The sequence below is a fragment of the Rattus norvegicus genome, chromosome 1 (assembly GCF_021556685.1).
Source record: "Rattus norvegicus strain SHRSP/BbbUtx chromosome 1, alternate assembly SHRSP_T2T, whole genome shotgun sequence".
Taxonomy (NCBI): domain Eukaryota; kingdom Metazoa; phylum Chordata; class Mammalia; order Rodentia; family Muridae; genus Rattus; species Rattus norvegicus.
This window is the reverse complement of record NC_141534.1, coordinates 41,680,179-41,752,267: the sequence shown is the minus strand read 5'-3', so window position 1 is coordinate 41,752,267 and position 72,089 is coordinate 41,680,179. Positions and strand designations below refer to the sequence as shown.

General features: G+C 43.5%; 1 long non-coding RNA gene and 1 pseudogene across 1 annotated transcript in view; one reads left to right on the top strand and one right to left on the bottom strand.

Annotated features, from left to right (window-relative positions):
• The window catches only part of LOC148006925 (uncharacterized), a 28,597-nt gene extending 21,703 nt beyond the window's left edge, over positions 1 to 6,894 (top strand). Inside the window, exon 3 of the long non-coding RNA XR_015645093.1 lies at positions 5,452 to 6,894. This is a non-coding gene — a long non-coding RNA (uncharacterized LOC148006925). The remainder of the gene's footprint in view (positions 1 to 5,451) is intronic.
• Positions 6,895 to 62,443: 55,549 nt separating this feature from the next.
• On the bottom strand, positions 62,444 to 71,857 carry LOC102555832 (uncharacterized; annotated as a pseudogene).
• Between the last annotated feature and the right edge of the window lie 232 nt (positions 71,858 to 72,089).

Genomic DNA, 72,089 nt, shown 5'->3' with positions numbered 1-72,089 from the left:
TTTGTCTTTGTGTGAGAAACTTGTCCTTAGTTTATAAATGAAGGAGCAGAAATTAATTCCTATAGTTGGAATAAGGTTGGAAAGTGTTTAAATGTCTTATTGTAAGAAAAAGGATCCTAGGTGGTTCCGATTCAGGAGGTAGTGTCTGTGTCTTTGTGTCTTTGTGTTTTGTGCCGGCTAAACTCTGGGTCTGTATTTGCTCTCGAGTTCTGGAGTTCTGGAGTTCTGGTTTTGCAGCTGCTCCCATCTCAGGCTGAGAGGGAGGATCGTGTCTCAGGAGAGACGCAAATGTGAGCGGTAGATGTGCCAGGGACTCACCGATTGCGCTGCCCTGGGAGACGTCCCAGGAGGTAAGAAGGGACCCCAGGGACGCCTGGGAGATTCCCGTCTGGGTGCCGGTGAGGATTCGGCGATTCTCATGGATTGGAGAAAAGACCCGCATTTCTGGCTGTCTGTATTTCCAGAGTGGCCCTTGTCTGTGTTTCTTAGGTCTTTGTTTTGTGTTACTTGTGACTTTGACAATGGGAAGATTCTGGTTGGGAAGGAGGAGTGGTGTGGAATCTGCTCCCGTTCATCTGTCTTTGCTGAGCTCATGGAAGCTCCCATCTGAATCAGCTCAGTTTTGTGGCAATCTTGTGGCGGCCGCTTGTTTTTGTTTTGTGCGCACTTTTGTTTTTTTGTCTGTTAATCTTTTGATTGTCTTTCTATGTGACTAAATGCTTTTGCCCTCTTCAGCAGACCTCTATTTTCTGGACTCTCTTCTTGTTTTCTCATCATCCCACTTGGGATGCTTGTTAGTGGCTGTTACAGGAAATCTATAATGTTCACTTGAGTGTGCTTGAGAAACAAGAATTTCAGGTTTGCCCTGGGTTCCTTTGGGATAGGTGTGGGGATAGGCTTGATTTCTATTGCAAATGATATAACATTGCATATGTTAGTACTCCTAACACTTCTTGGGACTGTGCCTCTGGGATCACAACCTGTATAAGTTTAGAAGTTCTAAAAGGCAGTCATGACCTTTGTGTGTAGGTTCAGATAGTGTCCAGATTGGAATCCTGATGCTAAAGACTTAGTAAGACACAAAAGAGAGTTGAGAATTACTTAGGGCTATCTTAAGGCAGAGTTCAGCTAGGTGCTGCAAGGGCATCTGCTGTTTCCCTGTTGCAGAGAGACCCTTACTCAAGTCTTGGGAAATCGCGGACCCCAGACACAGAGAGACCATTTTGGATGTAATAAGCAAAGGCGAGGTTTATTACGGAGACCTATTACAGAGATCTCCGGGCGACACATATCCCACGCAGGAGACAGAGGTGTCGGCCCCGAGAGGCTGGGAAAAGGAGTATTTAAAGGCAGAGGCTGTGAGCACCAGGGGATGGGGGATGTCAAAGGGGAATGCACCTCAAGTTACAAGATTGTTTTATGGCTCCAGGAGATAAGGGGACACCAGAAGGTTTTATGGCCCCCTGGTTCCTGGAACAGAGCTACTAAATCAGGAGAAGGGTAGGGTCTTCAGGTCCTCATTGTTTTTAAAAGTTTGTCAAAATTGATGGAGCATTTGTATTTGAAACACCTCTGGTTAGGCTTGGGCTGCCCGGTTTCTTGGAGTGCTCTCTGCAGGACACAATGGCTGAAAAGCACAAGTAGGGGCTTATCAGGGTCTGGAGGACATCTGGTTAAAGTATGACTCTGAGTAAGCTGGGGGGATGTCTTTGGATGGTTTATGGGTCAGTCCTCGATAGCCTGAGCTGGTTTTTGCATTCCTTTTCTTTATCTTTATGGCCTGCTATTCCTGGCGGCAGGGCTTAGCCCTGAGTTTGTGGCTTTTGGGGCTTACTCTTTTAATTTTATATTTCTAAACCTAGAATTCGTATAATTCTCCTTTCACCTGCAACACAAGGCTTATGGAGATAAAGCTTCAGTTGTGTTAATACAGAATTGTATGCTAGAGTCTTGAAAGTATTTAAAAAAAAAAAAAGAAAGAAAGAAACCTGGTAAAACATATCTTATTCCAAACAGCAATTAAGTTGGTTATTACAAAATACTGATATTTGGCCTATCACATACAAATTTTTCAGGCGAAGTTGATAATTTTACTCTTTGCATGCTTTTGTATTTCATATAAATTTGTGCATGCAACCCATAGAAAATGCGCTTACTGTATTATAGGTGGTTCATCTAATGAAAAGGCTACATGTATGATTGGATCACTTGTTTATTCTCTTGAGTTTCTGCTGCTTCAGCACAGATTATTAAATTCCGTGCTTTAGCCACTGTTTTTAAAATGTTAAAAAAAAAATCAAGCTTTCAATTCATATACTGATACCCAATGTGCTGCTTGTGGTTTACAATTGATTTCAATTACTTAATGCTTTATTTTTTTTTCAGTTACTACTGTACTTTATTGTGTTCAATCAAATCACCATGTTACAAAAATAGCAAGCTGCCATAATAAAAAATAAGGCTCCTCTATTCAGCACCAGATAGCATCATTTTACTTTCAAGCCTAGAAATTGCACACTTGTATATAAACCAACCGAAGATGAGGATTGATAGTTCATCTTGGTGGATTTTTCCTTTGAATATGAAGTGTCCTTCCTTATCTTTTTTGATGACTTTTAGTTGAAAATTGATTTTATTTGATATTAGAATGGCTACTCCAGCTTGCGTCTTCTGACCATTTGCTTGGAAAATTGTTTTCCAGCCTTTCACTCTGAGGTAGTGTCTGTCTTTGTCTCTGAGGTGTGTTTCCTGTAGGCAGCAGAATGCAGGGTCCTCATTGCGTATCCAGTTTGTTAATCTATGTCTTTTTATTGGGGAGTTAAGGCCATTGATGTTGAGAGATATTAAGGAATAGTGATTATTGCTTCCTGTTATATTCATATTTGGATGTGAGGTTATGTTTGTGTGCTTTTCTTCTCTTTGTTTTGTTGCCAAGACGATTAGTTTCTTGCTTCTTCTAGGGTATAGCTTGCCTCCTTATGTTGGGCTTTACCCTTTATTATCCTTTGTAGGGCTGGATTTGTAGAAAGATATTTTGTAAATTTGGTTTTGTCATGGAATATCTTGGTTTCTCCATCTATGTTAATTGAGAGTTTTGCAGGATACAGTAACCTGGGCTGGCATTTGGGTTCTCTTAGGGTCTGTATGACATCTGTCCAGGATCTTCTGGCCTTCATAGTTTCTGGCGAAAAGTCTGGTGTGATTCTGATAGGTCTGCCTTTATATGTTACTTGACCTTTTTCCCTTACTGCTTTTAATATTCTTTCTTTATTTTGTGCGTTTGGTGTTTTGACAATTATGTGACGGGAGGTGTTTCTTTTCTGGTCCAATCTATTTGGAGTTCTGTAGGCTTCTTGTATGCCTATGGGTATCTCTTTTTTTAGGTTAGGGAAGTTTTCTTCTATGATTTTGTTGAAGATACTTACTGGTCCTTTGAGCTGGGAGTCTTCACTCTCTTCTATACCTATTATCCTTAGGTTTGATCTTCTCATTGAGTCCTGGATTTCCTGTATGTTTTGGACCAGTAGCCTTTTCTGCTTTACATTATCTTTGACAGTTGAGTCAATGATTTCTATGGAATCTTCTGCTCCCGAGATTCTCTCTTCCATCTCTTGTATTCTGTTGGTGAAGCTTGTATCTACAGCTCCTTGTCTTTTCTTTTGATTTTCTATGTCCAGGGTTGTTTCCATGTGTTCTTTCTTGATTGCTTCTATTTCCATTTTTAATTCCTTCAACTGTTTGATTGTGTTTTCCTGGAATTCTTTCAGGGATTTTTGAGATTCCTCTCTGTAGGCTTCTACTTGTTCTCTAAGGGAGTTCTTTATGTCTTTCTTGAAGTCCTCCAGCATCATGATCAAATATGATTTTGAAACTAGATCTCGCTTTTCTGGTGTGTTTGGATATTCCTTGTTTGCTTTGGTGGGAGAATTGGGCTCCGATGATGCCATGTAGTCTTGGTTTCTGTTGCTTGGGTTCCTGCGCTTGCCTCTCGCCATCAGATTATCTCTAGTGTTACTTTGTTCTGCTATTTCTGACAGTGGCTAGACTGTCCTATAAGCCTGTGTGTCAGGAGTGCTGTAGACCTGTTTTCCTGTTTTCTTTCAGCCAGTTATGGGGACAGAGTGTTCTGCTTTCGGGCGTGTTGTTTTTCCTCTCTACAGGTCTTCAGCTGTTCCTGTGGGCCTGTGTCTTGAGTTCACCAGGCAGGTTTCTTGCAGGGGAAAAGTTGGTCCTACCTATGGTTCCAAGGCTCAAGTTTGCTCGTGGGGTACTGCCTAAGTCCTCTCCGCGGCGGCAGCAACCAGGAAGATCTGCGCCGCTCTTTCCGGGAGCCTCCGTGCACCAGGGTTCCAGATGACGTTTGGTGTTTTCCTCTGGCGTCTGGATGTGCACAGAGTGCAGTCTCTTCTGGTTTCCCAGGCATGTCTGCCTCTCTGAAGGTTTAGCTCTCCCTCCCACGGGATTTGGGTGCAGAGAACTGTTTATGCGGTCTGTTTCCTTCAGGTTCCGGCGGTGTCTCAGGCGCAGGGGTCCTGCCGCTCCTGGGCCCTCCCCTACGGGAACCCAGAGGCCTTATACAGTTGCCTCTTGGGCCAGGGATGTGGGCAGGGGTGGGCAGTGTTGGTGGTCTCCTCCGCTCTGCAGCCTCAGGAGTGCCCACCTGATCAGGCGGTGAGGTCTCTCTACTTAATGCTTTATTAAAGGCAGGTTTTCTACATAAAATCAGTGAGTGATGATTTCAGTGTGAATGTCTGACAACTCACTGTCCTTTCCGTGCTCTGACTCAGACAACTAAACAAAACCATAGACCCAGCTCTTTGAAAATGATAATGGAGTTGATAACACTCCCTCCCAAATAGAGGAAGACTCCATTTGCTTACTTTCAACTCCCATCCTCACCTTACCAGCTCAGGGATTTCTATTATGACTGAATCTGGATGCTTATGTTTAGGTAAATAAAGCTGGTGAGGGGCTGGAGTGATGGCTTAGTGGTTAAGAGCACTAAGTACTGTTCCTTTATAGGCCATTTAAGAACTCAAACTGGATTGCCTGGACCCCTTAGCAATAATACCAGGCAGATTATAGGCCTTACATAGGAACAATTAGTCAAAAAATCTCATTCTTTATATCACCAAAACAATAATTTGGTATAAAAGTCAATTTATAAATACAAGTGCTCAATGTCCTCAATTTAATCCTCAAGGACTTATCTTAATAAATAATATTTTAACAATATTTTAATAAATAAAAAAGGGGAGTTATCCCTGTATGCTAAAATATGCTCCTTTTATTTCAATTTTAAAATTTGAATGCCAAGGAATACTCTGAGTTTATGGCATACTACAACTAGGCATACTTCTGCCTAGGTGAAATAGAAAGATCCACATATTGGCATGATCCTGTTCAGATATTTTATATGGGGAAGAGGGAATCTTTGTGTTTTTTCTACAGGATGCTACAGGAGTGTGCCAGCTGCCTGAGTGGCTGGTGAGACTTGCTGATCCTGGGAGCATGAAGAATCAGCTCTCCTGGTTCGGGTCCCTGGAGTCATTCCTGTGTCCTTGGAGGAATATGGAGGATTCCCACTCATCTTTTGTCATCACAGAAATTCTGGCATTGCTGCAGTCATTGTGTCCCGTCCCACCGCAGCCTGCGCTCCGACCCTCTGTGCACTGCTGCTTGCTGGAAGCTGCTGTGGACTGGGGAACTCTGCCCTGGTTCTGCAGATCTCAGACATGGTTCCATTGCCTGTTGCTTGTTCCAGACAAGAATGACCGACCCTGAACTGTCCTGGGAAAGACCTTGGCACTTTTGCTGCTATTGTAGCAGCCATTACTGCTGCAGCCATTGTGTCTGCAGTGTCTGGAGTTACCCTCCCCCCAATCTATTGTTAGGCAAGCACAGTGGGTGAACTTTCTGGAGTAGTTGCTAACAATTGGGAATTCTAAATTTTATTACAGGAGAGGCTTGACTAGGCCCTTGGTGGTATGGCCATAGCAGCTGAGGAGAACCAGATGAGGTGCCCACTACTTATCGGGAGAGGCTCAATTTCCACAATCTCTTAAATTAATGCCATCTGGCTCCTACTCTTTCGCCCCTGGGCTCAAGTAAGAGGAATGAGAAGATGATCCAATGTAGCTATCCTCAGGGACGGGCAACTTCCTCTGACCCTTGACCAATCTAAGACAGGAACCTTGGGGGCGACAAGGTGATCCTATGACAGATAAGGCTGGGGTTTGAGAGGTCGATCCTAAGACAGAGGTGGCTACACCCCGTTTAAACGTGCGGGCCGGTCAAATGCTCCTCTGCCCAGTTTCTCCCCCAATAACACACACGTATAGCCCAGAATGGTGTGTTACACCATAAGTTCATTCCTAGCCATTGGGGTGCAGTCCTAACTGCAAGAGTGGCTCGCCATGGCCGAGCTGGGCACTCTGTGAGGCATGTCTGATCTCTCTCAGACCACTACTTCCACCTAATGGTCTTTTATAAAAGAAAAATGGGGGAGATGCACGGAGCCATATTGGATTTGGGCCTAGCCGCTTTTTGACTGCATGGTTCAAAGTGACTCTGGGCTGTTTGGCCACAGAGACTCACCCCTAAGATGACTGCCATAAGCCTTAAGATTGTTAGACAAAGCCTCTCCCATGAATTCATGGCACAGGAAGATAACATTCAAGGGATGCCTCAGCTCCCTTAGCAGATACCAGTTATCTCCTCAGTCTACACCCAGTGTCTCCACCACCTGACCTCATCGCCTGACTTCTTTGCCTCCAGCTATCACTGCCTATACCCTCATCTCCCCCTCCTTCATGTTTCACAAAGGTCACTCCCCCTACCTGAAAGCCTTAAAAGCTGTAACGTTCATCCCAATAAATGAGACCTTGACAACAGAATCTTGCTTGGTCTCCTTCTTCTCTCGCCCCCCATTTAGGCCCAAGGGTAGCGCCCCTTCGGGACCCTGAATAACTGGGTCCCTGCTGGCAGGGACACTTTCAATGACTAAATAATCATTTTGGTCAATAATACTTGTCACCATAAAGTTTTTAACTTCTATATTCTCTAAATTGTATATATTCGTGACAGAAGTTTTCCCTGAAAGATAACTTGTGTTTGTAAGTATTTTGCAGTAAAGATGTATTTAGGTTTACCATTTTAGACTTTCTAAAATAAAATAATCACTTTTTTCATTCTGTCTTGCCCAATGTAGATTCCTCACAATTTAGCTAAGGTCTAGATAGATAACTATATAGAAGTGTAAGGAGTTATGTGTAGGTGTGCACATGTGTAAAGGGGGAGGGAGTATAGAGGGGGTGGAGAGAAGGAGGAGGAGGAATTAAAAAGTTACAAGAAAGGCAAGAGAAAGCTGAGTGAGTAGGGAAGGGGTGGGTCTGAGGAAAGTGGGAGGAGGGAGTATGATATGAACACATGGCAGGGCTGTAGAGATGGCTCAGTGGTTAAAAGCCTTGACTGCTCTTCCAGAGGTTCTGAGTTCAATTCCCAGCAACCACATGGTTGCTCACATCCATTTGTAATGAGATCTGATGCCCTCTTCTGGTGGGTCTGAAGAGAGTGACATTGTATTCATATACACAAGATACATTAATTTTAAAAACTACACCTTCTCAAAGAACTAATAAAAATTCTTAAAAAGAAGACTATTGTGGCAGAAGCCCTTGCTAAAATCCGCAGGACTGGATGAAGCATCTTTTCTCTTGGCCATGAGGGAGCAAAGACAAAGCAGTTTAAGTCAAGTTATGGGGGCTGCCAGGTGTACTCATCAAAACACTCCCCAGTGTGATGGTTAGCTTCACCAGCCTTTACACTTAGGCAGAGAGTCTCTATGAGGGATGTCTTGATCAGGTTGGCCTATAGGCATTTCTGAGAGTTTATTGTCTTGCCTGTGAAGGTATGAAGTCTAGCCCTTTGTGAGGGACACTGTTCCCTGGGGTTGGGTCCTGGACTTATGTAAGTATAGAAAGGGGACTGGGTACAGAAGCAAGCATGCCTTTATTTCTCACTGCTCCTGTCTGTGGATGTGATGGGAGTAGCTGCTGCAAGTTCCTACCTTGATGTTCCTAAAACAATGGACTGTGACCTGTATGGTTGTTGTTGCTGTTGTTATTGCAACAACAGAAATAAAATAGGGACGCTCAGCTACATTATCATCCACATCTCCCACCAGGCACTTTGATGATCCACTTGCTCATTCAGATCATGGGCACCAAGGAGGTATTTCTCATGGAGCCATCTGGACTCCAGAGTTGGTTTGTGAAGAATAGCTCACTGGTCCACATTCTTTCTCAGAGTCAAGTGGGCATCGATATCCCAGCCCTCTCTTCTAGTGTCTGATACTTCAATGTCTTAAAGAAAGACTTAGCCTCTTCCATGACTTTACACCAAGTATTCAATGTGCTGTCTTTTCCTAATGAGGACCGATGAGGGAAATACCTCACAAAGTATTACCAAGTCATGTCTTCCCATGATTGCTGTGAGGCACTTGAAAGAATCAAGGTTCCATGTTGCTTTGGGATGACTGAGTACATAAGAAGCTGAAGATCAAGATATGCCTCTGAGTCCTCACTCAAATTCTAGTTCACTCTGCAAGGGATGCTGCAAGGGTAGCTGGGATGAGGGAGTGAAAACAAGGCCCATGAGGAGCAGGTGAGCCAAACATGTCCTAGAGTAGTTCTGAACGTCTAAACACAATGGAAGAAACTGAGGCTAGGCTGAGCATGTAACCAAATTATGGTGACTTTCTCTTAAAAGACCCACTTTCCATATTGCCTATAATCTAGCAGAACTAAAATGCAAAACTATTTCTTTATGTAGAACCCATCAGAGCAAGTTTAGGGACTGGGAAGATGGGTCACTCAGTAAAATCCCTGCTATGTAAGAATGGGGGCAGAGATTTGTATTCTAAGAGCTCAAATAAAAGGTCAGACATGACAATGTACCTTTGTAATTCCTGTACTGAAGGGAAAGGGTGGAGACAAATGGATCCCTGAAGCCTATTGGCCAAGCAGCCTAGCCAATAAGTGAGCTCTGGGTTTCATGAGTGACCTTGTTATAAATAATAAAATGTGGAGAGTTTCTAAATGTTTTTATTCCCGAACAAAGCATCATGACCAAGAAGCAAGTTGGGAAGAAAAGGGTTTATTCAGCTAACACTTCCACATTGCTGTTTAGCACCAGAGGAAATCAGGACAGGAACTCACACAGGGCAGAAATTTGGAGACAGGAGCTGATGCAGAGGCCATGACGGTGTGTTACTTACCGGCTTGCTTCTCCTGGCTTGCTCAGCTTGCTTTCTTATAGAACCCAAGACTATCAGCCCATGGATGGCACTACCCACAATGGGCCCTCTCACCCTTGATCACTAATTGAGAAAATGTCTTACAGCTGGATCTCATGGAGGCTTTTCCTCAAGGAAGACTCCTTTCTCTGTGATAACTCCAGCTTGTGTCAAGTTGATACACAAAACCAGCCAGTACAGAGAGTAATTAAAGACACCCCAGATCAATCTCTAGCCTCCATAGGCACACAAACACATGTGCCCTTGTACTCACACTAACATATACCACACACAATGCACATAACACACACAAAACACACATACTTTGTGTCATGATATTAGTGACTTAGGCTCCACAAAAAAATCATCCAAGAATTGCTTAATAAAATATAAACATTTATCATTTCATACTATCTGAAGATCAGAGAGTTGGGAGCAGTTTGGCTGTTTTAACTTGTCTCCAGCTGCCCATGAATTACAAAAGAACCATGGAACCCATACCACCAGATATGGCCACAATCACTAGAAGGCTCAATTGGACTACAGTGTCTACTTTCAGAATGGTTAACTCACATAGTTACCAAGTTTGTACTAGCTGGCAGGTCTGCCAAGTGACACACAGACCTCTCTCAAAGGTGTTTCTCTCCAAGAGCAATTTATCTGACAGAACATGCTAGAAGCCATAGTGTTTAATACAATATACCCTTAGAATGAGTTGAGTCACACGTTATCCTTTCCTCAATACTTTATTGTTTACACAAAAGAGTTTTCCTATTTGACACAGGACAATAAAGATGTGAGGATCTTGGAGGGCAATGATTGTGGTGGCTTGAGTAGGAACAACCCCTATATACTCATGTGTGTGACCTTGTTGGAATGGGTGTGGCCTTGTTGGAATGGGTGTGGCCTTGTTGCAGGAAGTGTGTCACTGTGGAGGCAGGCCTTGAGGTTTCATATGCTCAAGCTACACCTAGTGTAGCACACCATCTCCTATTATTGCCTGAGGATCAAGATGTGGAACTCCTAGTTCCTTCTCCAACACCATATCTGCCTACATACTGTCATGCTTCTTGCTATGACTAAACCTCTAAACCTATAAGCCAGCCACAATGAAATATTTTCCTTTATAAAAGTTGCTATGGTCATGGTGTCTCTTCACAGCATTGAAACCCTAACTAATACAATGACCATACCACAGAAAATTTAAACCTGTGTGGAAACACAGTTCACTCATTCTTGGGAAAGGAGATTGATTGAAATCCTCAGAAAGTCCAGTCTCACCCAAGTTTCAAATCCATCATCCTGTATTTGAGCCACAATAGCAATGACTGGACTACCATCTTTTGGTTCTCTGCACATCACTGCCAACAAAACTTCTGAGTGTGCTCCAAGCTGAGACTGGCAAGAACATGAAGCAAAGCAAGACCACAGCCCTTCCCTCCATCTTTCCTTTGACTCGTGGGGAGCATGTGGCAGCACATGCAATAGGACCACAAGGTTAAGACTGCTCCTAATCAATAAATCAATCAATCAAAGCTAAGGGATAATGGAAGCTCAGTGAAGTCCAGCTCTCATACAAAGACCAAAGGCCCAATTTGCCAGCATGTCATAGAAGATAAAGGATGGCACCAGCCTCAGAGACTTGAATCTAGACAGTGGCATGCAGAAAAACTGTCTGGTAATGACAAAGTCACTCTCACACTGTGGTGGCCAAGGTCAGAGGTGGTACTTGCCCCATCTCCTGTCAAGAAGCAAGTCTTTGTATTAACTGGAGTCAACATCTGTAGAGCAAAGACTATACTCATCAGTTGTTATCTCCAGTTGTCAAAACTTCCTCTTTTAAAGATACCAGGTGATTGGATTAGGGTCCACCATAATGACCTCACTTGACCTTAATCAGCCTTGGCCTGCCTTAATGTACCTGTTCATATTCTGAGGTACTGGGGGTTAAGGCCTCAACATCTGGATTTGGATGAAGAGAGATAATTCAGATGTCTTGGATCTGTTATAACTGAAAGAACCATCAAACATTTGTCTTCAAAGTAGTTCATCTTTTTACACTGTGTGTGTGTGTGTGTGTGTGTGTGTGTGTGTCTGCAGAAGCCAAAAGATGGGTATCAGATCCCCTGGAGCTAGAGTAACAGGCAGTTTTTAGACACCCATGAGGGCCCTGAAAACCAAGTCAGGATCCTCTAGAAGAACAATAAGCACTTATAATCCCTTAGCCATCTCTCTGGTCCCAGTCATCACTGTTAAACATTGTAAAGTTTTGTCCTTGGTCAACTAAATCTGCCAACTTAAGCAGCAATGGTTGTATGGTTGTGAACATTATTTCTTTTCAGCTTTTGATAAGACCAACAATTTCTTTTTTTTCTAAACACAAAATAAAAGGGAAAACGCCTCTAATTTAAAAAAATGGTTCTGATAAGTACAAGATATGAATATTAATAAGAATGAGATTTATTCACAGCTATGATATAAATAATGGACTTAACCTGGCACTCATTAAAGAATCGAGGCGACAATCCTGGTCCTAATTAAAATAAAATAGATCCCAGTGTCCTTCTGTAAACACTGGCAGAAGGCAGTGTGTCCATGATTATTTTCTTATGACTCTCATTAACCCCGGATTAGACCTCCTATCATCTTCCATGGCTCAGTCTAAAACCGCTAACAATTGGAAGAATAATTTAAAATTCAATTTCATGAAGTAAGCAAAAATGAGATGGAATTCCTTGTGCTCATGTGTGTGCATCTGGGAGAATCTTGAGAACTATAATGACAAGAAATCAGCTTATGAGCTTTCAGTGATGTTCCATTGGCTCAAAATATTTTCTCACCATAGTACTTCCAAAAGGGCACACAGATAAAGATGTACAATGTATTGTGAGTTACACTTTCTAAGTGATCTCTGGCTTCCTTTGATTTTTTTTCCTATGACACACTCTCAAGGTTGTAATCAAACCTTCCTTAGAGCCTCTCCCCTGCCCTATTCAATTCTCCACTCTCATATTAACATGTGTGGAAGTTACAACCCTCCATTTTTGAACTAAAACATGTCTTTTATCTTTCAGGATGCCTGTCCTCTGGACAATGAGAAATGGTACCTTGAACTGTTTCAGGAATCCACTGTGGGTGTTGAAACATTCCCAGAAGGTCCTCTCTCTCTCTCTCTCTCTCTCTCTCTCTCTCTCTCTCTCTCTCATTTGACCAGAATTATTTCCTTCTTTAGATGAGTCATAAAATTAAGAAGAGGCTAAGAGCCAGGCTACCAGAGACTGAGACACCAACCAAAGAGCAAGTAGGCATGAATTGTACCTAGCCCCACCCCATGCACATATGTAGCAGATACGCAATTTGATCTTCATGTGGGTCCCCCAACAACCAGAGCAGGGGCTTACCCTGACTCGGTTGCCTGTTTGGGAATCCCGGTTCCCTAACTGGGCTACCTTGTCTGGCCTTAGTGGGAGACGATATTCCTAGTCCTATAAAGACTTGATATGTCAGGGTAAGGGAATGCCCAGGGGTTCCACTTCTCAGAGAAGGGGAAGGGGTGGGAGAAGGAACTTTGGAAGGGGGAATTTGGAGGAAGGAGGCAGATATTAGCATGTAAAGTGAGTGAATGAATAAATAAATAAATAAATAAATAAATAAATAAATAAATAAATAAATTTGTGGAAAAAAGCAGTATGGAGAGTCCAAAAACCACCTTCTATACAGGTACAGGAAGCAAGAATGAAGTCACATGGCACACACTGCACTTCCCGGCTGGACTTGAGAACACACTAGAGGCAGCTTGGGAAACCAGGATAAAAACTTCAGGTCCCACCTACCTAACGACTTTATCTCCTGGATTGAGGAATCAACAGATCCTGTGACTTCTCTATCATCCCTGGTCTCTGGAGAGTCAGAAGATCTCTGCCACAGGCCTGGCAGAAGGCAAGAGTGAAGGCAGATTAGAACACTATTTGCAGGAACACACCCAGTAAGAGGAGCTGAGCCTCTGAATGAAGTCACTGCACAGGCAGAAAGGTCAAACTTGCAGATAATCTGTGACAGAGCTGGTTGGATGTGGGGAGAGATACGGTGACTCCAGCCCAGCTGTCTGTGCTTCTGTTTGGCACACAGACTGAAAAGGGAAGAGGGAGGGATTTGGAGATTGATTTCTGACTTAGGTTGTATTAGAAGCTCCTTTTAGCGAATGCAGCTGAGCTAAAACTGTAGAGGCAGGCATGATCCAGACAGTGCTGGAGCCAGGCCACCCATGCCTTGCCAAGCTCTATTTTGGGGCAGCATCCAGGAGTGAGTTCTGTTAGTAATTCATCACACAACTGAATCCCTATCTCTGCCTTTGGATCTTTGAATGCATACTTTCCGTTCTGGGGTCTTATCGTGTCATTGTCTATCAGAGCGATGTCCCCAGGAATAGCTGTGCTGTCCCTGTTTCATCATCTATTCTGGATATCTCTAATGTTCAATCTCTGCTGTCTCAAATTTCAATCTCCAGGCATATGAGTTCTGGGAAGTCTGCACTGTCACTTTTACCATGCAAACCAGTGCTGGTCATAGAACTGTACAGAATGAAGTGCCTTGGGAGTCTGCTAGGCACCCGCATACCCAACTTGGAAAATTTCGAAGTTAACACTTTATGAAACATAGCTAGGGTCTTTGGTTACAGACATTGGTAGTTAGATGGTTCTCTCTCCAGTCCTCCCTGGCTAGTGGACAGTCTCTCCATCTCACGTGGCTGCTCAAGTGACCAACAGTTAGCAACTGCTGCAGTCAACTTGACAACAGAGCCTTCACCCTTCCCCCAGGTGCCACTCCACAGCAAGACCTTCCTGTGTGCTTTTTGCTTAACTCTGCTCTCTGCAGAATGTAGGCCAGGACACAATGGGAATGAGCAGGTAAAGAAACAGAACTGTCAGTTTGCTTTTAATTATTTGAGTGTGTAGGAAAACCAGGAAGGCAGCATCCCTTTGGGAAGATGTATACCAACTCATACTGGTTGTACAGACTAGGTAGCATTATTTCCACAAGAGCCAACAAGGAGTTATACAGCATGTATAATTTTAGCATTTGAATTTTAAAATTCATGATCAGGCAAGCAATTCAACATATACTACTTTTAATGGCCTTGTTTACAGATTTTTAATATAATTCAGCTACTTTTAGAAAATATTCACTTCATACTTCATTTACAATTCATTGATAAGAATTCACTGGTCATTCATAGACACACTCTTCTTTTCCTCCAACTTTATCCTGTTTATTATCTCTCCATTGATTGCCTCCTTTCTTTGACTAGCTGTACTAAAAGCCAACACTTTCTATAGCATCCTGAAAATAGGGTCCAGTTAAGCCTCTTGAGGGACCCAGTCAAAATATAACACCCCTTCCCCCCATAACATGGCAGTAAGTTCAACAGAAATTATTGCCCTTGGTCATTTGGAGAGAGTGTATTAATAAAGACACCAAGTACCAGAGAGATGAGCTACCAGTCAGCTATGGGTTGGGCTCTGACATGTCTGCAGATGTAGAGATGACTTTGTGTAGAGGGACACACATAGGAATCCATTATTGTACAGAATGGGACATTTATTTACTTAACACTATAGCCTACCCACTATCTATCCATGTATCTGGGGATGCATCCTACAACAAGAAGGTGCTTTCTTGTCTCCATGGATCCTCTCAAGCTGTGAGTTCATGAGCCTCTGCTTCTCAGGGCCAGTAGCTCCAAGAAGACACAGGCCCACAGATGACCTAACGGACCTATCGCTGATGGAGATACCTGCTTCCACCCTGCCATTGGCCCCTGCCTTCCACATGCTGACTACACTCTAATCATTGGATCTAAGGCCACTCAGCACGTCTATGTGTAGCTCGGCTCCCAGGTGACAGATGGCCCACTAGAAGTCCTGTTACCCCATCCCTAGAAGCAGCTGTAGATCTCTGGGTGATCTCCTGGGGTTCCCATCTTCAAGGTATCATCTCTACATGAGAACCTGGTTACCCCAGTTCTGCCTACAGCTGAAGAGAGCTGGAGTTAGCCCAGAACTGCCCCTCCCTCCTTAAATGAGCAGTCTTAGTTTTTTTGGTTATTTTTTTTAAATTGCAAACTACAGGAAGAAATATGTTGTACACCATTTCAATTTTTTAATATAAAGATAAGTATGAAAACATTTCAGGGGCAGTGTAATGATTCAGTGAGTAAAGGTGTTAGCTGTCAATCATGAGGACCTGGTCCCAGGCAACCACTGGTAGGAGGAGAGAACAGAATCTGACCAGCGTTTGATCATGCCACACTTTATGTATATGCACATAAACAAATCAATTTAACTTAAAAAAAAAACTAGAGATGAACCTGTGTCAAAGTTCCTGTGTTGTAAGTGCCTTTAATCCCAGCACTTGAGAGACAGAGGAAGGCAGATCTCTGTGGATGCAAAGCCAGCCTGGGATACATAGTAAGAACTTGTCTCAAAAAAAAAAGTTATTTTATGGGCTTAATATAAAGAAAAAAAACCTATAATGAATTAGTTTCAAAGATTTATTTGTGGTAATCATAGTTACAGGGAAAGAAAATGGGTATTTCTTCATTTTATTGGCATATAATAAGTGTATAAAACAATGGATTTTATTATGGCATTTTCATAATATTATATAATCCTGTCATTATCAACACCAAGTATGGGGCTGGAGAGATGGCTCAGCAGTTAAGAGCACTGACTGCTCTTCCAGAGGTCCTGAGTTCAATTCCCAATGACCACATAGTGGCTCACAACTATTTGTAATGGGATCAGATGCCCTCTTCTGGTGTGTCTTTGGGAGTGACAGTGTACTCACATATACATAGAATAAATAAATAAATAAATCTTAGAAAAACACAAAACAGCAAGCTTCTTTCTTGTGCCTCCCCTTTCCTGTTGGTCATTTTCTTTCCAAATAATACCTCCCCACCTTGTATTTCCATGTTTTGTTTTTTGTAAATCTAGCATCCACACATGAGTGAAAATGTGCAATATTGGTTACTCTGAGTGTGACTCATATCACTTACCATGGGAGGGTCCAGTGTCATCTTTGGACACCTATGTGGAATCTGTCTCTTGGTTACTAGGCACAATGCTATGATGGACATCAGGACTCAGCTATCCCCACGATATGTGACTTACATCCCTCCATGTTACATCCGAGGCAGTGGCATAACTGGGTGGTAGGTAGTTTCACTTTCAGTTTTGAGAACTCTTCATAATTATTTCCATAGGGTCTGTACTAATTTACATCCCTAAGAAGGTTACTCTTTAACTCTGGTAAATGTTTGGTTAAAGGTCACTAGAGTGCTAACTCAGCTAACAGTCAACTAGTGGTTAGGCAACCGGCTTCCTTGATCAAGTCTTAATCCCTTAAAAGTGTATCAGACAATCACGTAGATGTTTTTCTTGGGAACAGTTTCTTTCTAGAAAGATGTTTTGAATCATTTAGCACACCAAGGCTTCCATCTCAGTGGAGACTGGGGACAATTTTCTCAATATAATTATGAGAGACCAAATCTTTTGGGTTCAGACTCCATCTTAGAGAACCTCAACTCGAGTTAACTAACAGGCTGGTACCTAGCACCAGTTTCCAAGTTACTCCCCAACAAATCTTTACCCTCAGGATACAAGCCCAGCTCCGCCCCCGGCACTTCACTTCCTAACAACCACCAGTCAGGAGGAAAGCAGAAGTTACGTTTATGGTTTGGCTCTCAGCGCCAGCCAATTATGTTAAAGGCCATAATGCCAACCCCCCCCCCCGACAGTTGTGTATCAGGCTAGATACCCACTTCTTGTCTTTATAAATGCTTGCCTAAAACTAGGCTCAGGGCTCCACCTCCTTGCTGTGTCAGGGTTGGCAGGGGAATAAAGAGACTCTGATACTATTGCATCGGAATCGGCTCCGTGGTGGTCTTTTGTGTTTCACGAACATTTCCTGGCACAATCACAACTGAGAAACAAATATTTGTATTGTTGAAATAGATGTCACAAGAAATATTTGTCCAATGCAAAGAACTGGTTTTTTTTTCTCTCACTTTCTAATGCTTAAAATATGGCTTTAAGGTTGGGGAGATAGTCCAGTGGGTACAAGCAGTTGTCACACAAAACCGACAACCGGAGGGAGTTTGGTCCCTGGATCCCACAGTGGAGGACAAGAATGGACTCCTGAAAGTTGTTATCTGACTTCGTGTGCACTGTGCCACACAACAATGGTACCAATAGTAATAAAGCAACATAAAGCTTTAAAAATTTAAATATCTTTTGCTTATGAACATGAAGATGCCTTATTTGCAGTAAGAGAAAACACACCTGTGAGTGATCCTGTTTGTAAAAGCTAAGGTGGGGGCTTGCTCTCAAATGTCATCTTTGTACCCCAATAATGCCCTTTGAACTTGCTATCCTTTAGTTTGGAGGTTTTAAAGTGCCTCCCAGCCTGATGTCATATTATTTGGCTGTCAAATGGCTTCTAGGAAGCATACTTGAGAGCTTATAATAGAGGTCAATATTTAAAGACAAGGAAGTTCATGGCAGCTCTGCGCATAATCCCTGGAAACCAGAAGTAACCAAAATGATCACCATTAGGAGAGTGATTGGTACAGAGAGAACCGTGAGACGGTGGTAGAAAGGAAGGCTAACTCGGGATTGTCAAAAGATCAGGCTTCAGATACACAAACCAGAAAGACTCGCAGTCGGGCTGAGAACAAAAGAAGCTGTACCCGAGCAAAGATACGCTGCTTGAGTCAATTTACATGAAGCCAAAGAGCAGACAAAACCAAATCGATGGTGACAGGGTTAAGAATGGGGGTTGCCAGGGCTGGAGAGATGGCTTAGCCTGCAGGAGTCATCCACTCTTTCTAGCAACCTGGGTTCAATTGCCAGAACCTAAATGGCGGTTCCCTACTCCAGTTCCAGAGGACAGAGTGCCCTCTTCTGGCCTCTGTGGGCATTGCATGCATTTGACACATCTATACATGCAGGCAAAATACCCATGCACATAAAATAAAATTTTATTGAAAACAAAAATAAAAAAGAATAGAGGTTACCTCTGGGTAGTGGAAGGACAGGATGATATCTTATGGAAGTTATGGTCCTTGCTTTAGTGTGACGTAATCCCACTTGACTATTTTTTGCTTTTATTTCCTGGACTTTTGTGGTCATGCACAAAACAGTCTTTTCCAAAGCCAATGCTGAAAGGGCCTTCTTTGTGCTTTCTCTCAGAACTCTTAGAGTTTCAAATCTTACATTTCACTCTAATACACTCTGAGTCAGTGTTTCGTAGGATGCGGGATGAGACTCTGACTTCCTCACCTATCCAGTGATATCCCCAATGACATTAGGTCAGGTTTTTATCACTGTGAACCAACACCAGAAGAAAACAAGTCAAATGGGTGCAAGCTTAACCTTAGTTTATATCTTTATAGGTTTTAGTCCAAGGTCAGATGGCTTCATCCCTTTGAGCTTGAAGTGAGGCAGAGTATCATGGTGCATAGAAGACACTGTTCACCTCAAGGAAGCAGAGAGAGAGAGAGAGAGAGAGAGAGAGAGAGAGAGAGAGAGAGAGAAGAGGACAAGATACAACCTTCAAAGGTCCACATTCCCAGCATGTTTCCCTTAGTAAATCTCAGCCCCTGATAGATTGTTCATCTATAAATCCATTTTGGACTGTTCTTCATTAGAGTTAGTGCCTGACTGATCCAACTATCTCTCAACAGAATCACCAAGTCCATGACCACCGGGATTGTCACCCAATCAATATATGGGAGGTGTGTGTGTGTGTGTGTGTGTGTGTGTGTGTGTGTGTGTGTGTGTGTGTGTGTTTGGAAGTCCCGTGAGTATGTATGGTGAATGATGGCACCAGGACCAGCTGCAGGGAGGTAGATCAACTTTACTTGGGGTGATTCAAGGCTTATATAATCTTGGAGACTGGGGGTAAAAACATCCAGAATGGGCAAAAGTCCTTGGCTGAAGGCTCATGGTATCAAAATGCCTCATTAGCATGGGGAAGCATTTTAGGAATTTCAGATACTTACTGATAGGGTTCTTATTGGGAGAAAGGAAGTTGAACCTGTAATCTAATTAAGGTTATGTGACATTCTGCAGGTAGAGGAGTATGGGGTTTATTAATTTCACAGATAGGGTCAGAGAAGGGAAGTCCTGCCATTGAAAGGAATTTTCCATTATGTGCTGAGTCAATGGTAGACTTAATTAGCAGTGTTTTCCGACACAAGTCTTCAAAGCATGATCCTGTTGGGCTAATGAGAGAGGACTTGCCATGTGTTCCTACCACTGCCCTGTCGCTGGTGCGTGTTGCTGCTGCTGACCTCTAAGTGTGTAAGCTTACAAGTTTATGTCTGGGCTCCCTGCTCTATCCCACTGGCCTGTAGGTCTTTGAGCAGTGCACTACTCTTGTGGTCAGCATGGCTTTGCAATGGACTTTGAGGTCAGATAGTGAGACAGCCTTAACCTTACTTATTTTGCTTGATAGCTTTGGCTCTCTGAGGTCTTTTGAGGTTTCATATGAATTTTGGGGTCTTTATTTTTTCTATTTCTGTGAAAAAGATTTGATTTTCATAGAAATTTCATCCAAGCTGTAGCTTGTTTTAGGTTAATGAACACTTCAATGATATGAATCCTTCCACCCTGTGAACACAAGAGTAGAGTTTCACATACCTGCATTTCCTTCATCAGTGTTTTATATTCTTTTACTTCTTTTTTAAAAAATTATTCTTCTCACTGAGATAGAATTATATCATTCTCCCCTGATTCTTTTCTCCCTCCAGCCCTTCCCAGCTACTTTCCCTCTAACCACCTGCATCTCACTCACGTTGATAGCCTTTTCTCTTCCAGTATGACTGTAACAAGCCATCTTAGTTAGGGTTTTATTGCTGTAAACAGACAGCATGACCAATGCAAGTTTTATAAAGGACACCACTTAACTTGGGGCTGGCTTACAGGTTCAGAGATTCAGTCCATTGATCATCAAGACAGGAACATGGCAACATCCAGACAGGCATGGTACAGGCAGAGCTGAGAGTTCTACATCTTCATCCAAAGGAAGCCAAGAACAGACTGTGTATCCTCAGGCAGCTAGGAGGAGGGTCTCCAAGCCCACACCCGTAGTTACCCACTTCCTCCAACAAGGTCATGCCTTCTAATGGTGCCACTCCCTGGGCCAAGCATATGCAAACCATTACACATGTATAGGTGTGTGTGCACAAATATAAATACAAGCTGCTTAGTCCATTTTTACTGTTTGTGTGCACATGATTTCAAGGCTGATCACTCTGCATTAAACAACCAATAGCCGGGCTCATCCTTGGGAGAGGCTAATTCTTCTCTCAGAAGTCATTACTTGCCTATAATTCTTTGTCTAGGGGTGTGACCCCATGAATTTTTCCTCTTCCAGAGTAGCATGTCTGTAGATGTTGTCATTGTTCTGGTCTTACCTATGTACTCACTTCTGGGAGAGACTGTTTCACAGCAGACTTCCTGGTCCTTTGGCTCTTACAATCTTTCTACACCCCCCTCCCCACTTCCTTGATGCTCCCTAAGCTTTGAAGCCTTTGAGGGATTGTTATAGATGTCCCTAGGACTGAACATTCTATAGTCACTTATCAGGATTTTTGATCAGTTATAAGTGTGCATGGTTGTTTTCTCTATTTCCTTTTTGGACAGTTCACTGTCAGGATGCAATACGAGAAAGCCGGTGATTTTTGTGTATTGTTTCCAATGAATGTGTGCAAGAGTTTCAAAAGCTTTTTATGAAACCTTCAGAGAATGAATAGATGATAGATCATACATACCATATATACATACATACATACATACATACATACATACATACATACACACACAACTGTGTATAGCTGTTTTGTATGTATACATACATATGACATGTCATCTGCAAACAGAAAGCAGCATTTCTGCTTTAGAAACTTTTAATTTAAATTGATGTCATCTACATGGAACTAAACACAGAAAAAGGTGGTACTTTTTATATTATATGTCAAGAAACAAAAGGAAATTCTTTATTGATATATATTTATGAACAACTTTTAGGACTGTAAGTATAGTGAGTTGACTGTTGAGTTTACTTGATAGAGTGTAGAATTTCAGTCCTTGCCCCCAACCCCATACTTCCAGAAATAAGACTTGAAATATATTTACAAATACCTTGGCCATGTAGCTAGGCTCTTTTTTGACTAGAATCATAACTAAAATAACCCATTTATTTTAATCTACATTCTGTCACATGTGCTCAGAAACCATGAATCTGTCTCATTACATCTTTCCAGGTGAGTCCCCCATTCTCGGCTCTATCCCAGAATTCTTTCTGCCTCCTGGATGTCTCACCTCCCATTTCCTGCCTAAACCATAGGCTATAGGTTTTTTAATTGACAGCTGATACAACACACAAGATATTCTCTCTACAATAGAGTTTTCCAATCCATCATGTTAGGAACTTTTATAAGAACCCCTTGCATGAGGTTTTATCATGTGAATACTTGCTGACTGTATTTACTCACTTCATTTTCACAAAAGATCTGGTGGAGCAAAGGTTCTGACACGATTATTCTGGTTTTAGACATAAACAAATATAGGCTAAAAAAATACAAGAAAAAGGTTCAGAGTTGATAATAGATTCATGAATGTGTCAGGACTAGCACTCAAATCTTCTAAATTCAAGTTCAAGTTTCTCCCATAGCAACTGTCATTACCTCCCTCCCCAGTGACAATCTCTCATGGGGTCTCCCTTTGGCTCTTCTTCCTTGGGGAAATGTCTTCCTGGTGGGAGTCATGCCACATTACATGTGAGACAACACGTTTCTTCTCCATTGTCACAGTTGGTTCCTTCCTCTCAACAAACTCAGGAAAAGAATATCTAGCTCTCTTTACATGTGCAATAACTGATCCTTGGGGAAATGTCATAACCTCCCTGGGTCACATGGCAAATAAATAGGGTGACTCAACCCCAGGCTGCCTGTCACCTGTGTCCTGCAATGATATGTGTCTGACTCCTTTCCCCAAACTTTATAGAAAGGTATCTTCCATAAGTCCATAAGACTATGGTCCACCTGCCTGTTTCATTCCTGTTCTTCAGCCTACGACCATAATTGTTACCTGTCATAGCTAGTCTTCAGATCCAAGGAAAGGAAATTCCCGAGAGATTTCCTTTGCCACCCAGATGCTTCTGGATTCAGGGGAAACAGAGTTTAAAGACTAGAGACTAGACTCAAATAAGCCCAGACAGATTTATCTGCAGAATTAGAAGGGAGAACGTGCCATATTTCCACACAAACAGGACAAACTAAAGTGCAAATTTCACCTTCATAGTAGGATGACATGTGTTAGAAATTGAATCTACACTTCGGGACCAAGTGTTCTGAAATGGAAAATTCAACTGACAGTCCAAGTGTCACTTTCTCACCTGTGGCAGAAGCAGCTCAAGACTGAGGTCTCACTGGCTCTCCACAATCTACTGGTGAGAAAAGAAAGTTCCTTCTAGTCAGGAGATAGCTTGGTACCCATTGCTCAAGATCAGGAGGAGTTTGGAGTCAAAGCTAATCTGTGACCACTACCAGCTCAGCTGGAATCAGGTGGTTTCGTACCATTCCTGAACACAGCCAGTAACAATAGCACCAAGTAAGTTGCTATGAACAACTCCCCACCCCATTTCACGGTTAGGATGAGAACTTACTCTTCCTTTGTCCGTCTGGATCTTCTCCCAACCCTTCACTTCTAGTTGGGACCAAGATATCCAGTCATGGCTTCTCTCTACAGCCTGACAATGTCCAAAACAGAACAAAGCCAGCCAGCCTAAAAAGTCCTCACTCCAAGGACTTAAAAGTCCAAGCAAAAATCCCGCATTTTTTCCCTCATACTCTGAAATTAGCACATCCTAGGGTCCCCCACTATAAGGAAGTTTTTTTAAATCAGTCTATCAACTATTAGAGTGTTCTTGAAGGCCTTTGTGTAAAGAATAATGTCCCCAGCCACCTGCCATTCTGTTGCTAGGTCACTGAGATGCCTATTGAGTTTAGAAAAATGAAATGAACCACATGAATTCAAACTTAACAACTGAGAATTCTATGTAATGTCACACAAAACAAAGTCAGAATGTCAGTGAAAAAGGCAAGAGCCTTTTTCTACAATTATGAATATTTTACTTTTTAAAGATTTTTTTATTGGGCTGAGAGATGGCTCAGTGGTTAAGAGCACTGACTGTTCTTCCAAAGGTCCTGAGTTCAAATCCCAGCAACCACAAGGTGGTTCACAAACATCTGTAATAATATCTGATGCTCCCTTCTGGTGTATCTGAAGATAGCTACAGTGTACTTATATATAAGAAATAAATAAATCTTCTTTTAAAAAAAGATTTTTATTTCAACTATGTTTATGTAAGCATGTGTGCACCTGAACACAGTACCGTTGGAATCCTCTAGAGGGAGCTGGGTCCTGTGGAGCTAGAGTTACAAGTGGCTGTGAGCCAGAAATAATAGTCAGCTGGAGTCAGCTGGAATGACTTACCGTTTCACCATTAGGATGAAAACCTGCTGCTTCTTTGTCAGTCTAGGTCTCTTCCCACTGCTTTACCTCTGGGTAGAAATTACCAAGATGTCCAATCATGGTATTGTCCCTATTGGCTGACAGTATCTAAAACAGAGCAAAGCTAGACAGCCGTTACCCCTCCCAGAGAGTCATCACTTGGCCCAAGCAAAAGTCCTGCAATTTCTCTCTCACACTCTCTAATTAACACACCCGATGGTATGTCTCCTCCATTACTATAAGGAGGTTTTCGTTTTTGCTTTTGTTTTTTGAAATAAGTCCTTCACCTACTGGAGCGTTCTGGAATCAAACTCCTGGGAGCTACTATTGTGGGTTCTGGTAATCAAACAGGGCTCTGCAAAAGCAATATGGGCTCTGAATTGTTGAGCCATCACGTCATTCTCTCACGAGCGCCTCCATAAAGCATAGTTTATTTCCAGCTTCTATACCATTAGAAACTTAAGATAAAGCTGAAGAGTGTCCAGACTGTAGGGAGGAGCAGCAGAAACCCTGACCCAACACAGGTAAGGAAGGAAAAGCTAGGCTGCCCACTGTTCCAGGCAGGTCGCAGTGAGTAGGCAGGCAGACAGGATTCTTGCCTCCCAGAGAAGACAGAAAGCAAAAACACAGGATAGGAATAAGCAAGAAAGAACAAGACTAGAGAATTGTGTGGGAGGAACTCACTGAGAACATTCCAAAGAGTTCAGTCAATGAAAAATGAGCTGTCATTGGGTCTGTGAATCATATGTGAGTAGCAATTTAGTTAGCACTTGGAATTGACTGCTGATGGAACGTTACATGGTATCATCAGCTGGAATTCAAGCTATGCCATCTTTTGACCACAGTTCTAAACAAAGGTGCTGACTCCCCTCCTCAGGGAAATGTAGGAAATTTCTCAAGAAAGTGGACTTCTGAACTGCCAACATTTCTGGAAAATATTATTTAGTGGCTTATAGGACTGTACACTTCTAAAGACAATATTTAAGAATATAAATGATTTAGGTGCCACTCTCTGAGGTGGTAATTTTCCATGTAGTCAGTCAAAATCACCTCACTTTGTGCCCTAGAATTGCACAATATGGAGGGTCAGTGTGGTTACTCACTCGTTGCCACCACAGCAAGAATGCTTACATATGTTAGAGGCATTTCTGCTGCCTGAGGAGACTGTAAAACATAACTGTAGTGTCTTCATGACAACAGCTTTAAATAACAGTGTCACAACAAATAAGCTGGAATAGAGGGTTCAGAGGAAATCGATACTAGGAAGCAGTCTGTGGGATCAGGGGGATCCTTTAGTCATTGCAGTGAAAGCCTGGCAGTGTCCCCAACGTTAATAAGCTGATGTTCATCCATTGCCCTTTGCTCACAAACAGGAGCACTGGGGCCTGAAATGGACCGGGGTTGCCTAGTAAAGTCAGCTTTAGCTTACTGTAACAAAGAGCAGAGATAAGTCACTTAATACAGAGGAGAACCAGGCACGGAGGAGACAGGAAAGCTCGAGATTTCCCCACGACCCACATACCAACACCAGGCATGGTGGTGTACATTTGAAATGTCAGCTCTACACCAGCAGACAAAGGGGATCCCTGGGACTTGCTGGCCAGCCAGGTTAGTCTAATTGGTGAGTTCTACCTTTAGAGAGAGATTCTGACTCAAAAAACAAAACAAAACAAACAAACAAACAAAACACCCCAAACAAAAAACAACAACAAAACAAAACAAAAAAAAAAGAGGCTGAATAATGTGACGCTTAACTAGAGAGAGACACCCAGACCTGTGTTTAGTTTAGGGTTGTATATTATGAACTTAGTAGGACATGAGAGTGGTGAGTGAGTTTTAAGGGAAAACTGCTACAGTCAAAAATGACATGTTTGCAAAAATAGCTCTCGCAAGCAAAATCTATTAATCTCAAAGACATCAGGATGCTGTGGTCAAACTGCCCTGCTGAAATAAGCATCGGGTGACTTCTGGGAAATGCAGAACAGAATATCTACATCCGTATTCCCAAAGGAGCTGGTTTCCATATACATTGTTTATTTTGATCTCTTAGGTGACTCCATCTTGGGGCAGGTTTACAGCTCAGTCTTCCAATGAATGCATCGATAGTCTATAGCTATTTGTTACTGGACCAGGGCTTGAATCAGGAGACAGAAAGACTAGATGTGGCTGACTGGCATTATACAGTAGTTTGAACTTCAGGAGAGCCTGAGGGCTGATGTGGGGAAACTCAGACAAGAGGAGTATGGCTTGGTTACCTGGTCTTGAACACATTTGAGATTGTTAAGTTTATGGGATCAATAATTGTTTCTGTTGTAACTGTAAAGCTGTGTATGATTTTTAGCTTAAACAGAAGGGGAAGATTTAGAGGAACGTGACTGCTCTGGCAAGGGATCATATCCAAAGACCCAGTTCTCCATAATCTGGCTGGAATGCAGACATGCCACATACCTTTAATTCCTCTGACTGGAATACGGACACACCCTAAGTGCACACCTTTAAGTTAAAATTAGTTTGTAGAACAATGCAGCTGTGCTTGAAAGGGACATCTAAATGAGGGGCAGATGAATAAAAGAAAGAAAGGGACATCTAAATGAGGGGCAGATGAATAAAAGAAAGATTAGACAGAATGAATCAGAGGTGGGATATGCCCACTCTCATGAGAACAGCATAGGAAAGAAGCTATTTAAGAGCATCATAGGGGAAATCAGTCAGTGAGGGTGGTTCACTTGAGTCCAGAACAGTCAGTTGGGGGGTCAGTGCAGTGAGTGCAGTACAGTGTAGTTGAGTTTCTTTATGGGTTTATGCAGTTCAGTGCAGGTCAGCAAAGGCAGTTGGAACTAGAGAATAACAAGGAGCCAGAAGATCCCAAAGACCATTTTTGACATCACAGGATAAATCAAGGCAGGCATCAAGGTGTGGTGTCAGCTATTGGGATCAGTGCAGATGACCTTTGACAATTTAACTCTCTCTTGCTATTATGGGAACAAAAGCTGATGGCTTCTGACAGTTTAATCCCTGCTGATAGTAGCAGGGACTAAGAAAAGATCTTAGTTATTTGGGCTCTATACTTTGGCTCATGGAGCTCCCATTGATCAGGTAAGTAGCTTGGAGTTTGTTAATCCTTCATGAGTCAGAGAGAAGGGAAAAGAAACAGTCAGGCACAGAGACATGCACATTGGATCAAGCAGAAAAGGGCTACACCAAAACTTTATTATTGTTTTCAGTTTTTTATATCTGTTAAGCCAAAAGGTTCTTTATGTATGGAAAAGTTACCTCATAGTTAAAATGTTACACAAAACGGGAGTTAGAGAGGGATGTTGATAGCAAGGTCAAAGCAGTGTTTCATTCTACAAGCTCATTGTAAGTTCAATGCAACAGTTTCACATGTCTTTGTTTTATAATAATGCATACCATTGGCTTTATCTGACCAAGAATGAATGTTTTTCCTTAATCACAAATCTCTTCCAAGCCTTTTAGTGCTCTTTTTAGTGTATTTACAATGAAAGCTCATTGTATTCCTTATTATGCAGCTTTTACTTCTTATTCCACAAGTACAGGGCACATTCTATTCTTGATTCTAACTTTATTACATCATTCTGGCAAAACAACTAAATCTATCCCCCTAAACTTTCATCATAAAATTCTCTGAAACAAATTAGAGATTTTATAAAGTCATTAATTCATATAAACAGCATAAAATGCATAAAAGTTCATCTTCATGTCAATCTGCAGGAAATTTACCCAATAGAGTGGGATATCACCCAGGAAAAGTAATCACACCAGGCTATAGGCAGTGAGGGTCTCCCAGTGTCCACTCATGCCAATGAGTACGGCAATGACAAACATGAGAAAGCACATCAGTAGCAAGAAGCAATTCTGAGACAAAGTCTTTGGGGCCATGCATCACCAGAGCTCAACCATCACAACTGAGCATTTTAGTGGGCCATCTCCAGGGAGCTTACTTGCCCACAGCAGCTGTTCCTGCATGGTGTCCATTAAGAAGATCGCAACAGATTGCCAGAGTGAGTTTGAGAACAAGCAAAGAAATTCACTCAGAAGCCAAGAGAAGCAAATTTGAATCAGTCAGCTTGGAGAGGAGTTTGAGCCTGAACAGTTGAATTGGACCAGCCAGCCAGGGTTCAGAAAGAACTAGAATGAGCTTATTCAGCAGTATGTCTCCAAGACTATAATTACATAAGATGAATAAAAGTTACTTTTATATTGGGGTATTGGTTGTGGAGCTAGGGGAACACCAGAGAGGACAAAGTGTCTGACTGTAAGAAAAGTGGAAGAGTTTTTGCTTGAGATCTCAGTCTAAAAGGGGAGTAGGGCTAGTTATTACTAGAAAATAAATGGGTGAGAGAAATGCTGTTGATAACACCTAGTAAAGGAGCAGGAATCCTGGGGATATGGCATTGGCCATTAATATCACTATGGAGATCTGTGGGGGAAAGGTTTTATCATAGTAATATGTCCACCTGGCTCAATATCTAAAACAAATGAAATAGGTTTACCACCTGGACTGTTGCCTTAGGCTCTTCTCCATTGTGGTGGGAAGAGCATTATTGGGACAAGTTCTAGGGAACTATCAGTCTTTAGCCACCAGGCCCAGAAGATCTCCCATAGTATTCTGTGAGGGGGGTTTAGGGAGGGGCTGGCCAACCTTTCATGGCAAGGATGGACAGTTGATCATCCAGTGTTTCTCTGCTCTGCCTTGTGAACAAGATTTTGGCAGTGGGTGAGGTGAAGGACAGGGATTGAACAGGTGTCCCTACCTGAGGGCTAGGATCTCTTAGGGTGAGGAGCTCCACCTGGCATGACAGCATGACCTTTGGCTGAAGGTAAGGTCCTGAAAACAGGTTAGCCCAGAAAGGACACAGACAAAGAACAGACTAGCTGGAGATAAACAATTACCAAAAAGGAGATGAGATCAGAGACTCAAGGAAGCAGGACGGGAGAATTCCAAATCAGTGTTGAGTAAAGAAGACAGCCACTAGCAGGAGGTCTGTGGTAGTCAGAGGCCCCATTGGTAGTTTGCTAGTCAAATCGGAAATGTTGGAGAGTAAAAGTGACCTGGGGGCAATCATGTACATACTCTATCTGATTCACCACACCATATGTGAGGCTTCAGGAGAGAAGACTACCAGAGCCATGCTGAAGCCAAAAGACAAAGCTTTAATTTAGGCATGAATTGCTGGGCTGTCTCCAAGTAAATGGAAAGCAGCCCTGAATAAAGAAAGTTTGCATTTTATGGGGTGATTTTTTTTTCTTTTTTTCGGAGCTAGGGACCGAACCCAGGGCCTTGCTAGGGCCTTGCTCTTGCTAGGCAAGCGCTCTACCACTGAGCTAAATCCCCAACCCCTTATGGGGTGATTTTATTGGAAGGGGAAAGTGCTGGGGAACATTAAGGGAACAAGAAAAATAGCTGTAGGGAGTAAACATCTGATATGAGGAGACTTCAATTGGTTAAGATGGCAGAATGCTATGATCAAGGCATTCCACTGAGATAATGGTCAAATGACTTCTGAAAATAACAGAATGTTCACCTCCTGCTTCCCCAAAGGAACTGGTTCCAACACTGGTCATCTACCTTGGTGACTCCATCTTGGGTCAGCCTAAGTGATTAAGGCTTGTTAGAAGGCAGGGTAACTCTATGGAAAAAAAGTAGGTCATCAGAAGTTGTTTGCCTTCAGAGCTTTCAGGGTCTAGATTAGTATATTGTAATAGGGCCTTTGGAAGGCACTCTAAAAGTTGAGATGGGTTTTCTTGTTTGTCCTGGATGACCTCCTGAAGTTTTTCAAAATTTACTGGTTTTAAGGCTGCCCCATGGAGACCAGCCAGGAGGCAGGTTATGAATCTGTCTCTGAGTAAACTGTTACCTGTGGAGTTATAATTCCATCGACGATTTTGGTCAGGTACTGTCTCAGATTCGATTGGATGTGTTCTCTATCTGTTTGATGAGTCTTCTCTGCTGTATTTTTGCCTCCTCCCAAACAAGCCTGTGTTCATCAGGAAATGAATTATTAGTACGGATTATATGTACATTGTGGGAAGTCAAGCTATAAGATTGGGTAATGTACTGAAACTCTTTAATAAAGGCAGAGGAGTTAGAGGTATAGAATCCCAGCCTGTTTTCTACTTGAGAAAGTTCACTTAGTAAGAAAGGAACATGTACTCTGATTAGACCATCTGCCCCAGCAACTTCCCTTGTGGGGTTTGGTTGTGGTAAATATTTGGGCATAAGCGACCTCTTTCCATTTTCCAGACTGCTGGTGGTGTCTATGAAGATCCCTTAAAATAATTGAATCTGGGGCTAGAGAGATGGTTCAGGGATTAAGAGCAGACTGCTGTTCCAGAGGTCCTGAGTTCAATTCCCAGCAACCACATGGTGGCTCATAACCATCTGTAATGGGATCTGATGCCCTCTTCTGGTGTGTCTGAAGACAACACTGTACTCACCTACATAAAATAATGGATCTAGAATACCATTAGCCAGCCATTTAGACCCATCATCTAATGGGTCCTGAATCCAAACCTTATTGCAGAGGCATACCAGCTCTGATGCCCCTCAAGTCAGGTATTAACTTTAGAGATTGGAGATTTTTCAGGAGACATCCCAGTGGGGAGCCTGGAGGCATGGTCAAAGATGATGATGAGGCACCCATTGGGTGATGAGGATGGGATGTTATTGAACTGTTCACACCAGAGCATGAGAAAGAGTTCAACAATGAATTACAAATGCACAGCCAGACTAGATGTCCACGTCATCACGTGAACACCTAGAGGCTTTGATGACTACTTTTAAGAGGGGAGTTACTCAAGGATCAAAGTCCTATTTTGTACCTCAGATAGGAGGTTGGTCACACGGACCACGAAACACCAACCCCCTAAGTCCATAGAGGTTGGTCAGATCTTTCGGGGGAATGGACCCTCCTTGCCGACTGGAAGGAGAAACTTACCAATTCACCAATGCTTGTGTGATAAAGTCTGGTGATCTGTTAGCAGGAAGAGTGAGGCTATGAGATTGGTGAACCTGTTCGAATGAGGTTCAGCCCGTGGGGCTTAAACCACGTGGCAGTAGCTAGCCCACATGGTGGAGGTCTGTGTGCCCCAAGGTTACAGCGGCTTACATGGTGGAAATTCATGTGCCCCGTGACAGTGGCAGCAGTGGGTGGTGGCCTGTGGCAGCAGTGGCAGAAACCCATACATTGGTGGTGACAGTGACAGCCCATGTGGAAGTGGCGGTGGTGGCAGCAGCCCACTTGGCAGGGGCAGCAGTGATCGGGTCAGTCGAGGTCACCACCCATGGGCATGGCAGCAGACACTGCGGTCATACCTGGGTGGTCTGTTAGAAGACTGCTCTTATCCGGACAGATCACACTATGTAGACATAGCTCTACAAGAGTTTTATTGGAGGGAATCGGGGAAAAGAAGGAAGAAAGAAGGTGGTGAAGAAAAAGAGGCAAGGAGATTGGGTCCCTGCCTTTTATTCGGGCTGTGATGCAATCACCTGCACCACCTTGCACAGGTGAGGTAAACAGGTGAGGCGAGCAGGTCAGGTGCAAGTTGGGAATGTGTGGTGGTTGCTGTGGCAACAGACGCATGAAGTTCCTTGTTACCTAGGGATGACATCATTGCTGGATTTGTGGGCAACTGTAGACAGCTTCTGATGCCAACACAAAGGAAGTACCTCGGTTGACCTCTGGCCTCTATGTGCTTTTGCACATACATCAGTACAATAAGAAATCTTTTATCTTGCTTCACAATTTCAGAGTTTTCAATCTATAACAAATTGCCTCCTTTACTTTGGGGTCTGTGTGAGTTAGAACAAAGCTGCTCACCTCCTAGATGCCAGGAAACAAAAGGAAGAGAGAAGAAGACAACAAAGCCCCAAGCTCCCCTATTTGGGCATGCTCCCAATAACCTAAAGCCTCCTACCAGACCCCATCTCTTAACTTCCCAAGAGCATATCACAAAGCTTCATGACTCTAACACAAGGAACTCCTGTGGGGATAGCCCCATCCCAGGTGCAAAGCCTGGCTTTGACAATTTTTATTAGAATAAGAAAACAGACTTTTGTAATGGAAAAGAAATCCCAGCTAATGTAACTTGAGAATCACCTAGGGCTGCTGCTCAGCTTCCTTTGTTTAGCTATCCAGGATGCCAGCCAAGGAATAGAACTGCTGTGCATGGGCAGGTCTTCTTTCTCACTGAAGGAAATCAAGATAACGCATACCGGCACACCCTAAGGCCCATGTCCAAGAGGTTAGATTGCTAAATTGACATTCAACAGTAATTATTGCATGAACCATCTGTTCTGAGAAATCTGTTTCACCTTTCTTTTTTCAAAGTCTTATGCATTCCAGTCTAACTTTGATCTCACTGTGTAGCTGAGGATGACCATGAATTTCTTATCCTCTGGTCTCCACCTTCTTATATCAAATATAGCCAAATCTAATTTATGTGGTCCTAGGATGAAACTTAGGCACTCTACCAACTGAGTTACATTCCTTAGGCTCCTTCATTCACCCCACTGTTCCCACCTCACCTCCCATTTGTTTGCTTCCCCTAATTGCAATCTACCTCGTAGAAATTAAAATTAAAATATTTATGTATCCCAGTCTCACTATCAGACTATTGAAAAAAATGGTCCCCAAGTAAATGGGAACATTACCAGGGATCTAATGCTGGGAAAAAGAAAAGGTGCTAATCACAGAGGTAACTTTCTGTTTTCACAGAGTTCTAACAACTTATCAGACTTCCCTGAAGGTTGAGACTGAAGCCCAGGCAATGGTGAGTTCTTGGGACCACACCTTGACTTTAAGTTTGATCCCACTCAGCCCCCAGTAAGTGGACTGGACTTCCTTGTCTCTCTTTCCCATAGGATGACACCAAATAATTATTTCACTTTTAGCCCCCTCTTCATTCTTTCTACTGTCAGTTTGGCTTTTTTCCTCCCTTGCTTTTTGAGGATGGTTGACCAAACTTGACTTCTTAGAGTAAAGATAGTAACCCTAAGTTCAGTAACTCCCTGTACTGGCTGGCTTTGTGTGTCAACCTGACACAGCCTAGAGTCTTCATAGAGAAGGGAGCCTCAGTTGGGGAAAGGTCTCCATAAGATCCAGCTGTAGGCACTTTCTGAATTAGTGATCAATGGAAAAGGATCCAGCCCACTGTGGGTGATGCCATCCCCTGAGCTGGTGGTCTTTGGTTTTATAAGAACACAGGCTGAGCACACCATGGAAAGCAAGACATTATGCAACACCCTCTATGGCCTCTGCCTCACTTCCAGCCGTCAGGTTCCAGCCTTGTTTGCGTTCCTGTCATGACGTCCTTCAATGATGGATTGTGATGTGGAAGTGTAAGCCAAATAAACCCTTTCCTCTCCAATTTGCATTTTGGTCATGGTGTTTCAAGAAAACCCTGACTAAGACATCACCACTCCACTTTGTCCCCACCCCCCATATATATTTCCATAAATAATAGTCTTTGGCAGGTACAGAAAACATCAGAGCCCAGGAGGTGACATGTTTTTACCAGAATGAAGTCAATGATGTGAATTTTCATGATCCTTTGAAAGCATCTTAGATCATGTCACAATTTATACCAAGTGTGACAGGGGCTCCATATTAAGATTGTTGGTGTTTAAATCTTAGCCTGCATCCAGACAGAACACACTAAACCAACGTGGTTCCACGTGGAAAGGTTTAATGAGAGAAGAAGAGTAGAAGCGGGGATAAGTAAAGGAGGCTGACTATGGGCATGTGGAGGGAAGGGGGGATGGGGAGAGAAGGGACAGGGACAAAGAGGGCATGAGAACAGAGAAGAGGAAAGAGCAAGAGCAAGAGAGAGCAAGAGGGAGAGGAGGGGGCAAGCAGCCCCCTTTAGAGTCAGGCACAGCTGGCTGTTGCTAGGCAACTGTGGGGGTGGAGCTTAGACAGAATACCAACAAGGATCCTTTCTGAGACTCCACAAAATCAAGACAACTCCATGCTTTTCTGTGTTTTTCAGTTCAGAGCAGCATAAGTCAACATTGCTCAATCTACATCCTCCCCAATATGTTGGCATTACAATGTCAGCCCCACTCACAGACTTTGTTTTTTGTGTTCTCCCTGGAGTCAAAAATCACCCTTCAACTGCTTCTTCCTATTCTTCATTTTTTTTTTTTTTGTGGGAGTGGTATACAGTGAATGGATCTTAGGGCCTTCCTTGCATACAGAGGTAAGCACTTTGCCATTGAGTTGTATCCTTAGCCCTAGAACTTTTCCTTTCTACATATTTTTACAAAAGAGACACAAGTTAGACAAACACACAACATTTATGGAGACCCTAGAATCTCTAACAGTCACAGTTTATGGAGAACATTGTGGAGTTGGCCTTTCACTTACCCTGAATTCCATGCAACCGTCTCTTACCCTCAGCTCATCCAGGGAAGCAGTGAGTCCCTTCCTACACTCAGTCCCTCTTCTCTGGCAGAGCAATGTGGCTCTCAGTTAAGTGGATGATCTTTTCACCTAAGGAGAATAATGATACCTGAGTTCAAGACTGTCAGCCATGAAATTATTTGAATTATAGTCTAGAAGTGGTCAGACAACTTTTCCATGGTGGTTACAGTGAACAATTACATCTCCTTGTCTAGGAAGCTGCTTATACTAGGAGAATTTCATCTGTCTGGATGCATGCCCAAATCCAGGAAAATAAATAATCCAGAATTTACTGTTGCTTGTAGTTTTATGGCACGTACATTTTCCTGGTACCAAGGCCAAGCAACCAGCCCACTCTAGGCTCCATTTTGTTCCATCTGGCTTACCTGGATCAGCACCACCAGCACTGGCCTGATCTCTTCCTCTACTGGCCTTTGCTCTGGGAGAAGTCGCTTTACCCTTCCACTCCCAAGACACTAGAATCTGTGGATAAAGGACACATAGACAGCTTTATTATTTTAGAACTTGCCAGCTAGCACACTTGCTGGGCTCAGATATATCCTGCCTGAAAAGGCATGCCCTTATTAATTATTATCTGTTTCTCCTTTTGCCCTAAACTTAGTGACTTGTATCAGACAGCCTCCACCAATATCCTTGGCCATCCACCCACAGAGGAGGGCTGGTTCTAGCTGCCCCCAAGATCTTACATGAGTATTGCATACTCCTTGTTCCAAAACATGACAGAAAAGCCCCTCTCCTTCCTTGTGTCTCTTTTTCCTCCTGGGATCTGGAAGTCACACCTGTAGCTTCAACACAGCAATTGACTCCTTGCCTTCTTTATTGACAAGATCAAGAACCAATTAGGGAAATAGGTCTAGTAGAAGCACCTCCCCTTACAATTTGCACCACATAGACAATGCCCCTGTGTTCTACCTTGTCTCTTTCTTTGGCTGTTCATTCCTTCTAACTCAAGAAAGGATGTTCTTGAGGTAATTTGTCATAATCTGTGTCAGTCAGGAACACCATTGAGAAGTGTTGACACGAAGCCATGGATTTGCTGGCAGAGGGGCCTGCTGTAGAATCATCCATCCCAGCTGTCAGCTACTAAGGAAACAACTTTTCCTGGAGAACTGCCAAGAATGGTAATTTCACCACCACTGAAATATATTTTCAACACTCATCTATGCCTAGATGAAAGAAGAGAAGAGCCTTTCCCCCAGATAACTAGTTTGCTCCCTCTTGAGCAAACACCTGCATGTTACTTAAAGATTATTAGATACTACTAGGTATGAAAATTTTTTTCTAGAAGGGAGAATATATAGGAGGTGATGACACATGCCTATCTCAATTTTGTGGGATGAACTATGATCCCTAGCATGTGTCAGCTTGAGGCAAGAGGATAGTCTTGAGGTAAAGGACTACATAAAGAGATCTTGCCTCGAAACAAACAACAAACAAAAGAGACAAGGTGGCTCTTTATTGTAATCAATACCAGCCAGGCCTTGGGATCCAACAGTCTTGGCTTAAAGAGTAGCTTGTGCACTATAAATTTCCTTGTCCAAGTTTTTAGCCTCTGTACATATGATGCCAGTCATCATTAAGAACAAATAGATAGATATTCAACTCAAGTTGGAAGAGGTGAGTTTAGACTCAAAATAGATGACAGTGTTGAAACTTAGAGACACTGATGCTGTTCCTGTGTAGTCTGCCAGTCTTCTCCCCCAGCCCCACTTAGGACTCATTTTTTGGTCACTACACAGGTTTTAGTTCCTATCATCTTGACATATATAATTGGATGTATATATAAAAAGGAAATATCAATTCAGAAATTATTGTCCTGGCAGGAAGCATGGAGGCAGACAAGGCAATGGAGAAGTTGAGAGTTCTACATCTTGATTTACAAGCAGCAGAAATGAATGCCACACTAGGCCTAATCTGAGCATCTGAGACCTCAAAGACCACTCCCACAGCAAGTCAGTTCCTCCAACAAGGCCATCTCAACTTCAGGAAAGCTATATCTTGTAATAACACCACTCCTTATGGACCTATGAGGGCCATTTTTATTCAACTCACCACAGTGGCAATGGACCAGGATATGGAAAGATGGTGGATTTAGTAGTGGAGGAGGATATGGAGGTTACAATAAAGGAGAAAATTTTAGTGGATGTAATTATGATGCTGGTGGGAATGGTGAAAAATTTGTAAATTATAGAGGAAAGCAACAGTCAAATTATGGACTCATGAAGAAGGTGCAGTTTTGGTTGAAGAGCTGTCAGGAAAGCTCCAGGTTACTTTGAGTCATTTTAAAGGCATTAGAGGAATTGGAAAAATCTGCTACAGAGGAAACAATTGTCCATAGTGAGAAAGACTACTGCAGCTTAAACAGGAAACCCTTCTTGTTCAGGACTATCGTAGCCATATTTTGGAAAAAAATAGTGCAGCTCCTGATTCATGCAATATAGTAACAATATTAAGTGTGTCTTCCTAAGGTTTTTTTTTTGTGTGTGTGTAGCTTTGTCTTTTTTCTTTTCATTATGTCAGATACATTGCCATGTGAATTGAGATAGTGGTACTGGGAATTTTAAAAGTAAGAATTTTTTAACTTAAAAAAAAAAGAACAAAATTGCACCCACTTTCCTGACACAAAAGAAATCCAGACAAGTGTTTAGTGTTTTGCAATATATCAAGGTGCATAAATGCTGGCCTATGGCAGGCTCATTCCAAGAATCTTGGCATATATGTGATGCTCAGAGGAAGTTGTATCTCTTGAATGTAAAAGGAAAGAAGGATTTGTATTTGTCCCCAGATTAAATTCAGAGGTGCTCTGTAGCAGAAACAGCAGGACTGCCTCTATATAAATGCCAGGGGATGCACAGCTGCAAACCCATCTCCTGCAGGAGGACCTAATTGAGGACTGCCTGAGAGACCAAGGATTGCTGGTGCAGACAATGCCAATCAATCGGGAACTGCTGTTTAGAAGAGATGCTTTCTTGGGACAAATGGAGTGTGGATGGAGGGTATTAAAGGAGTTAATTAGCAGCTGTTCATATGAGCTTACTGTGGCATTTCTTACCTGCTCCCAAAGTCTGTGTCATTGATTCTGCACCAACTTACCCCCAACCCACAAGGGCAGGCAGGTAGGGCTGGGAGGCAAGTATTTCAGGGCATAGGCAACATCTATGCCCAGTGTGGTCGATGGACTACTTCATCATCCTCATTTTGTGGATGCTTGTGAACCTCCTTTTCTGGGGCCTCGTTTTTGCCTCCTGCAGCAAGAACAATGCTTGTGGTTCGACATGATCTGCTCTTCTCTTTGCAGTGCTGCTGTTATGCCCCCTTCCATTGCTTCTTCAGTGAGGTGGCCCCTTAGTGTTTTATGTTGTGGGTCCCTTGAAGGTGAGTACGTGGACCTCATTTTTGTTTTCTTTGTCTTTTCTGTCTGTCCGCCCCAGTGACCTTACTTTTGGTCTCGGTTCTGTTCGAGGGTGAGCATGTGGCAGCCATCTTTTTGCTTTTCTTTGTCTTTGGGTGAGTGTGCTGTGGTGAGCATGCAGCAGCCATCTTTTCTGTCTTCTTTATCTTTGTCTGCTCATTTTCACTTTTAGTCTGGATTCATCCTGGAATCTGACACAGGGGCTGCTTTCCTAGGTGGCGATAGAAGGGTTCGCCTCCCAAATGCCTTTTCCTTCATGGGTACACCGTCCAGGCATAAGGCCTATGAGCTGTACCTGAGGGAGTCCCTGGCTTAGCACACCATGACTTTTGTTGCCTTTTTCTGTCATATTTGTCACATCTGTTTCTTGTTTCTGTTGTGCCTGTCATCATGGGTTCCCTCCCCTCTACCATCAAGGAAACCCAGATTAGGGCTTTGAAAACCCTTCTAGTTACTCGTGGTCTCAAGGTTAGGACTCACGACCTGGACCAATTTTGGGAGGAGGCTGCTATTTTGGTCCCATGGTCACTGGAGAACATGTGGGATCCTGACCTCTGGATGTGTGTTCTCTTCCTTCTCAAAAGCTCCAGGTACAGCCTCGGATTACCCCTCCCTTGTCCTTTGTCCCCATACTCCTTGCAGTCATGGCCAGTCTTAAGAATTCTTCCTCAGAGAATCACTGCCAGGATCAGGCTAATATTCACCTTTCCTTTACTGACCCTGTGCCACTCTTTCCCAGCAAACAGGTTGATTTTAGTGATGAGGATAAGGGTACTTCTACTCCAGCCCTCCAGTCATCAGGCTCTAAGCCATCCTTTAGCACCACTACCCAAGGGTCCCTTAACTGCCCTTGTGAGACTTCCTATCCCTTGGGAGCACCGTCAGCCTACACTAGTAATTCCAACATGAGGTTGACATCAGCCAAATAATGTTACCTTGATCAGTTCCCAGCAAATCTTGAAAAATTTGCCACCTATGCCCATTGGTGCTACTCACTGAGTGGTCCAAAAATTGAACCTCTTTTCCTCAAATCTTTGCTTCTGTTTGAGAATGAGCTCATTTAACAAGAAATTAGGATAGAGATGATCAGTATTGTCCACAACATAATTACACTTGGGACATCTATTATTTTCCTCCAAGCTCTGATGAGTACACTTTGTAGAGCAAAAGCTGCAGCCACATTTTGTCATGTATGTCTTCTCAATCATATCAAATCAGATGGGGGCTGTGTGATGGAGAGGTGTAAAATTTGCTGGGGACTACCCAATATTATCATCTAACCTCACACTTGTTATGTAGAGGTTTGCCTCACATGTTGCTTCCAATATTACTATATTAACAGAGATCCCATTATATTCCAATATGACCTCATTATGAGCTATTGGGATTATATGGCCCCTCTAATTGTCTTGATTTATGCCCCCTTACTCTCCTAAAGGTTGGCCATCTTTTTAATGGGACAGTATTAAGAAGGAGGATGTTTGATCCCTCATGGATAGCCACTTATGATGGGAGGAATTGTCATACTATAATTATTTTGTTTAAGTGTCTCACACAGCATATCTCCAGGCAGAGTTCCATAAATAAGGTGATCCTCCAGGTGCTGATGGCTTTTGGAAATTGCGATTGCAGCCCTCCTAAGGAAGTAATCAAAGCATGGATGGTAGAGATCTGAGAGATCACTATGCAGACTGTTCTTTGTCTCCCCCTTGTGTGACATGCCTCTGGAGTGATATCTCCTTGAGGGCTGGTAGCCAATGACAGGTAAGACCCTGGAAGACAGGACAATCTAAGACAGGCAGTGTCTAGTATACTGGGAATCCTTTGAGGTACGGTGAATAATGTTGAAACAATGGCACCCTGGATTCCACTAGGCTTTCAAAATGTAAAAGCAAAAGGGTGGAAATGTAGTGGTGTTTCCTCTATGTAAAAACACTGGAGACCAAGTAGCTGCAAAAGTATCTCCTGCAGGAGGACCTAATTGAGAACTGCCTGAGAGAACAAGGATTGCTGGTGCAGACAATCCCCATCAATAGGGAACTGCTGTTTAGAAGAGATGCTTTCTTGGGACCAGTGGGGTGCAGATGGGTATTCAAGGAGCTTGCAGCAGTTCATATGAGCTTACTGTGGCATTTCTTACCTGCTCCCAGAGTCTGTGTCATTGACTTTGCACCAACTCACCCCCAACCCCCAAGGGTAGATAGAGTCAGGCTGCGAATTGTCCAAAGCACAGGCAACCATGCTCATTAGCTAAGAAGCATGAAAGAGGAAACACTTTTAGCATATATAGTGCCAAAAGGTGTTTTTCAGACTACCTGGAGGAAAAAAGGTCTTTCCTAGCACTGGACCCTGAATCTTATAATACTGACCAGCTGGCAAGATGTGCCCTGACAGTAGGGACAATAGTGGCCCAACATTTACTGGGTAATCAACTGCTTCCTCATATGAAGCTTGTTCCACATGAAGTATTTTGTGCCTTTTACTATAAACCTGGTCAACCACCTATGACTGGAGAGATTATAAGCCTTAAGGGAAGAACCTACTGTTAATGTTTTTCTAAATGGTTGTGAATTATAAATATTTATGTTTATACCTGTAGGCTTGTATTGCTCACAATTTTACAGAAATTTTCTTTTCTGCAGTGGGTAAAAGATAATGACAGAGGCCCATTGGTGATGGCCCAAGCCTTTAATCGCCATCCTGGTCTACAGAGCAAGCTCTACAATAGCCATGACTACACAAGCAAACCCTGTCTTGAAAAACCAACAAAACCAAAAGTAGATAATGCAGAGACTATAACTAGTCAAAGAGTAAGTATAAATGACTGAGTGCCCAGCTATGAGTGAACTATCTTATCAGCCTCCACCACTTACTGGGATTTCTGGGACATGGCTCTACTTGGAACATCATTTTCAACAGGTTTACCACATAGTGTGTGGGTAGACTGAAGCGGAAACCCAGAATTGGCTCACCTCCAAAGAAAATTTACCTAAATTAGAAACTTGAATATAGCTATTCACTCTCTGGACTTGGGGTCTAAATGGATCATTAATTAGAGCCAAAACCCATGACACTGCCTCAGACATGATGTCTAAGAGAGGCCCTTCCTGACAAGGAACTATGTTCCTGGGTGCCAGCCCAGCTTCTAGTACACCAAATGTAAGCCACGAAGGAGAGAAGAAGGGATAGATGCAAGACTGGAGTCAGACTCTGGTCTGAGGCCCCATGCTCCTCCTCTCCCAGACAGTACTGCCTAGGAAGATTCTTCCCAAATTCCAGATTCACATCTATCTCTATTCCGAGTCTCTTTGTAAAGTGGATTGCACCTAACCCAACTCAGAATCACTGTGGAACATACTAAAACCAATTTAGATGAAAATGTCATAAAAAGCCACAGGAAGAGTTTGTATAAGAAAGGAAATTAACATTTTCCTAGTATCTGTTATAAGCCTAGAAGACAAAATCCTTTCACATAATCTACTTAGTGTAATAGAGATTATTGTGAAGTATTCAGCAGTGAATTACTCTTTTCGTTTATTGCATTTTGCTTTTTATTTTACTCTTTAGTTTGTTGAGACAGGGTCTCAGGCTAGCCCCCAATTGCTGTGCAACCCAGAACAATTTTCCTGATCTTTATGCCTCTGCCTCCCTTATGCTGGGTTTACCCACGCTCCATCACATCTGGACTTGTTTATCTTGTTGATGAAACAGTTGCATCCTACGAAGCTGTCATTCCTTAACTGGCCAAATGGCTACTCAAAGCCTGTGTCTGGGAAGGACAACATTAGAGTTTGGAGTTGGGTGTGAACATTTACAATGTCCAGCCTTTCATCACCTAGCTGAATGTCAGGAGCCCAAAGACAGCATGATTAACCCAGCACTGGGTAATCTTGTATCAGTTTAGTATCAAGGATGAGAGTTCTTGACTTATAACAGGCTCTTTGAGAGGCAGAAGCAGGCAGATCTCTGTGAATCCGAGGCCATCTTAGTCTACACAGTGAGTTCTAGGACAGCCAGAGCTATACAGTGAGACCTTGTACCAAAAAAGAAAAGAAAAAAATCAACATTTTTATTTATCTTAAAATTGAAACCATCATCATCATCATAGTTTGCAAACAGGTTCTGTTCCAAGGTTCTTTGGCAAGACTCATAGGTTATTTCTATATCTGTGAAATGAGCCAATTCAAGTCAGATTAGATTGTATATAGGCAGGCTTATTGGGAAGCTATTCTTTGGAGAATTCACTGTCCCGTAAGATTGAGGTCAGGGGTGTAGCCATGGGGAGAAGGTGGGGAAGAAAAAGAGAGAAAGGGTTCTTGGGCAGACAGAGAAGAGGAGGAGGAGGGAGGAGGAGGAGGAAGAAGGAGGAAAGGAGAAGGAGGAGAGGAGGAGAAGGAAGAGTACAAATTGTCTGGATTACATAGGGAGGAGACTGGGGAAAGGAGACCCCAGTCCTCAGTCTGAAAAGTTTAGGATCAGAGGACAGGGTATACCAGGTAGGGACTGAAGGATCCTGGGAGAAACTGGAGGCCAGGTCTGCTTTGGTATGTAAAATATGCACTTCAGTCCCTTGTACCAGAGTCTGAAACCAAACAAAGATATTTTCTGAAGCTGTTTACCATCAAAAAGGATCCTAAAAATGGGAGCCTTGGGCCTAGCTAGCTCTTCCAGGGATATACCTCAGAGTGCCCACAAACTCATGCACCTAGAGTGCTAAGCACTTAGGACCCTAGAATCTGAGGCTCTCCTTCTCTCTCCTCTGCCAACTTACACACACACGCACACACACACACACACACACACACACACACACACACACACACACACACACACACACCAAGAGACCAAGCCTGAAACTTGAGAAGGTCTCCAATTTAATAATAAAGAGCCAATTTGCACTGTCTGTGTGCCAAATTTTCTACCAGTGGAGCCTCCTTATGTTGCCTCTCCCACAGGTATTTCTTGCACTCACCAATTGGCTGTGGGCCATTTGCATTAGAAATCCAGAAAAGATGTGAATTACAAATTGAATTGAAAACGAAGGTTTCCTAAGTTTGCCACATTCCTCCCAATTATGGAGAATTTCATTAAACAGTTCACACAGACCTCCCAGCCATTCCTGAAGATACTGCTAAAGACAAACAACATCAGGCAAAAATGTCAAGGAATTTACAGAAGAGACTGACGGTCGCTGACCTCTGAAGGCTGCACATCCACCTAAGGAGTTTGCTAAACCACTCATCTATTAGATTCATCAAGCTTCATACGTGGTCATCGAAAACTGAAGGGACTTCTGCAAGGGGCAACGTACAAAATACTTGATTTAGGACACTTGGTTGATCAGGTAATCTCAGACTATGCCATCTGCCAGGCTATGAACCCCTCAGACCCCAATCCAAGAGCTGCTCTAGGAACAAGAATCAGAGGTCAACAGACAGGGGCTAATTGGGAAATAGACTATATAGAAATTGTGATGGTTTACATGTGTTTGGCCCAGGGAGTGGCACGATTAGAAGGTGTGACCTTGTTGGAAGAAGTGTGTCACTGTGGGGGTGGGCTTGGAGACCCTCCTTCTAGCTGCCTGAGGATGCTCAGTCTGTTCCTGGCTTTCTTCAGGTGAAGATGTAGAACTCAGCTCCTCCTGTACCATGCCTGCCTGGATGCTGCAATGCTTCCATGCTCCTGCCTTGATGCTAATGAACTGAACCTGTAATCCAGCCCAGATTAAATGGTGTCCTTTATAAAACTTACATTGGCCATGGTGTCTGTTCACAGCAATGAGACCCTAACTAAGACAGAAATAAAACCAGGAACATATGGATACAAGTATTGGCTAGTTTTATAGTTAACTTTTCAAGAGGGGTAGAAGAATCCTACCCTACAAATAAGGAGACTACCAACATAGTGACAAAGAAGCTTCTGGAAGACATCTTACCCAGGTGTGGTTTGCCTACCCTGCTTGAGTTGGACAAGGGCACAGGTTCTGGGGACCAATTGGAAATACATTGTGCATACAGGCCCCAGAGTTCAGGGCACATAGAGAGGATGAACTGGACCCTGAAGGAAGTCTTGATCAAATTAACCCCTGAAACTGGTGGTGGCTGGGAGTCTCTCATACCTTATGCCTTGTATAGGGCTAGGAACAACCTATATATACTTTAGGTTCCCTCTCTTTGAGATCCTATATGGTAGGCCCCCTTCCATGCTGCCTAACTTCCAGTCTGATATTTTAGCTGAATACATTTAGCTGAATACAACCAATATATGTTTTTTGTTTTTGTTTTTGTTTTTTTTGGGGGGGGGGACAAATACCAAGTTTATTTCACAAACACTAGGAAGATGGGCTGGATGGGGGTTGGGAGGGCATGGGTGCACAGCTGTACACAGTCATCATCAGTAGCCCACTCCCCACACTGGGGTTCAGTCTGGACTGCAATGCCCCCAAAGTCAACAGGCAACAAGAAGTGAGTGCAGGAGGGCCCTGAACACCTGGCCCCAGTTTTTAAAATCCTTGGATGCCCTCCATAGGGTCCAGAAGCAACTCTAGCCTGCTATCTGCCAGGTTTATGAGTCTGCTCCTCCCCTAACCCCCATTGTTTTGAACCAGGTGAAGTCTGGATTAAGAGATTAAGAGACATAACCACAAGACTCTGAAACCTCACTGGAAAGGACCTCACACCGTAATCCTGACCACACCCATGGCTGTTAAGGTAGACAGAATCAGGACATGGATATACCACTCCCATGTTAAACCTGCCAAGAGAGAGGACATCCAGCAGTTGAGGTCCCAGTAGAGAAGACTCCCATACAAACTGACACAGGAAGGATGGAAGGTCACCCCACACACTATCAATCGCTGAAACTGCTACTCTAGTGCTCCTGATCATGCTTGCTTGCTGCTTACATCTTGCTGCACCAGTCCCCTTACTATTAGGGTACCTGTAAGGCATGATGCAACAAGTTCACAGTGGCTGGCAAGAGGTCTGGTTGGATTGCCAGTTTTTAATTCCTCTTTCCATGGTTATCAGACATGGACTCTGCAATAGAAGTAAGGTAGCCATAGCCTATTCCCATTTCTGCAATCATACTGTAACCCCTGTTGTTATAGGATACATGCTGCCCCAGAGAATGCTAGATGGGCTTGTTGTACCTTGGGGCTTACTCCATGAATTTATGGCCTGGTTGTAAATGCAACTGAGGATTGTTTTTGTTCTAATAGAGCTTTTACCCAGAGTGATTTATTACTCTGGGGAGGATGTCATCAACCAGCTAGTACCTCCAAACAACTGGGTTAAAAGGGTGGCCATTTCTGCTGTGTACCTATGTTCTCTTCTTGGCATAGAGCTGGCTGGAGATGCTAGTGTAGGGACCTAAGCCTAATACTCCAAGATACAAATTACAAAGCCCCACAAATGATGATAGAATCAGACATACAGGAGATAGAAAAGTCCTTCTCAGCCCTGCAGGATTCCATGTCCTCCCTGGCAGAAATAGTCTTACAGAAGAGGCCTAGACTTGCTGTTCCTCCAGCAGGGAGGACTCGATGGAACCTTAGGTGAGGAATGTTGTTTCTACACTGACCACTTAGGAGTGGTCAAAGAAATCCATGGCCTTAGTCAGAAAGAGACTACAAGACAGATCCTATTAGTGTTTGCTTTGACTTGTGTGGTCCCTTTACTTAGGTTTGCTAAGGAACAAATTTATTAAACATCTCAAGGATTTGAGATGGCCCAAAACTGAAGGGGGAACTGAGAAGGCTAGGCTGATTCCATGATAGGCTTCCAATTGGCAGTTTAAGAGACCAGGCCAAAGAACCTGGCAAGTCCAGGCAAGTCAATTACTGATAGAAAAAGCCCCAGGATCCAGGCTCCATACCCAATAATAGTTCTAGAATGCCTAGAGATAGAGCAAACTAAGGCCACCTACTCAGGCATTCCTCAACCACAGTTACCAGCTTCCACACCCAGGTAATGATTCCAGAATGCCTAGAGATCTTAGTCTATGTAAGATTAAACTCATCCACTCCAGACTCCAATGTGCTTTAAAACAAGTCTGCAAGCTCACTTGGTTGTCTTTCTATCTATCCAGTTGGACTTCTGCAGAATAAAACACTCTACATTTACATATTATTTCAGTCTGGGGTATCATTCTCCAGGGAATCATGGACCCTTACACCTCGAGATGCTCATCAAAGGAATGGCACTCTTCCCAGTGGTTATGTAGTTCATTTTATACCTCCATAAGAGAATGCTTGAAGATAAGGAAACTTTTTTCTCCTTTGAGACAATATCTCACTATATAGTACTGCTAGCCTGGAACTCAATGTGCCCACACCTGGCGGGCCTTGACTCACAGACATCTGCCTGCCTTTCCTTCCTAAGTACTAGAAGTAAAGCTATGTACAATAAAAACCACTGTGTTTATTTATTTACTTAATTGTGTGATGATGTATGTATGTATGTATGTATGTATGTATGTATGTGGGGAGGAGCCCCACACTAGTCCTAGGAAATGAGTAATCTATAAAAAATGGACATTGAATTCCTATAGTTGTATAAGATAAGAAAGCAAGTTCAACATGGTTCCTATGGTACAGGACAGGAAGACAAGTGAACATGAACACTAAGGAGAACTTGCACTCATAGCCTCAAGCCTCCTCTAATCAACATGAATACATTCATGAAGGCTCCATGCTAATGTTGTAAATGCCTCTTAACTACCACCTCCCACACTGCTGAACCAGGAATAAAATCTCCAGTAGATGTGGAGCTGTGTTCACACTGTGGCAGATGGTAGAGAAGGATGGCTCTTGACCATCTTTCCTGTCAAAATAAAGGAATAAAGGAAAGACTGGTGCTACTGTCCCACCCTGATCTGACACTCCCTGCTGCATACCTTAGGAAGGTTTCCCAAGGGAAGGAAGTGTCACACATACATCAGAATATAAGACCCTTAGAAGATATGAAATTAGCCTAAACTCATGCTGCTATTGAGCTACTTATACAAATGAGGGATTTCCTTGTGCCATTTGGGCACATAGATCTTAGTCACACACAGTTGACCCAGAGAACCATTCATTCACTTCATCTTCTGGCAAAACCACTTTGTTTACAAGCATTCACCTCCATTCCACAGAGCTGTGAAGGTCTGTAGGGTTGAATTTTTTAAAGCCTACTTTTAATGGGGGATTTTTAATCGCTTTAACCTCCCTTCTAGCCCACCACCCATCAGAGGTAATGGAGAAGAAAGGTTATTAGGATACAGGGAAGTGGACTTGTTTAGAAATTGTTCTTTGGAGCAAATCCAATTTGCTTTGTCTGGAAACCAGCAGTTCAGTTTACAGGATTCAGTAGCTGCAGCTCGGTCCACTCACAAATACTTCAGGAATATATCAGTAGGCCAGTTTTATAGTGTTGGGATAGAAAACATGATTCAGCAGTGGTGACAAGGCCAAGTAGAAACAGCCAGGTTTAACCGAATTGGCAATAGTGAGCAGGAGTGACCAGGACCAACAGGGACACCGAGGGAAGGTCTTTGTCATGCTTCTTTCAATGAAGTGCAAATCAGTGAAGGCACAAGACCAACAATGTGCTGTAAGGCTTTCTATGTAAGTCCTTGTCACTGTCCCTTGAGTCCTAAGGGTCTGTTGTCTGCTGTGTGGTGTGGGATGACTGCTGAGAGTAACATACATGACACCACCCTCATGGAGCTCCTGGCTAGTAAGAGGTGATGCAGAGAGACTAAACCTTGAGATCAGAATCAGAGCAGCCTTTGAGGCAGTGATATCTAGAGCTGCCTCCATATTATGCTCATCATAATAGTGAACAGTCTGGTCTTAGTCAATGTGATGCAGACTAGAGTAATTGGAGAAGAGGAAATCTCAATTGAGGAAATGACTTTGTAAGATAAGGCTCTAGTCAAACCGGTATGGTATTTTCATTATTAGTGATTGGTGTGGGAGGGCCTAGTTTCTATTAACCTGGTCCTGAGTTCTAATAAAAAAAGCAGGTTAGGCAGAACACTAAGCAGCACTCCTGCATGGCATCTGCATCAGTTCCTGTCTCCAGGTTCCTGACTTTCTTCTATGATGAACAGCGATGTGGACTCATAAGCCAAAGCAACCATTCCTTCTCCAATTTGCTTCTGCTCACAGTATTTTATCACAGCAATAGTGACTCTCACAAGCTTATCACAGATATTTGGAACTGTGGGGTCATTCAGCTCACATTGGTCAGCTATAAGAACATGTATTATCAAGGCTGGCATGCAGCCATACCAAGTAAGTGCTTGTAAGGAATGAACCAACACTCTGGCCCAGCCCTGTGATAGAGTGGATACTGATCACATTGGAAGTTCAAGCCTCAACACATTGTTTCCCACCCACACCTAAGAGGTGGTGATTACCCATGGTAACCATGCCAAGGATATTACGAATTGGCCCTTCATAATTTACCAACTGGTAGAGGTGAACTTGCAGCCCTTTTGCTGTTGGCTATCAGCCTCTCCTCCTCGTGCAGGTGAAATCATGACACAGGTTAGGGAAATTAATGACAGGCACACCCTGAGTTTGGATTTAAAAGAAGTCCATAACTTAAAAGCATCACAGTGATGCACCCTAGCACAGTGGTTCTCAACCTGTGGGTCGTGACCACTTTGGTAAATTTCTATCTTCAAAAATATTTACATTATAATTCAAAACAGGAGATACCGCCCAGGCCTGAAGGGACCCGATCAACAGCTCCCTGCACCCAAATCCCGTGGGAGGGAGAACTAAACCTTCAGAGGTACAGACACGCCTGGGAAGCCAGAAGAGACTACACTCTGCCCACATTTCTGACTCCAGAGGAAAACACCTAATGCCATCTGAGACCCCGGTGAACAGGGGCCACCGGGAAAGGCAGCGCAGGCCCTCCTGATTGCTGCCCTCACGGAGAGCTCAAAAGCAGCCCCCAAGGTGCAACTTCAGCCTTGGGACCACAGGTAAGACCAACTTTTCTGCTCCAAGCGACCTGCCTGGTAGACTCAGGACACATGCCCACTGGAACAGCTGAAGACCAGTAGACAGGAAAGAGTACATGCCTGAAAGCAGAACACTCGGTTCCCACAACTGGCTGAAAGAGAACAGGAAAACAGGTCTACAGCACTCCTGACACACAGGCCTATAGGAAGGTCTAGCCACTGTGAGAAATAGCAGAGCAAGGTAACACCAGAGAAAACCTGAAGGTGAGAGGCAAGTGCAGGAACCCAAGCAACAGAAACCAAGACTACATGGCATCATCGGAGACCAATTCTCCCACCAAAGTAAATACTGAATATGCAAACACACCAGAAAAGCAAGATCTAGATTTAAAATCACATTTGATCATGATGCTGGAGGACTTCAAGAGAGACATGAAGAACTCCCTTAGAGAAATGCAGGAAAACATAAATAAACAACTAGAAACCTATAGAGAGGAATCACAAAAATCCCTGAAAGAATTCCAGGAAAACACAATCAAATAGGTGAAAGAATTAAAAATGGAAATAGAAGCAATAAAGAAAGCACAAAGGGAAACAACCCTGGATATAGAAAACCAAAGGAAGAGACAAGGAGCCACAGATACAAGCATCACCAACAGAATACAAGAGATAGAAGAGAGAATCTCAGGAACAGAAGATTCCATAAAAATCATCAACACAAATGTCAAAGATAATGTGAAACGGAAAAAGCTACTGGCCCAAAAAATACAGGAAATCCAGGACTCAATGAAAAGATCAAACCTAAAGCTAATAGGTATAGAAGAGAGTGAAGACTCCCAGCTCAAAGGACGAGTAAATATCTTCAACAAAATAAATAGAAGAAAACTTCCCTAACCTAAAGAAAGAGATGCTCATAAACATACAAGAAACCTACAGAATTCCAAATAGATTGGACCAGAAAAGAAACTCCTCCGGTCACAAAATAGTCAAAACACCAAATGCACAAAACAAAGGAAGAATATTAAAAGCAATAAGAGAAAAAGGTCAAGTAACATATAAAGGCAGACCTCTCAGAATCACACCAGACTTCTCACCAGAGACTATGAAAGCCAGAGGATCCTGGACAGATGTCATACAGACCTTAAGAGAACACAAATGACAGCCCAGGTTACTGTATCCAGCAAAACTCTCAATTAACATAGATGGAGAAACCAAGATATTCCATGACAAAATCAAATTTACACAATATCTTTCTACAAATCCAGCACTACAAAGGATAATAAATGGTAAAGCCCAACACAAGGAGGAAAGCTACACCCTAGAAAAAGCAAGAAACTAATCGTCTTGGCAACAAAATAAAGAGAAGAAAAACACACAAACATAATCTCACATCCAAATACGAATATAACAGGAAGAAACAATCACTATTCCTTAATATCTCTCAACATCAATGGACTCAAATCCCCAATAAAAAAACATAGATTAACAAACTGGATATGCAATAAGGACCTACATGCTGCTGCCTACAGGAAACACACTCAGGGACAAAGACAGACACTACCTCAGAGGGAAAGGCTGGAAAACAACTTTCCAAGCAAATGGTCTGAAGAAGCAAGCTGGAGTAGCCATTCTAATATCGGATAAAATTGATTTTCAACCAAAACTCATCAAAAAAGATAAGGAAGGACACTTCATATTCATCAAAGGAAAAATCCACCAAGTTGAACCCTCAATCCTAAATATATATGCTCCAAATAGAAAGGCACCTACATACATAAAAGAAACCTTACTAAAGCTCAAAGCACACATTGCACCTCACACAATAATAGTAGAAGATTTCAACACCCCACTCTCATCAACGGACAGATCATGGAAACAGAAATTAAACAGAGACATAGACAGACTAAGAGTCATGAAGCAAATGGACTTAACAGATATTTATAGAACATTCTATCCTAAAACAAAAAAATATACCTTCTTCTCACCACCTCAAGGTACTTTCTTCAAAATTGACCATATAATTGGTCATAAAACAGGCCTCAATAGATACAGAAAAATAGAAATAATCCCATGCGTCCTATCAGGCCATCACAGGCTAAAGCTGGTCTTCAACCACAATAAGGGAAGAACGCCCACATATACATGGAAATTGAACAATGCTCTGCTCAATGATAACCTGGTCAAGGAAGAAATAAAGAAAGAAATTATGGACTTCTTAGAATTTAATGAAAATGAAGGTACAACATACCCAAACTTATGGGACACAATGAAAGCTGTGCTAAGAGGAAAACTCATTGCACTGAGTGCCTACAGAAAGAAACAGGAGAAAGCATATATCAGCAGCTTGACAGCATAGCAAAAAGCTCTAGAACAAAAAGAAGCAAATACACCCAGGAGGAATAGAAGGCAGGAAATAATCAAACTCAGAGCCGAAATCAACCAAGTAGAAACAAAAAGGACCATAGAAAGAATCAACAGAACCAAAAGTTGGTTCTTTGAGAAAGTCAACAAGATAGATGAACCTTTAGCCAGACTAACCAGAGGACACAGAGAGTCTGTCCAAATTAACAAAATCAGAAATGAAAAAGGAGACATAACTACAGAATCAGAGGAAATTCAAAAACTATCAGATCCTACTACAAAAGCCTATATTCAACAAAACTTGAAAATCTGCAGGAAATGGACAATTTCCTAGACAGATACCAGGTACTGAAGTCAAATCAGGAAGAGATAAACCATTTAAACAACCCCATAACTCCTAACGAAATAGAAGCAGTCTGGACCAAAAAGAGCCCAGGTCCAGATGGGTTCAGTGCAGAATTAAACTAAACATTAAACTAAATGGAGAGAAACTTAAAGCAATCCCACTAAAATCAGGGAGTAGACAAGGCTGCCCACTCTCTCCCTACTTATTTAATATAGTTCTTGAAGTTCTAGCCAGAGCAATCAGACAACAAGAGATCAAAAGGATACAGATTGGAAAAGAGGAAGTCAAAATATCACTATTTGCAGATGATATGATAGTATACTTAAGCGATCCCAAAAGTTCCACCAGAGAACTACTAAACCTGATAAACACCTTCAGCAAAGTGGGTGGGTATAAAATTAACTCAAATAAATCAGTAACCTTTCTCTACACAAAAGAGAAACAAGCCAAGAAAGAAATTAGGGAAATGACACCCTTCATAATAGTCCCAAATAATATAAAATACCTCGGTGTGACTTTAACCAAGCAAGTAAAAGATCTCTATGATAATAACTTCAAGCCTCTGAAAAAAGAAATTAAAGATCTCAGAAGATGGAATGATCTCCCATGCTCATTGATTGGCAGGATTAACATAGTAAAAATGGCCATTTTACCAAAAGCAATCTACAGATTCAATGCAATCCCCATCAAAATACCAATCCAATTCTTCAGAGAGTTAGACAGAACAATTTGCAAATTCATCTGGAATAACAAAAAACCCAGGATAGCTAAAACTATCCTCAACAATAAAAGGACTCCTGGGGGAATCACTATCCCTGAACTCAAGCAGTATTACAGAGCAATAGTGATAAAAGCTGCATGGTATTGGTACAGAGACAGACAGATAGACCAGTGGAATAGATTTGAAGACCCAGAAATGAACCCACACACCTATGGTCATTTGATTTTGACAAAGGAGCCAAAACCATCCAATGGAAAAAAGATAGCGTTTTCAGCAAATGGTGCTGGTTCAACTGGAGGTCAGCATGTAGAAGAATGCAGATTGGTCCACGCTTATCACCCTGTACAAAGCTTAAGTCCAAGTGGATCAAGGACCTCCACATCAAACCAAATACACTCAAACTAATAGAAGAAAAAGTGGGGAAGCATCTCGAACACATGGGCACTGGAGAAAATTTCCTGAACAAAACACCAATGGCTTAAGATCAAGAATTGACAAATGGGATCTCATAAAACTGCAAAGCTTCTGTAAGGCAAAGGATACTGTTGTTAGGACAAAATGGCAACCAACAGATTGGGAAACAATCTTTACCAAGCTTACAACTGATAGAGGCCTTATATCCAAAATATGCAAAGAACTCAAGAAGTTAGACTGCAGGGAGAGAAATAACCTTATTAAAAAATGGGGTTCAGAACTAAACAAAGAATTCACAGCTGAGGAATGCCGAATGGCTGAGAAACACCTAAAGAAATGTTCAATATCTTTAGTAATAAGTGAAATGAATATCAAAACAACCCTGAGATTTCATCTCACCAGTGAGAATAGCTAAGATCAAGCACTCAGGTGACAGCAAATGCTGGCGAAGATGTGGAGAAAGAGGAACACTCCTCCATTGTTGGTGGGATTACAGACTGGTACAACCATTCTGGAGGTTCCTCAGAAAATTGGACATTGAACTACCTGAAGACCCAGCTATACCTCTCTTGGGCACATACCCAAAAGGTGCCCCAACCTATAACAAAGACACATGCTCCAATATGTTCATAGCAACCTTATTTTTAATTGCCAGAAGCTGGAAAGAACCCAGATGCCCTTCAACAGAGGAATGGATACAGAAAATTTGGTACATCTACACAATGGAATATTACTCAGCTATCAAAAACAATGACTTTATGAAATTCATAGGCAAATGGATGGAACTGGAAAATATCATCCTGAATGAGGTAACCCAATCACAGAAAAATACACATGGTATGCACTCATTGATACGTGGCTATTAGCCCAAATGCTCAAATTACCTAGATGCAGAGAGCACATGAAACTCAGGAAGGATCACCAAAATGGGAATGCTTCACTCCTTCTTTAAATGGGGAACAAGAATACCTCTGGGAGGGAATAGAGAGGGAAAGTTTAGAACAGAGGCTGAAGCAATGTCCATTCAGAGCCTGCCCCACATGTGGCCCATACATATACAGCCACCAAACTAGATAAGATGGATGAAGCAAAGAATTGTGGGCGGACAGGAACCAGATGTAGATCTCTCCCGAGAGACACAGCCAGAATACAGCAAATAAATAGGTGAATGCCATCATTAAACCACTGAACTGAGAACGGGACCCCCGTTGAAGGACGTAGACAAAGGACTGAAAGAGCTTGAAGGGGCTTGAGACCTCACATGAACAACAATGCCAAGCAACCAGATCTTCCAGGGACTAAGCCGCTACCCAAAGACTGTACATGAACTGACCCTGGGCTCCAACTTCATAGGTAGCAATCAATAGCGTCGTAAGAGGTCCAGTGGAAGGGGAAGCCCTTGGTCCTGCTACGACTGAACCCCCAGTGAAGGTTATTGTTGGGGGGAAGGTGGTAATGTCAGGAGGATGGCGAGGGGAACACCCATAGAGAAGGGGAGGGGCAGGGGGACGGGTTAGGGTGATGTTGGCCTGGAAACCAGGAAAGGGAACAACAATAGAAATGTAAATAAGAAATACCCAAGTTAATAAAGATAAAAAAATTCAAAACAGTAGTAAGTTAGCTACTAGTTACAAAGTGGTAACAAGAATAATTTTATGAGTGATTATGACCCTCCCTCATGGATCGTCAGCTGATATTGGTCCACAAATCAAAGGGAGCACAGACACTGGGACCAACTGCAGGGAGACAGTTCCACTTTACTTGGGATAATTCAAGGCTTATATCAGGATATATAGGATGGGCAAAGGTCATTGGCTGAAGGCTTACAGTGCCAAAATGCCTCATTAGCGTGGGGAAGCATTTCAGAAATGTCAGGTACTAACTGATCGTGTACTTATCAGGAGAAAGGAAATAGACCCTGTAATCTTAACCAAGGCTACACCACATTCTGCAAGTAGAGGTGTCTGTGTGCCAAGGTAGAGGGTTGAACTCCCCAGACAACATCAATGAATGGGTAGTCCTTCCACTGACGGGAGTCCTCTATAATTCGCAAGCTCAGAAGGCTATCTGGTCAATGGTAGATTTCAGCCTTTATTACCATGGCAACAGGTAAGGATCACCACAGCATGAGGAACTAACTTAATTCAAGGGTCACAGCATTAGAAGGTTGAGAACTATTGTCCTAGCACATGCTTTCCTGAACGACTGTCTTCAGCTAAGCACCCAGAATTCAGTTAAGTGTTATTTTCTCCTGGCCTGTGGTGTTGAGACAGTAACTGTCCCAGTTGACCTTGAAATCCATGCCCTAGCATAAGAATTGTATTTGACCTTTCTAAAAGAAAGGACAAGCCAGAAAAGAATGCTTCAGGATCCATCAAAAGCTTTTCTAAGATGGGCACAGCTTGCAGAGTATTTGATGATTCTGTAGAGAGCATTTAGGACTCACTAGTAAGAAATTAGCTATGGGAGAATGGAAAGCAATCACCAAGAGATGAGCTGATTTTAGCTCATAGGTTCCGACTCAAATTACATTGTCTTCACGAGACACTGGTCTACCACAGAGTTTCTCAGAGTGAGGCTCAACTATGATCTCAACAGGGTGAACTGGGCCAGAGCCAAGAGAGTCTGAATAAATTTCCCTTTCAAATTTTTCTTTTCTCAGTGATATTTGGCCCTTGTCTAGGTGGGAGGAGCTTAATGATTTGCTAAGAAGCTGTAGGGAGTCACAAGACAAGGTGAACTGTCATCTGAAGACTTGCTGTTTTTAAAAGTTATTAACCTTTTCACTCCTGTATTTGTTCATTCTCCTATTCAAATATACCATGGCATTTCAAATGTCCAACCACACAGAGGTAAAATAAATAGCCCCTTTCCTCATGGTGTTTTCAATCCATCAAAAAATATTTTTGTCAACAATACAGATTCTAGAGCCTACTGAAGAAATCTCATGTAACCAAAGAATCGTTTGGGAGAGGTCTCTAAACCTCTTGGGATAGGTGACTATCCTACTTGCTTTCTATTGCTTTGTACCCATGACCAAAAACAACTTAGTGAGAAAAGGGTTATTCAGTTCATGCATCCTGATAATTATCCATCATGGAGAGATGATGGGCAGGAGCAGAGGCAGGAAACATGGAGGGAAGTTTGCTTACTGATCTCCTCTTCATACTTAGCTCAGCTTGCTTTCTTACACAAATCCTGGACCATCTGACCAAGGGTGGCATCACCCACAATGAGCTGGGCAACCAATAATCAAGGAAATACCCCCATAGACATGCTCACAGGATAATCAGATAGAGTCAATTACTTAATTAATATTCCCACTTTATATACAAGTCTATGATTATTTCAAGTTGATAGGAACTAGCCAGCATAGTGACCAGAAAAAACTGAGTCATAAGTTGGGCTGGGGTAGAAGATTGGCAGACTACACAAGAGACAGCATCAGTGTCTCTAAGCTTTAACACTGTCTTCCATAAATTGGGAGAAGGCATATGTCCACCATTCCTGATGTCATCCCAGTGACATGCCTAGGAATGTTAGGGAGCAAACGGCTAGCACAGCACCCAACACTCACATCCCACTCTGGTTGCTCACACTGGCAGGCTTGACTTTCCTCATGGTGTCTGCTGGATTTCAGAAGAGTCCTTCCTGTTCTTACCCATTCTCCTTGACAACAAGAAGAATGTCATCCAACAGCCTGAATTAGAAGGGAGCCAGCAGCCAAGCAAAAGTGCAAAGCTCAGCAGTGGTGATACAAATAGGAATGGCCCCCGTAGACTCATGTGTTCGAATGTTTGGCTATAGGGACTGGCACTATTAGGAGGTGTGGCCTCGTTGGAGTTGATGTGGTTTGTTGGAGGAAGTGTCAATGTGGGGTGGGTTTTGAAGTCTCAGAAGTTCTTCCATTTACTTCCTGCTGTCTGCAGGTCAAGGACTCTCAGCTCCTACTCTAGCACCATGTCTGCCTGCCTGACGCCATGCTTCCCAACATAATAATAATAGACTAAAACTCTGAACTGTATACTCAAATAAATGTTTTCTTTTATAAGAGGTACTGTGGTAATGATGTCTCTTTACAGCAATAGAAACCTTAACTAAGACAAATAGCTTGATAAGTCTCAGGGCATATCAATAAGTAGAACAGTCCACAAGCTTCAAATTAGATTTCTTCATCCCTATGCCAGCCTTTCAATCACCAATGTGTTTTGAAGGGCTGGATTCTAGTCTTTGTTTCTACCGTCCTGTCCATCACTTCACAGTTCTGTGCACAGCCTTTACTATGTTTAGTCTTTCCAATAACCTGAGAGGCAAGCAAGGTGGCTATTCATAGTTCCTCCTTTTTTCTTTGAAAATGCATTTGTGATGGCTGATGAAATGGCTCAACAAAGGTAAAGCAATTGCTGCAAACACCCGACAAGCTGAGTTCCATCCCTGAGACCCACATAAAGGTAGGAGAGAACTGACCCCACAGAGTTTTTCTTGATCTCCACACACTTGCCATGGCATGCATATGCACACACACACACACACACACACACACACACACACACACACACACACACTCATACACACATACACACAAGCACACACATAAACAAAAATGTACTCATACAAACACATACTCATATATACACACACACACACACTCTCGCACACACAAGCACCATCACCACCACCATACCATGCACACATATAAAAATATGTAACTAATATTAAAAATATGTTTCTATATTGTCAAGGGGCAGAGACTAACTCTCTTGCTTGGGTCACATGTTGATTGGTTATAACAAAAATGCTAGGGTCATAGACCATCCTAGGCTTTTCCCTGGTTAAGAAGCATCCAAAATTAAACTGAAGAAGATGAATGAATCCAAACCAGATGTCATTTCCCCCCTTTAGTTATCAAATGAGACTCTAAGTGTTTCTCTGGTGTTGCCAAGATTGACAGAATGCACAACTGAGCACTTTTTTTAACTCTTAAAAAGCCAAGAATTACAGCCCAAAGAAGCCATCTGCGAGAGAAAAATTCCTTTAATGTTTTTAGTTCTTGTATTCACAATCATTTTACTCCATAGTCCAGCTAAATTCGTTTTCATATAAATATGATTTAGAAATTTAGTTAATTCACAAAAATATGAATTAGTTAATTTAGCCTACACTTCTTTTTCACTGAAATTGACCTTCTACACTAATGCATCAGGTCAGTGCAGCTTCCTGCGTGCTTGTCACTCAGCAGAGAACAAACTGATATGCAGCATTTATACATCACTTATATCTCTAGCCACACACTTCCTGAACTGACACATATGTCTCAAAGAGAAAGTTGTAACGCCACACATAGGGTTCACAATGAGCACCAAGAAGAGAATTATTTAAAGCACTGACTTTATATATATATATATATATATATATATATATACACATATTATCCCTTTTGATATATGTAGTACATATATCTGGCAGGATCTCACGTATCCCAGCTCATTATATGAGCTGAAACTGGACTGGAACTCATGCTTCTGCCTCCCCTTCTCAGAATGCCGGGATGGGATTACAGGCACGCATCACCACCACCAGGAAAAACATAGTGATTGTTTGTGCTCCCTAAGGGGAAGGCCTTTTATGGCGGCCAGTTGGCACTAGATCCAAGAGTTCCCAGAAAGATCAGACAGGTACCAAGCAAAAAAACTGCCAGCCAAAAAGGAAAACAGGAGATTCATCTGCTCTGTGCTTTAACAACTGTGTGAATTTTCCCAATAGCATGGAAGGATGAGGAATTTACTGTATGCCTCCAACACATCCAATCACGTAGCAACCACTGTGCACGTCCACTGGTGATTTGTAAGAGGCATTGAAAAAGCATCCTTGCTGTTTTCAGTAGCTGTATCTTCTCAGGTTTGTGAAATCTTTTCTGTGTTTGAGTTGCCCCCCCCTTTCCTTCTACCCTTATATCAGCTGGTTGTAGCTAATAAAAATCTCTAATTTCCTGAACATGAGGGGTGGAGATCAAAATAGGACCCAAGAGATTGCTCAAGAGGTAAAGATTCTTGACACCAGGACCAATGACCTGGATTCAATCCCTGGGAATCCACATGATAAAAGAGAGAACTGACTCCTCTGACCTGCACATTTATACCATGCCAGGCACACACACACACACACACACACACACACACACACACACACAGAGAGAGAGAGAGAGAGAGAGAGAGAGAGAGAGAGAGAGAGAGAGAGAAACACACAGATACACACACACACAGAAACACACATACACACACACAACTGCAACTTTTTAAAGACTGGGAGAACAGTTGATGGAAACTTCTGTCATCTATGAGAGGCTCCATTTGCATTTATTTGCTTCACTTTTGAGACATTACATAATTTATCCCATTATAAAAGGTCACCTTCAAAATCTCTTTATTCCCTTTATGTAATTTCAATGGAAAACAGCATATATCAACATAAGTTATTATTCTATAGACAGACATGTATAGGAAGCAAGAGTCACAGGCATAATTTCGGGATCATGAGGTTATTTTTTCTATAAAAGTTGATTATAGTTCTGCTTTTCAAACAGTATCATCTCTCACAGTTTAAAATGGTTCAGATATTCTTTTATCTACAATGGTGACCTGTCTGTAAGATACAATGGCTCAGTAGTGACACACAAGTTGTGGGAGCAACCAACCAATTGTCTGGAATTAAGACCCACTCCACGACATAGAACTCATAGCCAATATTACTTTATAGCCAAGCACCTGGGACTATTTGGTTTTCTGTTAGATTCATGGCCTACATAGTCTCAGGTTATTGGCTACCAAGCAGTGTTGGAGATGTGTTCAATATCACCCAGCCATGGACCAAAGGGAAAACCAAATACTACTACTCTGCTAAAAGAATGCACCAATATAGCCAGGTATAATGACACATGCATTGAATTCCAGCACTTGGGAGGGCAGAAGAAGACTGATCTCTGTGAGCTCAAGGACAGCCTGGTTTACAAATCAAGTTCCATAGCAGTCAGGGCTGTTACACAGAGAAACCCTATCTCACTTAAAAAATAAAAAAGACTTCTAATGGCATTCTGTTATACTTATAGAATAGTTTTACACTTAGTCATCATCAGAGAGACTGGGTTGGAGAGATGGCTCAGTGGTTAAGAGCACTGGCTGCTCTTCTAAAGGTCCTGAGTTTCAATTCCCAGCAAACACATGGTGGCTCACAGCATCAGAGAGACTTCCTTCTGCAGCATATGGGAAGAAATACATAGACCTACAACTGGATAATGTGCAGAGTAAGAGACCTTGCAAGTCTCAATTTTACTTGGGATGTCTTCATCAAATCCCTCCCCTCAGGGCTCAGAGAATTCTGCAGGAGACAGAAAGATTGTAAGAGCCAGGCAAAATCCAAGGCCTTCTAGACATATGTAAGAACTTAGGAAGACTGTAGCAGCTTGCACAGGGCCTACATAAGTCTAAGTCAGATGGGGTTCCAGTGCTGAGAGGGGAAGTAGACACAAGCCTCCATCCCTTACCTGGAAGCTCCCTCCAACCTTTAACCACTAAAAGAGGAAAAATTAGTTCCCTCTAATGGAATCTCATTGGGTACACAACACCACACTTAAGGGCAGGCCCCATGCCCAGCAGTAGATGACTTAAACAAAATGAGTTCAGTGGTAATGTGGGAGGATCCTAGGTTTTGTTTTGCCTTAGAATGCATTGTCTGGGTTGTTGTTGTTGTTGTTGTTGTTGTTGTTGTTATTGTTGTATTGTTATTGCTGCTGCTGTTGTTATTCTGGGACTTGTTTGTTTTCTTCTTATGATTTTTTTTTTGCTTATATATTATGGTTTCTGACTTTGTTTCTATAGGTTCTCTCTCTCTCTGTCTCTCTCTCTGTCTCTCTGTCTCTCCCCCCCCGTGTGTGTGTGTGTGTGTGTGTGTGTGTGTGTGTGTGTGTCTGCATCTGTATTTCTTGTGTTTTTTGTGTGGCTTTCTTTTTTGGACCTGAGCCCAGGTCCAAAATAAAATAAATAAATAAATAAATAAATCAAACAATTAACCTAGGCTGGCAGGAGAAGTAGCTGATACTAAAATCTAGGTCCTTAATTGTTCTTGATTTGGTCAATAAAGAAGGCGAAAGCCAACTGCTGGGAGAAGGTAAAGGTGGGACTTCCAGGTCCCAGGAGGAACAGAAGGGAAACAGGGAAGGAGGGGCTTTTGGGGAGGTTTTGGAACAGGAGGCAGGTTACAGCCATGTAAGATCTTGGGAGGCTGGAAACGGTTGGCTGAAATAGGTTAACTGATTAAGAGCTCAGCAATTGTGCCATTTGGTTAGTTTTGAAATAATAAGCTGTCTAGTGTTTTTCTTCCATGGAGCTAAGGTAGGCAGGAAAAGGAAGGAAGCTGGAACAATAGCTGGTGGATTGGAGAAGCTAACCTAAAGGGGCTGGTGGAGTACTGGACAGCAGCTCTGGGGTTGGGGCTAGGGGAACTGGGAGAGATCAGAGGGAGGGCCAAGGCACCAGGCAAGAAGGAAGCATGTTTTAAAAATTACATGCAATACATAACTCAGCAGATCATTCACTCCCCAGGACTTACATTGAAGAAGGAAAAAAAATGACTCTCACAAGTTATCTTCTGACTGCCACATATTGTGCAGTGGCACAATTAAGTCAACATATGTATACACACACACACACACACACACACACACACAATCTGAACGTTTTAAATAATTGATCTCAAAGCGTAGCTATAACCATTTGTTCCATGCCTGCCAGTTATTTCATATAGTTGCTCAATAAGCCCGCCAGTCATTGACACAGAGAAATAACTTGACTCAGAGCAAGGTCATACTGATCACATTCCTTGATATGATTGACAATCTTAAGAAATCCCACAAAGCCTTTATGAACTGTTATGTCTCAAATGACTTGAGTCAGAGTCAACCACCAGGCAGCACTTCCTGCATCTGAAAATGAGCTTGGTTTTTGTGGATTTTTATTCCTTTAAAAGCTGATAAAGAAGGATGTTCAGTGCCATGGCTCAGTGCCTGAATTCTGAGCTAGGATCCTGATCTCTCAGCATTAAGCTTGGCGTTCAATAAACTATCCGTGTCTGATTGAGATTGGTATTTCTATGGTTTCTGCGATGACTCCTGAACCCCAACATGACTGGAGAGATGGCTCAGATTGCTCAACAGTTCAGAGCACTTTCTCTTGTTTTGGCTCAGTTCCCAGTACCCACAATGAATGGCTCACAACTGCCTATGGTTCCAGCTCCATGTGTCTGTTGCCTTCTTCTGCCCAACCCCAGGTACCCACACATGTATGACATACACACACACCCATAAATTAGAATAAAATAGATAGTTTTTAAGATTGAAATAGTGAATAACTCTTGAGGAACAACACCCAAAATTATCCTTTGGCTTCCATGCATGCCAACAGACACACACACACACACACACACACACACACACACACACACACACACCCCTAAGTAACTTTTTTTGTGATGCATTTTCTCCATGAATGTACTTGGAAGACTATAACTTTACAAACTCACATTGTAGATTAGGTTTTATCTAAAAAGACAACAAATCAATACCAGAAAAATGGTCTGACTCTCCAAGATCATACAAGATCATACTGACCTTACCAAGTAGATCTTCTGCTACCACAAAACAAAAAGAGCAATGACTTAGTAAATAGCTATCACAAGCCAAGCACTATGCTAAGTCTAGTTCATGCACTGTCTGATTCAGGCTTCACAACAATGTTTTGAGGGAAGTGTTCTCACATTTACTTTCTAGGTGGGAGCGATCTCTGAGAGATGTGTAGGAACACATACCCCACATCACATGAACAGAGGTTTTGACCATAGCCCAATTCTAGAACCCATGCTTGAAATCACTATTAATTTTACTGTCTTTATAAGATTATGTACACATATACACTACTGCAGACATATGGCCATATATGTAGACACGATAAACCAAAAAGCAAGATAAAGTATTTTTTACACACTTTGAGATAATAATAATGCCATTCTAGTTGTACATACTGAGGGTGGGAGAGGCAAGGTGAGTAGGTGCCTGTTATTCACGTTGTCTTCTTAATGCTATCTCTTTCTATGTTACAAAAACGGTGAAGCTAAAACTGCATTTTCCAGGTTCCTTTGCCATCAAACTCCTGGATAAGATTCAGATTCCATCAAACAAATACAGTAGAATAGGAGCAAGGCCAGGCACTGGTTTCCCTGGTGGGCACACATGGTTATAGAGACATGGGATTTCCCCCACAATAACATTGGCAGTCATCCTAGGCTGTGGTCACAGCATTGAGGTTCTCAGTATCAGTTACAGGCAGATTCTCATAGACACAATGTGAGTCCAGAACATCGGCAGCTGTGGCTTCTGGCTGTGGGGACTACTTGACCACTGTGGTTTCCTAGTCTTGCTTGGTGGTTTTCTGTAACTGGTAGAAGTAGTTGGGAGGGATTTGTAAGATGGTAGAAGACACTCAGGTATAGTTTGTTAGAGCTGCTAGGAAATCATCTGTGGGAAATTGAAAAATAAAAAGGCAGTTACTAGGAGAAGAAAATGGTACCCATATATTTCTGCTTTAATTAGAAAACTGAGGCTGGATGGTGGTGGTGTGTACCTTTAATACCAGCACTCAGGAGGCAGAGGAAGAGGCATCTCTGTGAGTTAGGCCAGCCTGGTCTACAGAGTTCCAGGACAGCCAAGGCTACACAGAGAAACTCCGTTTCAAAATAAAGCAAAGGAAAGCAAAGCAAAGCAAAGCAAAACAAAACGAAAAGTGAAATAGAGAAGTTGATAAAATAGGATAAAACAGTGTGGAGAGCTTTTGGTGCCTCTCATAGAAATTTTGGCAAGTACCTGTCACTGGGCTCAAGAAGCAGGCTCAGATAAGAATATTCACATTTGGGCTATTGCAAGGATCAAGGTAAACACAGCTAAGGAATGTGTGACTTTCCTTTTGTCTTGGTAATCCTGATAATCCCCAGAACCAGGGACTCCAGGGGCTTTGCTTATTGCTCTGTTTGATTACTACCTGGTGTGATCTCTTTCTACTTTGCCTTGCTTGAACACTGTGTCTTTGATCTGAGAACTGAATGTACCTAGATTGATATAAAAGCAGACAGAGAAAAAGTAAAGCTTCTTCAGCCTCAGCACTAGCTGGAGTCATGTTATAGTTTTGTCTAATTGTCTTTTATTTTCAATCCCTACTCTCTCCCTCAAGACCCTGTTGACTGACTGAGCTAACTTGGTCAAAACAGAAAGTCAAATTCAGAACTACAAGAGACAAGTGCATTTGAGGCAGCACTCTGCTCCCACTAAGAGGGAACTTATTATAGACTGCAGGAAACAGAGGCTTAGAAAATTTTCACTGTACTTTCAATAACAGACATTCTAAAGAACTGGAAGAAGTGCTGGACCCAAGACAGTAGTAGAGCCCAAAGAGGGAGAAAGATGCTGGGTAACCTCTCTCCCTTTGGTACTGTGTGATTATTACTTCCACACGGGACCAAAAGGCCCCACAGCGTTATCATTTCAGGAGCCCGAGATTCTCTGGGAGTCATATTCTTGGGAAACTGAGGGAAGGTGTCATAGGACAGACCATACACTGAAACTGGCCTCATGAATATAGCCAGGCTATTGGAAAGAAACTTTAAATGGGGACCATGCACACTCCGGGAGTTGAATATTTTCTGGTATGAAATAGAGTCTACGAAGGGACTTTTGCACAGGCTCCAAGCAGAGCATTTCTCTGGACGCTGGGGAGGACCCACTGAAAGAGCGTACCCCTAAACGGGGAGCTGCGTCTCTCGCTCCGATCGCAGGATGAGGTGCCCCCAGGAATCACGAGTAGCCGGTCTTGATGTAACAGCAAGAGGTAGCTTTATTAGCGGGATCCTGGGTCGATACAGGAGACAGAGGAATCGACCCCGAGCCTCCAAACTCGGGGGTTTATATAGGGGAGGTTAGGGGCATTCTCGATGTTACACATGATTGGCCAATTCAAATGGTGCACAGTTACTTTCGGTGTGAAATTACATCAGCAAGGAGTACGTGCGATCTAGCAGCCCAGCAACTTGGGCAGGGGTGCTTATCTCACTCAGGGGGGTGAAGGAAGAGGAGGGGGTGGCTACAGATGGCTGATAGCTGGTTTGGCAAGTCCGGCCCTGCACATCCAGACTCTGACAATGAGTAACCTTTATGAAACTCTAATTCTACATTCCTCTCTTCTTCTTGTGAGTAGTTCAAATCTTGGAACTACATAACAGGCTCAGCATCTAGGGGCTCGTCACCTCGTACAGCCTGATATTGTTGTCTTAGCATAAGGACATGTACAGCACTAATCCGCTCTCTTACAAAGGTCAAGATTAATAATGCAGGGCCCTAAAGTGAACAGGAGGAGCAGAATCATCAAGGGACCTGCTAAGGCAGACAACAGGGTGGTGAGCCATGGGGACTTATTGAACCAACTTTGGAACCAGCTATCAGTGGCTTCTCGTTCTCGTCATCTCTTATCTAACCTTTCTCTAAGTTTAGCCATAGAGTCTTTAATAATCCCCGAATGATCAATATAAAAGCAACACTCTTCCCTCAGGGCAGCACACAATCCTCCTTCTTTTAGGAATAATAAATCTAACCCTCTTCTGTTCTGGAGCACGACCTCTGACAAGGAGGTTAGGGATTCTTCTAGATGACTAATGGACTTTTCCAGGGCCTCAATGTCCTCAGAGATAGCAGAATTTAGGGCTGTTAGGCCTTGCTGTAATTGTTGTGGCCCAGTGATTAAAGCAGCAGAGCCGGTGCCTACCCCAGCAGCCACCCCCAAGCCTAGGAGTACAGCCACAGTCAACGAGATAGGCTCTCTTTTGATTCTAGGGGTATGTTCATATAAAGACAGGAATTCTCCGGGAGGATGATAATAGATCCTCGGGACCAACTGGACCATAACACAGTAATCTGAAATGTTATTGATCACTGAATCAGCCAGGCAGGGAGTGAGGCCAGAGCTGCGGGCCCACCAATACCCTGGGGGAGGAATTAAGTAAGAGGTCATGCTGGGGGAAATGTTGACGGGGAATACATATCGACATAGATGGCTGTGGGTGGAAGGAACCTTACCTACGCAGGTCCCTTCTCCTGATAGTTCAGTCAAGGTTAATCTGGGCTTGTCGGTGTGGAGGCAGGCTTCTGGGTTTGTTTCCTTTGTAAAATTGGCGTAGGTTGCTATTCCCTCATAGTAAGGGGGCTTGTTGAAAGACAGAGCCAGCATTCTGTAGTCAAGTTAGGGTTGGAGTGGTTCAAAGCCTGGAAAGTCCCCTGGATCAACTTAAACATACGTTCTTGGGCACTGGGTAAGTGGGAGGCCAGGTGATCTTGTGTGGTTGTATCCCCAGTGGGCGCAAAAGTCTCAGGTTTTAGCGTAGTAGTAACTTTAGATCTGGCCCTAGCGAGAGGTCTCTGGTTCTTGAGGACGGGGTTAGGACCTATAACTTTGGGGCTAACAGGCTCCACCTTGAGTCTAATATCTAGTAGGACTCCAGGATCTGGCCCAGCCGCGTAGAGATGCAGCCCCCAGCGTCGGGCCTGGAGCCAGTGTTTGGTATACTTTCTCCCCACTTCAGTAAAGGTAATGTTAAGGGTGGCGACCTTGTTCTTAGCCCACTTGACATCTATAGAACCCCAGGTAGACGTGGGATTCCAATCTGTCTGCCCGGTAGTCTCACAGCCCCAATAATAGCAGAAAAAACGTGATTCGTCCCCACACTTCCACATATCAGATCTAAGGGGCCTGTTCTTTGGGCAAACATAGAAGGGGGTCTTAGTTAGTTCTGTCCTAGCCCCAGGAGTCCGACAGCCGGCATCGGGTTTCGGGGGTGGAGCGCGCGCGGCTCCTGGTCCTCCGAACCGTGGGGAGGTGTACATGTGTGGTGAAAAATCTAGCATGTCATTTACCTCGTCAGGGGCCAGAGCCTCTAAGCCCCACCCTGGTGCCCCCGCAGCCAGCTTACACCAGGACGGGTACAGTGGTGGCCACCAGGTCCGGAGGGGATGTTTACCGGTGACGGACCACACCAGGTTTCCGGTTGAAGAGAAAACCTGCCAAGTTAGTTGCTGGGGAGAATGTGGATCCTTATTCGATGTCCCCACCCGGGACGAGACGGCGGCGAAGGCGAAGCTTAAGAGGGTGAGGAGTCTTTTCCACAGTCCATTCATCTTCAGGAGTCTTGGGAGCTCTTTTGGCGTGCGATGCGTGAATCCACGCGGCTATTCCGTCAACCTTTATAGCGGTTGGGGTGGTGAGTAGAACCGAGTAGGGTCCTTTCCAGCGAGGTTCAAGGTTGCCGACTCGATGACGTCTGACCAGAACCAGATCTCCAACCTGGAAACCGTGGGGGATCTCGGGGCTCTCCGTCCAGTAGGTCTCCTTCAGCAAGTCCCACACCTGGAGCCTGACAATCTCAAGAGCCCTGAGGCGGGTAAGGAGGGGTTGAGAAAGAGGGGGGTCAGGATCGTGTACTCCCCCCAACTTCACCTATAGGGGGCGGGCTGCCCCATAGGATCTCATATGGTATCAGCTTAAACCTCCCAGGAGTGTTCCGAGCACGGAATAAGGCGAAGGGGAGGAGGGCTGTCCTATCTTTCCCGCCGGTCTCCAAGGCCAATTTAGTTAAGGTCTCTTTTAGGGTTGTATTCATTCTTTCTACCTGTCCTGAGCTCTGGGGTCTGTAAGCACAATGTAATTTCCAATTAATCCCCAGTTGACTGGCCAGCCCCTGACTTACCTGGGCAACAAAAGCAGGTCCATTGTCAGACCCGATTACCTTAGGGAGTCCAAACCGCGGAAAGATCTCTTCCAGTATCTTCTTAGCCACCACTTGAGCTGTTTCCGAGCGGGTAGGGAATGCTTCCGCCCAACCTGAGAAGGTGTCTATGAACACTAATAGATATTTGTTACCATATCTGGCTGGAGTTATTTCTGTAAAGTCAATTTCCCAATGAGCCCCCGGCCTATCTCCCCTGAGCCTCTTGCCATGGAGAGACGGGGGTCTATTGGAGTTGACAAGGGCACATGCTTGACAACTCTGTACAACCTCTTGAACTATGTCTGGCAGTCTCTGGACGTGGTATTCAGAGGACTTCACGAGCTCTATCAGTTTTCTCGTACCTAAGTGGGTCAGACGATGGAGATTAGCAACGAACTCACGTCCTTGCTGGTCTGGAAGAACTTGTTTGCCGTCTGTTGTCTCTGCCACACCGTAAGGAGAGAAGCCTTGGATCCAGTCTGAACGGTGAAACTCTTCTAATTCTTCTGGGGTATATTGAAAACTGGAGTCTCTCAGGTTTGGAGGGAGCTCTTTACCTACTACCGGCAGGATCACAGCCCCAAGTGCGGCCTGTTTGGCAGTGGCGTCCTCCATACGGTTGCCCTTTGCCACAGCATCCTGTCCCCTCTGGTGCCCGGGACAGTGAATGATGGCCACCTTTCTTGGGAGGTGTACAGCCTCTAGGAGGCTGAGGATATCGTCTTTATTTTTGACCTCTTTTCCTGTGGACGTCAAGAGTCCTCTCTGCCGGTTGATGGCCCCGTGTACATGGGCAGTGGCAAAGGCGTAGCGGCTGTCAGTATAGATGTTAATATTTTTTCCTTCAGCCAGTCTCAATGCCTGAGTGAGGGCTATTAATTCTGCCTTCTGGGCTGAGGTGCCTTCTGGTAGTCCACTGGACCAAATAGTCCTTTTCCCATCTACCACTGCCACTCCAGCCCTTCTTTTTCCTTCCACCAGAAAACTGCTGCCATCTGTGTACCAGGAAGGGCAGCCTGGCAGGGGGACATCAGTCAAATCCTCCCTGACACCAGAGGCCTCAGCCAGGATGTCAGCACACACATGTATTGGTTTCTGCTCTGTTGCCTCAGGGAGCAACGTGGCTGGGTTCAGGATGACGGGGGCCCCAAACAAGACCCTATCATTTAACAGGAGGCTCTGGTAGTGAGTCAGGCGGGCATTGGTTATCCACCTGTCAGGGGGCTGTCGGATGACACTCTCTAAGGCGTGTGGGGCTATGATCGTCACTGGCTGGCCTAATGTTAGTTTATCAGAGTCTTTTACCAGAATGGCTACTGTCGCGATGATCTTGAGGCAGGATGGCCAGCCACTAGCCACTGGGTCCAGTTTCTTAGAGAGGTATGCCACGGGCCGCCTCCAGGGGCCCAAGGTCTGGGTCAACACTCCCTTCGCCACCCCCGCCTTCTCGTCCACAAACAACATAAAAGGTTTGGTTAAGTCCGGTAGGACCAGAGTGGGTGCGGTCAATAAGGCCTGTTTGATGGCATCAAAAGCCGCTTGGTGCTCACGCTTCCACTGGAACTCAGTCTCTGACCTGGTCAAGGAGTGGAGTGGGGCAGCCAGTGCAGTGAACCCAGGAATCCATAGTCGGCAGAACCCGGCAGTGCCTAGGAATTCTCTCACCTGTCGAGGTGTTTGAGGTGTTGGTATCTGGAGCACAGTCTTCTTCCGGGCCTCAGTGAGCCACCGCTTTCCATCTCGGAGGATGTAGCCCAGGTAGGTCACTTCGGTGCGACGCAGCTGTGCCTTCTTTGCTGACGCCCGGTATCCCAAACGGCCTAATTCAGATAGTAATTGTTCAGCTCCTTTTTGGCACTCACCTTGGGTTTCAGCACTCAGAAGTAGATCATCAACGTATTGAAGAAGAGTCAGGTGTGGGTTATTGGTCCTGAAAATCGTCAGGTCCCAATGTAGGGCCTCATCAAAGAGGGTAGGTGAATTCTTGAAGCCCTGTGGCAGTCTGGTCCAGGTCAATTGTCCAGAATGTCCCGTCTCTGGATCCTTCCATTCGAAGGCAAACAGGTGTTGGCTAGAGGAATGTAATCTCAGACTGAAGAAAGCATCCTTAAGATCTAGGACGGTATAGCATGTCCTCTTCGGTGGCAGAGAGCTAAGGAGGGTATAGGGATTAGGCACTATAGGATGTACATCTTCTACCCGTTTATTAACTTCCCTCAGGTCCTGGACAGGTCGGTAGTCTTGTGTTCCCGGCTTCTTCACTGGGAGCAGTGGGGTGTTCCAGGGGGACCGGCATGTGGTTAGGATGCCCAACTGTAAAAATTTGTTTATGTGGGGCCGGATCCCTTCCCTCACCTCCTTGCTCATAGGGTACTGGGATACGGTGATAGGGGTGACACCTGACTTGACGGTAATCACTATGGGGGGTACTTGGGAAGCCATCCCAACTCCCCCTGTTTCCGCCCAGGCCTCAGGGAACCTTGAAAGCCACCATTGGGGGTTGTCCATCTTGTTACCTTTTTCATGTATTCGATATTCATCAGCCAGGTTAAAAGTTAGAGTCCATACTGGCCTGGAGGGGTGCCATTTCACTTGGGGTCCGTCTGGAGAGAACTGTATTTCGGCATTCATCTTGGTCAGCAAATCTCTTCCGAGCAAGGGGGTGGGACACTCAGGGATCACTAGAAAAGAATGTGATACTCGGCCGGTCCCTAGGTAAACTCGGCGGGCTGTTGTCCATTTGTGTATTTTCGTGCTGGTTGCCCCCACTACTATACTGGTCTTGTTTGTAAGTTTCCCCATAGGGTGTTGTAGAACTGAAAACTTCGCCCCCGTATCAACTAGGAAATCCACGGGGGTTCCCTCCACATCTAAAGTTATCCTAGGCTCGGGGAGGGAATACGAGCCCCGACTATCCTAGTCATCTTCATTTCTCAGGGCTAGGGTCTTAGGACCTCGCATTTTTTTCTTCGAGTTTGGGCAATCCCTGGCCCAATGTCCTTTCATCTTGCAGAGGCGACATTGGTCTTTGTCCAACATCCTGTTCCAGTTCGGTGTGGCCCATTTATCTCGGTTGTGTGGGTTGCCCAGGTTCTCTGTCTTCCTTCCTACATTTCTGTTTCCTTCAGGTACTACCGCGGCCAGTATATGAGTCAAATTCTGGTCCCTGCGTCTATCTCTCTCATCCTCTCTCTCTTCCCTTTCCTTTTTCTCTCTCTCTCTCTTCTCTTCTTCCGTCTCTCTCTTATGGCACACTTTCTCTGCCTCTTTGACTAAATCTCTTACAGTAAGATCTTGCAAGCCCTCTAATCTTTGTAACTTACGCTTGATATCTGGATAGGACTGGCCTATAAAGGACATAGCTACTGCTGCCTGTTGTCCCTCTGACATAGGGTCAAAGGGGGTGTATCTCCGGTATGCCTCTAGAAGTCTCTCTAGAAACAAAGAAGGGGCCTCTGTGGGTCCCTGGAGTACCTCTCTTACCTTAGCCAAATTGGTGGGGCGACGAGCTGCCCCCTTGAGACCTGCCACCAGAGCCCGGCGGTATGTGGTCAGCCACTCCCTATCTTCAGCTGTGTTGTAGTCCCAAGGTGGGCGGTCAAGGGGAAAGGCGGCATCAATGAGGTTGGGCATCTGGGTAGGGGTCCCATCTGGCCCTGGGACATGTTTCCGGGCCTCGAGGAGGATCCGCTCCTTCTCCTCTGTGGTGAAAAGAACCTGTAGAAGCTGTTCACAGTCGTCCCACGTGGGCTGATGGGAGAACATCAGAGACTCTATGAGGTTAATTAAGCTAGAAGGATTCTCAGAGAAGGGATCATGGTTAGTTTTCCAGTTATAAAGGTCAGCAGAGGAAAAAGGCCAATACTGCAAGGGTTGTAGATCTGGGGGATCGACAGGGGGGCCATAAGCTCGGAGCGGGAAGGTGGGGACGGAAGAAGGCCCCTCTGGGCTGGCCCCTCGGCGACTTCTGGTCCCTGCGGCGGGGCCTTCCGGTTTGTCAGTGTCATGTTGATAAGGAGGGGGTGCACTGGGTGTCGACGGGGTGGCCTATCTTCTTCAGGAGGGCCCTCGATGTCGGGGTAAATCTTAGGGACTGTCTTCTTCTCCGTCCGGGACTCCTGCGCTACCAATATGTGAGAGGACGAAGGGGACGAAGAGGGGGGTGGCCGGGACCAAGACCTCAGCCACGAGGGAGGATCGGAAGCTAGATTCTCCCATACTACGATATAAGGGACCTGGTCCGGATGAGATCCGGGCCCCGGCTGAAAAACAATTCTTCTGATGGACGAAATAATTGCCTGGTCTAGAGTGCCCTCTGGTGGCCAGCCTACTCCAAATGTTGGCCATTCAGAGGTGCAGTAAGTCTGCCACTGTCCCTTTTTCACAGCCACAGACAAATTTTGGGCTCTTGTTTTTACTTCTGACCAATGATTCAAAGTTTGGCTCAACGGAGTGGACTTGGACTGTCCCATGGTAAAGAAGAAAAGAACCAAACCAAAAAATGAAATTAAAAAAAGAAAAAATAGTGCGTGTATGCACACGTGCCCGAGTTTGGACTTATATATCCAGCCAAACGCAACCTCGGACGGCGTTGGGTCTTGAATCCACCGCCCGGGCAGGAGAAGTTCTCCGTCCCCTTGATTATAGAAGGTCACAGTCTGATCTCCTTGACTCCCAACTGCCGGGTCCTCCCAACAAAATTTG